This window comes from Microcebus murinus, chromosome 7 (assembly GCF_040939455.1).
Source record: "Microcebus murinus isolate Inina chromosome 7, M.murinus_Inina_mat1.0, whole genome shotgun sequence".
Lineage (NCBI taxonomy): Eukaryota > Metazoa > Chordata > Mammalia > Primates > Cheirogaleidae > Microcebus > Microcebus murinus.
In genome coordinates, this window is record NC_134110.1 from 42,763,751 (window position 1) to 42,835,839 (window position 72,089).

Below are 72,089 nucleotides of genomic sequence, written 5' to 3' on the forward strand. Positions count from 1 at the left end.
TCACCTGAGCCACAAGCCCACCCTGTCACCTGCAGGCGAGACAGCTCCACCTAGGGCACCTGTGTGGAGTATCTGGGAGGGGTGGTTCACCAAAGAAAATAGGGGTGCTGCTGCCAAAGAAAGGGGGAAATGGATGCCCGAGTATAGGAAAAAGCAACACACGTCCACTCCACCACACCATGCTGTTTAATCCTGCCAGCTTTTCATACCATCCTCCAGGTCACTGTGAAGGCGATGCCTCGAGTTGTTAGAGAGTTGCTGCTTTAACATGGCAGAGGAGAAAAGGTAAAGGACCTGAACCAGGAAACACCAGGGGTTTGAATCTCCTCTTCCTCCCTTCCCAGCTGTGCTGGGTGTTTTCTGTTTGCCTTCCCAGACCCCACCCTTTGCCCTCCTCTGCCTTGGTCTGCGTCCCAGGAGGCTGCCCCATCGGGGCGGCATATGTGGGCTCACTTGGCCTGTAGCTTCTGCTTGGGTTTCGTCAATGGAGGCACCAGCAAGAGACTGAAAGGCAGAGGATTCGTATTCCTCTTGGCTCCTTTCTCCCGAGTCACTGGGACTTGGCTGCATCCTTCTACCACTCACCCCTGTCTGGAGCCCTTCCCTACAATCATAGCCCCTCTCTCCAGGCCCTGTAACTGCTCCCTCCATTTGCCACTTTAGGCCTAGGATGGTAAGATCCCTCCCCACTGCTGTGCCCAGAAAGCCCTGCCCTCCTTTGTTCTTTTCTCTTACTCTGCCCGAACCACTGTAAGCTGTCCTTTCACTAAACTGTTCCCATTACCTCCATCTGACTGTGCCATCTGTTCTCTGCAGGGACCCTGGTTTGATATCCCAGCTAGATGACTTCCAGTGAATAAGTCAACTTTGGGAAAGCTTAGTTCTCACAACAGAGAATGAGAATAACCCTACTTACATCTCGGGGTCATTATGGGATAACATCTATGGAGCCCAGCACTACCTGTAGACACAGCTGTCTCCTTCATTAGACTGTGGGCTCCTCTGAGTCCACAGAACTCACTTTATTCATCTGTCAGTCGGCAGCACCTAGCACTGAATGTGGTTAACTCTGTGTGCCCAGCAAACGTGATTTTATGTATTGTCAATCTCTTGTGGTCCTTCTTCCTTCCCTCTGGTCCTGAAAAATAAATAAGAAAAATAAAGCAGTACTGATATTGATCCCTGATGTCTACCAATCCCAAAAGCTGCTCCTTCATGTAATAAGTTATAAACAAGTTGTAAAAGGAAATTGATTTTGTCACATACAGTCCATGTGCTATCTTTAGGAAGAACGCTGCCAAGGAGGGATGCCATTTAAACATGGTGGCCCTGTACCAATATTATGCTGGTTTTGTACTTCAAATAGTACTCTGGATTGATTGGTTTCACCTTACTTAGGGGCTCCTAATCCAGCTTCAGCCATTAAAACGTTTTAAAGCACAAGAAGATGATATGCCCCTCCCACAAGGAGGGGTGCACACTGGTTTGAACACGCCTCCAGTGTTCTAGGGTCCAATACTACGGAAGATACTCTCCTCACCCCCACAGGGCTCTCCGCCTCTACCCCAGGCAAAGACTTCCTATGGCTGAGGAGTAGGAATAGGTCCTAACTTGCCTTCCACGCAGCCTCTGCCCCAGCCAAACTGAGTTCAAAACCTTTTCCCAAACACCATGGGCACTCATACTCTTGCATGGCTTTGCCCTCTCCCTGGAATGTCATCCTCCTCATCCTTTGTCCAGTGAAAGAAATCTGGCCCCTCTGTCAAATGTCAGCTCTTCTACGAGACTCTCTGTGCTTTCCCCATAACAGAATGAATTTCTTTCTTCTGTACACTTCCCTAATTGCACACATATACTATGCATTACATTTTGTCGCAAGGGGTCTGCCTCCCCCAATAGATGATCATAATGTCATATCTACTAAGGACCTACTGCCGCAGAAATGTCTCATTTAATTCTCATAACTCTTCAAAGGACATCCCTAGGACCACAGATGCCATGACTGCAGAGACCATCCAGTAAGTGGGGGTTTACACTTGTTTGTTTGGGGTATGTTTTGTTTGATTTTGTTTTGGTGCTTTGGCTTTTCTCTTTTATTTTTGCTTTGGGTGGCTTTTTGTTTTGCTTTGCTTTCTTTTTTCGTGGTGGTGGGGTGTTTCCCCTCAGTCTTATACCTCCAATGCTTACACTGGCACTTAGCAAGCATTCAGTGAGTACTTGTTGAATGAATGAAAGTTACTATTATTTTGACATAGGAGAACACTCAAAAGCACAGACATGAATGGACTTGCCCATGGTCATGCAGCTAATCAGTGACAGCTGAATCACATTTAGGCTCTCACACTGCGTCCAGCTTATACCTGGTGGGCAAGGGCCACATCTCATTCATCTTTGCTTCACCAATGGCAGGGACTTGGCATGGCACTCAGTAAGTACAAATAAAAGTACAGGGAAGGAATAAATGATTATTTGGTTATTGCAAATCCCAAAGGATTATCATTTGATGACAGCCAATAGAAAAGGTAGAGTAACAGCTAAATTCTATCACGTCTGTAGAAATTAATGTTCTCATTTATGACATAGGCATTTTTGTACAGTAGGAGGAAAGTATATTTGCCTTAATTTCTTAGATAGAATGGACTTTTAAAATAGCCCTCTCCCCTTATTTTACATTACTCTTCGCACGACTTCCTCCTGGAAGTCTGCATGTAAACCAGATGTTTGCAGAGCCAATGGACTTAAATATCAGAGTGACTCTTGCTTTTTCAAAAAACACTACTGCATATCTTTTGGGAAAATGAAGACTGCTTCAATAAAATGAAATCACCTCCCAATTTGTATCATGCAGGGGCCCAGCAGGTGTTACAAAACTCTGTTCAAATGTTTTAACTTAAGAGGTTTTAATGAAGGTACCAGAGATGTGGCTAGGGTTAATGGAAACTACAGGAGACTAGCAGCTGCAGGAAGCTGCTGCTACCTCTGGGTCTTAAAGGGCAAGAGAGGGAGATTGGTTCACAGAATCCAGCGAGAGCTGAAGTCGGGGCAGAGGGCCAACCTGACAGGAAGTGAGGTCATGGAAGACCTAAGCCTAAGGTGCTGAAGCTAGGAAGGTGAGAGGAAGAAATACCCTGACATCTCTCTTCTTCTACCAGTAAGTAACCTTCACTGACCAAATACTACTGGAAACCAGAAGGCAAGAGAGCCCAGGCGAGGTGATTGGTAGAGCTCAGCCTCCTCCGCCCAGAAAAGAAGAGAGAATGGATGGGAGAGCAGGGAAGGGAGAGGATGCAGAGAATCACCTGCCGGGTCCACCCCTTTTGCATCCAATCCACATCTATCTTGCCCCTCAGGTGAGTGAAGAAACTCTCATCTCCAGCATTGCTGAGACCCAGAATCCCATAAAGTGTCATGTCATGTCATGATGTCAACACAGTCACACTCTCACCTAGATCCTAAAGTGTAATGTGGCCTTCACATGAGGTAGCAGAAAGGTGAGAGGAAAAGGAAAATTATAATCAATTAGATAAGACAAGCATAGGCTGGGCGTAGTAGTTCACACCTGTAATCATAACAGGTGTGAGGCGGGAGGCTGAGGCGGGAGTTCAAGCGAAGTGAGTTCAAGGCCACAGTGAGCTATGATCACACCACTGCACTCCAGCCTGGCTGACAGGGCGAGACCCTGTCTCTAAAACAAAACAATAACAACAAAGACAAGCATAACAGCTACAGTCCACACTGCAGTAGCTGCTCATGGAACAGAAGCCAACGGTCAGAGCTTCCTTCTTCCACCACCCATTCCCCCTTCTCCTGGCCCTCAGCACCTCAGGTGGGTGGAGTCTTTACCTGACAGAATGAGTCAAGCCTTCATTTCCACAGGATCTGAGCTCTTGTGATCCTGTATTCACTGAGCTGTCACAGTTTTCCATTAACCATTATTATTGTGTATGAGAGTGCTAAGAAGTGACCCACTGCGTCCCCTAGGCCAGTGGGCCCCACACTTTTTGGCACCAGGGACCATTTTCATGGAAGACAATTTTTCCATGGACTGGGGAGGGGGAGGTTCGGGATGATTCAAGCACATTACCTTTATTGTGCATTTTATTTCCATTATTATTACATTGTGATATATAATGAAATAATTACGCAACTCACCATAGGTTGGCGATCCCTGCTCTAAGCTCTAGGCATGGTTTTTCTTGCTATCGGTGGATAACAGTAACCTAATTTCCTTTGATGATTAAGGTCAATCGCTCCAGTCAATACTGTTACCATCCTGTCTGTTGGTTCAGTGGCCATGAGGAGCTTAAAATGACTAGTTTTCAGCTTCGAATTTAATGGAACACATCTGTGTTCCCAGGTAGAAACCAGGACCCCCAAATGCACCAAACCAAGCTTTCGGCAATGGGAACCCAAAATGCCGTAAGTAGGTTATTAGGCGTAACAGTCTAAAAGTAAGATGGCCTTGTGCCCGTCCTTCCCCTTGGTTCCAAGACCGCGTGTTCTGAATATAGGGGAAGCAACACTACATTTGCCACATTCTGCAAGACGGTACTCCCAAATTTTTAGGATGTTATTTCTTAGCTGGTCTTTAGAAGGTCATTCTATAGTTCTATAACATAAAGCTTCTGAGTGACGGGTAACACAGCAAAATCAGCTAATTTTGTCAACAAGAGCTGTACTTCATTTGCCATAAAGTGGGTTTCTTGGTTATTTAGAGGTGATACCGAGTGGGATACTAAGACAACGAAGGCCCCTCCAGACTATACAGTGGCAGCTGTGTTAAAAACCAGTCGGCTATGTCTCCAGTCCCGATTCTCATTTACATGGAAGAAGAATGTTCTTCTGAAATCCTAAAGTCTCTCTTTCTCTGTTCTTCTTCTCCCCTGTGACCCTCACGCAATCTTCAGGAGGCAGAATGGGATTATAGAAAGAGCACAAGCTTTGGAGTCAAAAGGCCTGGATTCAAATGTGAGCTCTGTGACTTGTGAACTGTGTAACTCGGAGCAAGTTACCTAATGGACCGTTTCCTTATGAATGAAACAGGAATGTTTTTAACACCTGCCTTGTAGAGTTTTGACGTAAATAAACCAATGCAGATAAAAGTCAATCATACAATAGACAAGAAATGTTACTCCCTTCCTCCTGCCTTCAAGCTAAGCGCCACACCTGAAGCATCAGTTATGGAAATGGTTTGTCACAAAACACATGCCTTGGGTAAATTTACAAAATCTCACCAAATGAATTTTCTCTGGGCTCAGGCTTGCTGCCCTGATGATGTTCACACCATGGTTTTATAAGCAAAATCTACAGCTCTAAGCTTTCCAATGCTTCATCTTTGACTGTCACACAGGGATGATTCAATGTTCTTCTCTGTCTCAATATTTCTAAACCTGCAAGTTTGGTGCAAGGCAAAATCCCTTCTCTGGGCTTGAGTCCAGTTTTCTCAGAAGATCTTTTTTTTTTTTTTTTCTTTTTTTTTTTGTAAATCCTAAAACTTACAAATCATCCTCTGTGGTCTAATTCAAGCCTCGGCTCCAGTACACATATGAGCACGTAAGACTGGAGGGGCATAGGGGAGTGATGGGCAAAGGAGAGGGCAAGCGTTTGTGTGTGACCCAGTCTCCGGATACCTCTCCTACATGGAAGGTTTACAGTATCAGGATTATTGTTTGCAAGCAACAGAAATCGACCCTGGCTTATGCAAAGATTTTATTGGAAGACCATCAGGGCACATCGTATCAGCAAGAGGCTAAGGAAACAGGCTTGGAAAACAGGCAGGAATTGAAAAAGCCCCAGAGGACCAGGCAGCAAGGACCACAGCAAAGCCCCCACACCAGGACTCATCTGTGGTCTGCACCTCCTCCCTCACAGTGCTGGCAGGAATGCCCTCTGACGCAGAACCAACCACCTCCTTCTGTCGCTTCCCCAGAAGACTGCGTGATCAGTCAAACTGAAGTCACATGCCTGCCTCTGGCAGGGAGTGAGAAAATCTGGTCCCTTTAGGTCCTATATTTGGAAGCGAGAAAAATCCCCACCAAGACTACACACCCAGTGAGGCATCCCCTTAAATCAGGGGGCTAGCAGAAAAGGGATCCTAACCAGATGGTATAAAAGTAATATAAATTTTCACCATGCATCCACTTATTTGTTGATTTTAGGTAATTTCATTCTTTGCTTATTTGTGCAAAAGGAAATTTGTTACAACTTACTGGTAGTGTGGAAATAGCACAGTATATATATTTGTAACATTTTTAAGGCGTTTGGAAATGGAATATGTACAGGACTATCTTTTGGAGTGCTGTGACCATTGGCAGAAAAAAAACCCATCTTATTCAAGACAGATCAGATAGGTGAGAGCAAGAAGAAAAGATCCCTTCCGAATGTTGTTCCACTTAGAGCTCCTGCCTCTTCCTCTGGGCAGGCCTGGGCAGTTAGGAGGAAGTCCTTCCAGCAACGCAGGCAATCTTCCCGTGGGCAGAGGAAGCACAGAACTTGTTCTGTTCTTGGCCCTAAAACCAGTGAAAGTGAGGTCTCGCTCAGAACAATGAGACTCCTTGAGGCTTCCCTTTCCTTATCCTTCCCCTCTGAGCAGTCACCGAGTCAGCCCTGCAGTGTTTGCCCCCTGAACATGTCTCAAGCCTGTTCTCCAGCTATTCATCGCTCTTCTGGCTCTGCTGCTCACCAAATGCTGCTGGGAACAGCGACATCCTTCCCACTGGTCTTTTGCTTCCTGTCATGTACTGCTAGCCCTCTCTCCATCCCCTGAGAGACACCTACCTACAGCTCTATCTGCTGGCTAGTATTCCCTGCCGTGCAGCTCCTCCGTGGCTCCCACTCCTTCAGATAAAGCCGAAGCTTTCTGCTGACGTTCAAGGAGTCCTCTGTGATCCCATCCCTGCCCACCTCCCCATGGCCAGCTGGCCTCATGCTCTGCCTCTCATTCTGTCTTTCACCGAGCCCCATGCTGCTCCTCTCCTCTGTGCCTTTGTTCCACCTGGGAGGCCCACCCACTTCCATCCTTACCTGCATTCCCTTGATCAGTTCCTACCCATCCTTTAAGACCTGGCTTACAACCAACTCCATGGAGCCTCCTCTGACTGTTCCAGGCTGGTTAGGTGCTTCATCCTCATAGGTGTTCTAATAATACCCTGCACTTCTCTCTCTCACTGCACATGTCACATGGTTTTCATATGTCTCTCTCTCCTTATAGCCTGTAAACTCGCTGAGAGTAAGCGTTCATCTGTGTGTTCCCAAAGCTACCTTACAAGAGTGCCAGGAACATAGCAAGGGCGTGATGTGTCCCTGTTGAGACGAAGAATGAGTGGTGCTCTACCATAAATGTTACCACCTGTAACGTGGTCAGAAACAGAACTTAAAGATAAGCACTCCTTTTGCTCAGTTGACAAAGGAGGGAAAAATTCTAAGATAAGCACCATCTCTTCAATAAACACACAGTTTAAAGACATTTAGCAAAAGTTTATGGCATACCGTTTTTAGCAAAGCAGATGTTTAAAAGACTAAATGATTTCTTAAATTATTATCAACAGTAAGCCCTGGTTGAAAATATTATGTCCCTTAGGGGACTGAATATCTCAGGCTGTAGTTTGTAATGAAAGAGAAGATGAACATTCTGTACTGATTTTTAAATGACTTTCTTCCTCCTGAAATGTACTGTTTAAATGAAATCATGGGTTTGTTTTATTTTTATTTTTATTGAATCATCTGAGAGAAGCAGTAAAATGGTTTGCTGTAGCCACAATTGTTAGCAGTAAAATGGTTTGCAGTTCATGTAGCCACAATTGTGAGGCTACAGCTTAGAAATTCAATACCACATATGCTGAGGTCTCCTATGTGCCAGGCATCAGGAATATGGCAGTGAAGAAAGTGCATCTACAGACTTTTCCTGCTTTCTTTAGGAAAATGACAGGTATGACAGGGAGAAATAGACAAACCACCCAAGAAAAAGGACAGGAAAGAATTGCGTTTTCCTCTTTCCCAATGCAAAATTGTAATTGTCATAATGATCATCCTTCAATCGATGATGTCAAAGAATCATACACAACCATCTCTATAACACATGTGTGTACGTAAATGTGAAAACAGAATGCCAAACAGGTTCAATGATTTCTCCAGGATTCAACAAAGCAGGAGGTGACTCATACAAGGAAACAGACTTAACATGACTCACTAAACACTTCTCCAATCACTAGAGTCGACCAGTTAAAACTGCAGTGAGGACAAAAATTTGTCAGAAAATAATAAGCAGCAGGCCTGCATGTAATCTAATGGAAAGGTAAGGACTTATAGTGCACCTGATGTTTCAAATATGTTTTTTCTCAGGATCCTGTTCAACTTTGAAGAATAACCTTTTTAGGGGCTCAAGTACCTGTTATTATTTTTCTTGTATTCTTTGGACCAAACTCTTTTGATGGGAAGTCCTGATAACTTTCAGTTAATGGAATGTGTAAATCAGAAGATTTGAATTTTACTTCAAAATTTACATTTCTCAGCCAGGTGCCCGGACTCACGCCTGTAATCCTAGCACTCTGGGAGGCCGAAGCAGGAGGATTGCTTGAGGTCAGGAGTTCAAGACCAGCCTGAGCAAAGAGTTAGACCCTGTCTCTACTAAAAACAGAAAAAATTAGCCAGGCAACTAAAAATAGGAAAAAAAAAATTAGTTGGGTGTGGTGGCACTCACCTGTAATCCCAACTACTTAGGAGGCTGAGGCAGGAGGATCACTTGAGCCCAAAAGTTTGAGGTTGCTGTGAGCTAAGCTGATGCCACAGCACTCTATCTGGGCAACAGAGTGAGACTCTGTCTCAAAAATAAAATAAAACAAAATTTACGTTTCTCAGGGACATTGGTTGGTACAGTAAGATTAATGGAATATTCTAACCTTGTTGGTTTGGTCAAATGGTGCCCAATTCCCAGGACTGTTACTAATTAGCTCTGTGTTACTCAGTGTGTCTCTTCTCTGGGCTTTCAGCCTTTTCATGGGTAAAGTAGGGATTGGACTAGATTACCTCTAAGGCCTGTTCTGATTTTTAAAAAGAGCTTTGAGTAAGTTATTAACGAATCTGAGCCTCAGTCTCCTCATCTATAAAATGGGTATAAAAATACCTCCTGTGCAAAGTTACATGAACATTATTGACAGTAAGTAAACCACTAGACACAATGTCTATATGAATTTCTGTCCAAGCTATTTTTGCATATGAGAAATCTCAGAACTAAAATTTGCTATTCAACCATTCAAGATACCATTTGAAGGATTATTAATAGGCTGGTTTTAACCAATTAAGCACTAATATTGTACTGAGAGCTTCGCATCCATAACAAATTTAACATACAAATTGACTATAATAAATTTAACATCCTACTTTAAAATCTTTTTTTTTTTTAAGAGACACTAGAAGTTTGGCCTATTGGTGTGAATGTTGTGGTTTCATTCATTTCCTTAAATTATATAAAAGTTAGCAGCCTTGTCTTCAAATCCTTTTTGCTACTTAATAAAAGAAAAAAAAAGAATTTTCATTAAAACTGAGCAATTGGGCTACGAAAGGAGGAGGATTATAGCAAAATGCCTTTGACCCTCTCTCAAAAACAGAACCAGGCCCACATTTGAGGAATGCCAAATGATTCTCATTAAAGTAATGAGCATATTTTCAGTGACATGTGTCTGACCAACTTTAATTTAGTTGGCAGGACTTGTAGCAGCCAGAGACCCAAAAATAACACACAGCTGGCACTTCCTGCTCACACACCTAACAGACGTATTTCACACTGTTTCAGAGATGCCCCACCCCAGACAGACACGGGGTGGAAGGTCATATGCAAATTGTTGTGACATTAAACATACATTCCTTATGACAACACTAACAAGATGGATTTAATACATTGAATTCCTCTAGTTCCTCCTTTATAAAATTCACTCTAACTTTAACAAATCTGGTTGATTCCTGCCTCTGCCTCACCCTACAAGCTGAAGTTATTTTTAACTTACAACTACTGCTGATAAGTATTTTCCACCAAAATAATAATAATAATAATAATACTCTTTCAGAAAGAGAAACTATGAAAAAACAAAATACCATTGCATTTCAGCGAGAAGCCGTCAGACCCTCAGCCAAAGCTATAAACAAATGTCATTTTGGTTTAGAAGCAACAATGTGCTTCATATTTACCAAGATTTTCACAGTCCTTTCTACAAACAGTTTCTCTAAACAGTCTCAAGGAAGGGGTCAGGTGAAATTTGTGCTGTGTAAACCTTTGTAATCTTCTACATTTTGTACAGAATGAGGTCCATTTCCATAGTTAAAGTGCAATAAGCATTAATGGTAACTAATAAAATGCTCGTTATCATTTCATTATACTGCTACTCTGATAGACACGTTTTCCCACATCTGGAAATTAGCTGAATGAGCTATGCTCCATGCCCTCAAAACATACGTTCAATGGGGAAGATGAACGTGGACTTAACCAAGTAAAAGATGAAGGTGCAAACATTGCATAAAGATAACAATAAAAAAAAAAAAAAGATAACAATAAACTACCATTGACATTAGCACTGTTATAAGTACTTCATACATATTATCTCAATAAATCCTCAAAACGCCCTTTGAGGTAAGTGCTATCATTATTACATTTTACAAATGAAGAACGTGTGGCACAGAGAGGTTAAGTGACTTGTCCAAGATCACATTGCTTTTTTTTTTGTTTTTTTTTTTTTTGTTTTTTTTTTTTGAGACAGAGTCTCACTTTGTTGTCCAGGCTAGAGTGAGTGCCGTGGCGTCAGCCTAGCTCACAGCAACCTCAAACTCCTGGGCTCGAGTGATCCTTCTGCCTCAGCCTCCCGAGTAGCTGGGACTACAGGCATGTGCCACCATGCCCGGCTAATTTTTTATATATATATCAGTTGGCCAATTAATTTCTTTCTGTTTATAGTAGAGACGGGGTCTCGCTCTTGCTCAGGCTGGTTTTGAACTCCTGACCTTGAGCAATCCGCCCGCCTCGGCCTCCCAAGAGCTAGGATTACAGGCGTGAGCCACAGCGCCCGGCCTCACATTGCTTTTTAAGTAGGGAGCCATGATTTGAACCTAGTCAATTTGGTTCAAGTCAGCGTTATAGATGGACTTGGGTGCCAGTTTGAGTTCTACCACATACTTGCTGGGTGATTTCAGGCAGACTAACTTTTCTGAGCCTAAGTTTCCTCATCTATCAAATAGGAATAACATACTTACCTGGCAGGGGAGATACCATGATCACAAATAGGAAATAACAATTTCTAGCTCACACATTTGTGAGGAGTATTAAACAAGATTGCTTGCAAAGTGCCTGGCACCATGTCTTCAGCACAGAACTATCAGTAGAATAGTACATTAAAACTTTTTTTCTAAGATGACACCTTTTGATCACCATCTCTATTTGCCTCACCCACTGGTAAGGTACCACTATGAGAGAATGCAACACAGAATGCACCAGAGGCACCTAGCCCTCCCTTCTCCACACCCTGCTGTGTCAATGAAGTGACAAGGTGTCAGTAGGTGAAGATGTGAGAATAATAGTCTTCTAGGTCAGTTCAACAGTTGTTGATTTATTGATTGCCTGCCACGTACCAAGCACTGGACTAGACACTGTGGTACTCAACCACTAAGACATAGCCCTACCATCAAGGAGCTCACAGCCCCATGGGGAAGAAGCACACATGAAAAATCAAATGCCCAGCATGCAATCTGGGCAATCTGTTGTACCAAGCTGTGCAGGAGGGGCAGAGCTAAGTGCCCACACAATGGAATGCACAAGCCATGGTACTCACATTGTATGCACTGCTGAAACCATTAGGCCTACTGGGTCCTAGCCAGTCTGTGCCTTGTGAGATTCTCTGAGTATCCATCTGTCTCTATTATCTTCAGCCTGAAGCTGTAACACTAATACTTTGCCTTTGGTGATTCTCAAATGCTCTGCTTTGAAAAGGCTCCAAATAACAGAGTTTTTGCAAAGTCAAGCCAGCATCTGAAGTGAAGGTAACTGCTCTGGACACAGCCTGCCACATTCTTTATCTTGAGGGACTCGGCATTACAAGGCCTCCTAGTAGAAACCATGTACTTAAAGAATTGTCAAGTTAGATTTTTTTTTTTTACAGTGTGAGAAATCTAAAACAGTCAATCCACTCTGAGAGGCCGAGGTGGGTGGATTGTTTGAGCTCAAGACCAGCCTGAGCAAGAGTGAGACCCCCGTCTCTACTAAAAATAGAAAGAAATTAGCTGAACAACTAAAAATATATAGAAAAAATCAGCCGGGCATGGTGGCTCATGCCTGTAGTCCCAGCTATTCGGGAGGCTGAAGCAGAAGGATCACTTGAGCCCAGGAGTTTGAAGTTGCTGTAAACTAGGCTAACACCATGGCACCCTAGCCCAGGCAACAGAATGAGACTCTGACTCAAAAATAAATAAATAAATAAATAAATAATAAGATAAATAAAGCAATCATAATTCAGAAGAAGACTGAGATAATTGAATGTTTATAGCAGCGCAATTCACAATTGCAAAGCTGTGGAAACAACCCAGGTACCCATCAATTCATGAGTGGATTAATAAAATGTAGTATATGTATACCATGGAATACTACTCAGCTTTAAGAAACACTATTGATATAGCACCTCTTGTATATTCCTGGATACAGCTGGAACCCATTCTACTAAGTGAAGTATCTCAAGAAGGGAAAAACAAGCACCACATGTACTCACCAGCAATTTGGTATTAACAGATCAACACCTAAGTGGACATATAGGAGTAACATTTATCGGGTGTGGGGAGGGTGGGAGGAGGAGGAAGGGATGGATATATACAACCACAACGAGTAAGATGTGCAACATTTAGGGGATGGGCATGCTTGAAGCTCTTACTCGAGGGGGAAGGGGGGAATAGGCAATATATATAACCTTAACACTTGTACCCATATAATACGCTAAAATAAAAAAATTTTTTTAAAAAGAAGACTGAGTTAAGATATAACAGCCATAATTTGTTTTTTGAGAGAGAGAGCTGAAGGACTAGAAACAAATACCGAGACTTCCTGAAAGTCTTAGCCAAAAGTACAAGGACCCAAAAAAAATGTGATTTCCTACTTGAGCTTGAATATTAGAAGTTAAAAAACTTTCATCAACTTTCAGCCAGTCAACCCTTTGAAGTAGTCAACCATCAACACAATAATGCTGTGTAACAGAAAGACCACAAAAATCTCAGTGGCATTCAACAAGAAACATTTATTACTTGCTAATACATCCTGGAGCAACTGGAGAATCTGCTCCATATGTCACATCCTGGGACACATAATGTCACTCAAGCCACTCTAAGAGTAGTGGCTACCCAGGGTTTGCTCTTTTCATGGAACTGGTAGACACACAAGAGGTCAAGCCCAACCAAGCAAGTACATGCATCATACACTCTGCTCACAGCACAGCACAGCACATCCACCAGCAGCCCACTGGCCAAAGCACATGACATGGCCAGGCCCAATGTCAAAAATCAGAAAAGCACACATCACCCACCTACAGACTATGGCAAAGGTATGGGCGCATAACACTACTAAAGAGGAAGGGAGAACTCTTACTAATACTACAAATCTATCACAGTTGCTAAATAATCCTGAAAGGTAAGGCAATAATGGCCCCATTTTTTTTCTTGACAGTTGAGTAAATGAAGCCCCAGGAATTTAAGTCATTCATCCAAAGTAGGGCACTGCTGTAGCAGAATTAGAATTCAAATCTTCTACCTTCTGGCCCTCTGGTTTCTACAGGGATGCAGCTTACTGACACATACATAACTAGTATGCGTCTTTAATAATTACATCCCTTAATTATGTTTGCTTGCAGATATCATTTCTCTCCAACAAAGACTAAACCCAACATTTTCTCACTCGTTAGCATGATCACAGGCTTTAACATTTGTTTGGGACCTTCTACAGTGTTTTTACAAGCTATTTTTTACTACTACTACACTAATAAATTATTTATGGTGGGAAACCTAAATCGGAAAACCCTGGCTACTTGAAAACAAGATGTATTAAAAACATCTCTTCCCTGTCCAACACGCAGCCTCGCAGGGCACACACAATTTCTTTGCCTACTCTGAGTGTTAAAGATTACAGAATCAATGGCAGAGAACCTACTGACGGCGGCAGAGAAGGCGATATGGAAGAATCAAGTTTGAAGCTAATTCTTGAGCACGGGGATTTTACTCTGCTGGCGCCGCTGCCCTGTGCAAACGAATTGCCAACGGATCAGGCCGTAAAGCATCATAACTAGAGGTGCTGAAGGGCAAAAAGGCGCCCGGATGCCAGCAGCCTCCCCTATCCATTCACTTATTCACGCAGCAAATAGTTGTGGAAGGATGGCTCCGGGCCTGGCAGGGGACTAGGGCTGAAAAGCCGCTGGAACCAGACGGACCAGCTCTCCTGGAGTTTGCAAGCTGCAGAAAGAGGTAGATTGTTAGCACCACCAACAAAGTAAAAGCAAACAGGGTGTTTTCAGATTGTACTAGGGTTGTACTAAGAAACTAGCCTTGTGGCCCCGGGCATGTCACTGGCTTAACCCCTCTCTGGGGGCCCTCGCCCCGTCCTCTGGAAATAGGGTAACTCCCACACTGGATCAGGTAAGTGAGGGCACCCCTGCGCACCGCACGCATTCGGCGCAGTTCTTTCGGTCCCCATCCCTGGGCAGCGACCTGGAGCCTCTCCCTCTTCACTCCCACCAAAATGAAAACAAAACTCCTGGCACGATATTCCCGGAGAGGACTCAATAGACGAGAGAATGCCTAAGTGAGGGAAGGGGAGGAGGGTACAGTGGTGTCTCAAAACAAAAGCCCAGCCCCATGACGTCCTAGAGCGAGGGTTGGACATGAACTGGCCTGGGAGCCCCCTACCCTGCTAGGTGGTGGCGCTGTGCGCGGCCAGGTGAGGCGGATGCTGGCGGCGCTAGGGTGCCAGGGTGGGTTGGGGGGCCGTCTCTGCTCTCCACTCCCACCCTGCGGGGACCAGATGCCACCCCGGCCCCCTCTCCTCATTCCTTTGCCGCCCCTGAGGCAGGCTAACTGCGGACTCTTAATGACAGCTCCAGGGCGGGGCGGCGTGAGAGGCTGTCCCTTCTCCCCGCCCCCCTCCAACTCGGGCACCCTAGAACCGGGTTTGGGCAGAGACGGAGGCCGGGAGGCTGCGCCCCCTATCATGCCCCTGGCCGCGCTGAGCACGGCGTCCCCGGAGGCTGCTCTGGCTCGAGGTGGACCCCGACAGCTCGGGGACAGGAGGGGCCTGGCCCTCATCCGCACGCCCGCCCCGCAGTGATCCAGAAGAAGCCCGGGGCCTTTCTCTCGGGCCGCGGCAGCTGCGCCCTGGGGGCGGGGAGGGCGCGCTGCGGTGCCGGCGGGCGGGCGCGGGGAGACCCGGCCTGGCAGGGCCGCTTCAAGTTTCCACCCGCGCGCGGTTGTGCAACCAGGACAGGAGCGGGAGCCGCGGGCGCCTCGGAAAACAAGCCGAGCCCATAAACAAAGCCACGTGGCCTCGGGGCCGGGTGGGGGGCCGGGCTAAGAGCAGGCGGCTCTTCCGGCAACAAAGAGCTGCGGCCAGCGGCGGGGGATAAATACTGCGGCTGGGACAGCCAGCCGCGCAGCACTCCAGGGAGCCAGCCGCGCCGCGCGACCCTCCCCAGCGCCAGCCGCCCCGCGAGCGCAGGGTGCCCCGCTCTGTTCCCCCAGACCCGAAGCCCTCCGCGCCAGTCCCTGCACCGTCCCCGTCGCCGGCCCCGCTCCCCATCATCCGCCCCGGGCGGCGCGTCCCCGAGGCCGCCAGGCCGTTCCCGTGCTTCAGTCGGTCCAGTCCGTCGGTCGCGTCTGCTCGCGGTGCCATGCCATTCCTCGGGCAGGACTGGCGGTCCCCTGGGCAGAGCTGGGTGAAGACGGCCGACGGCTGGAAGCGCTTCCTGGATGAGAAGAGCGGCAGCTTTGTGAGCGACCTCAGCAGGTGAGGGGCCCGCCACCAACTTCCAGCCCTGCAAAACCGACCCGGGCTGGCCTGGGGGGCGCGGGGCAGGCGAATGAAGGGCAAGCAAGGCCGGGACTGGGTAAAGAGGGGGCCACACCAGGGGGGATGGGAGTGATTGCTTGGAGTTCTGCAGAGGTCGCTAGAGCACGGAGACTGGGGATTTGGTTTCTCTTATCGTTCAAGGTCAGCGTCTCCAAATGGACACGACTCGTTACAGAACACCTGGTCCCTCTGAGAATCTCATGACAATCGCAGATCTTGTCCCCAAACGCTCCAACTTAAGCACAGAACTTTAGGGGTCCCCACCGTAAGGACACCGGCGTGGCGCAGTCGCGTGTGCGGCGGCGCGGGGGAGTGAGCCGAGCGCCCTTCACCGCGGCGGTGGCGGGGCTCCGAGCGCCCAAGCGCGGGGGCACAAGGCGGTGACAGAGCTGGACGCGGGTCCTGCCCGTAGCGCCTCCAGGCTCTTCCCACGCCCAGGCGACCACGGAGTGGCCAGGGCCGATGAGTAACCGGGCAGGGGCGGCCGACCCGCCGAGCGGTGGAGAGTGGGGGCGGCAGAGATGCCGAGCCTGGCAGGGAGGCGGGGGATGAAACCACTAGCTCTCCGCTCCTGGGAGGACCGAGCACTTGCACCTGTCTCCTCCGTGGCCCTTTCCGCCAGTCTTCTTTGTACAGTGAGCGTGTTCCCGTTTTGAGTCAGCTGTGGGAAGCCTGCCTGGCTCAGGTGAGCCTGTGGGTTTGAGGTGTCACCCGAGCTCTGGCAGTCTGGTGGAAAATCTGAGGTCTCCTGGGCTCTCTGCTCGACTTGGCTAATGACACAAGCGCCAGCTAATGGTTAGGTGGTCTGGAATCTGTCAGTCCCTGCCCTGACAGTTTACTGCCAGGGACTCGGTGAGGAAGGCGATGAAAGCGGGTCCAGAGGGGATTGGTGTAGCTGGGGCGACCCCGGGGTGCCTTTTCCTGCCGCCTTTGGTTGAAACCACTGCCCCCCAGCCCCACTGTGCACCCTTAAATTGACTTCAGCGGAGAGTTCTGTGCCTGGGCCGGGTTCCCACTTACTGAGATTTACCAGTGGTTGTTTGCATGAAGCCTTGGCAATAAATTTGAAGAAAACTATCAAGAAAATATGGTTATTTTGGCAGCTTGACCTCTAGAACCTCCATTTGTTTCTAGTTTGTAATGCATCAAATTCCCTTTGTCTCCAATGAAAAGAAAGAAATTATTTAATCCTGGGGTCTGTCAGAAGGGACAGGAGCATGTTAACCTTTATGTTAGACATACTTGGAGGCAGTCCCAGGGGAATTTTGGGAGCACTATAAAGAATTCTTATTTACAGATAATCAGATAATTTATTTACAGAAAGATAAAAAGACCAACTGCTCTTGCCAGACTATATCTCTTAGTGACTCTAGTTGCCAATTATGCCTAAATTATTCTCCTTTAACAAAATGAGAAGCTTCCTTCCTCCTTGTTCCTAAGGAACGATGATCTAAAATTTTGGTACTTTATTTCTGTATAAAAGTTCAGATTCTTTCTAGGTAGGTACAGCAATGGTCTGATGAGCAGTGTCACAGTGGCTCTCCCAAATAAAATTGTAGGGTGCTCCTCAGTGGGGAGCAGAGGACTGGGTTCAACAGGAGAGGATTTGAAATGAAGAGCTGTATTAATACCCACCCTATAGCGGCTCCAGGAGATAAACTGGTATAACTCTCCTTTAGAAATAAATAGTGGTATCTCTCTCACCACAGTATGGAAGGCCTGCGAATGGTTTTAACTTACCACAGAGGTTTAGACTAGGATGGGATCAGGTAGCTTCCTCCCCCCATATCCCCCTGATGAGCCTCTTTTCTTTCCTTCCATTTTACACCTGAGCTGGAGCTGTCACACTCATCATCACTACCACAAATAGTGATCAGCAAGCACCTGTGGTCCTTTGAGTCAGAGTTTAGGAATCTTTTGGTAGCCACCTGGCAAAGCAGCTGGCTTCTTGTTTGCAGGGCATTTTTTTCCCCAGTAATTGTAAACAGTCCCTTCCCTACTTAGCATAAGAAGTCTGCCAACTTCTTAAAGGTAGTTGGCCTTCTGAGGTCTAGGTTTGTAATCTCAAATATCCCCACTGTTTTCGGTCTTGGTGACATTTCTCTGTGATGTCAGGTTTGGGCTGAGTGCCTGCCCACACAGGTAAAGTTAAATGCCTCTCCTGTTACAGGAAAACAAAAGGCAGGCTCTTAAAGAAGGGGTGCGGGGGCGGGGGTTGGTAACTTAAACAGAGGACTACAGAAGCATGGTAGACTTACTTTCTCATACCCTGTACCATTCTGTGAGCTGCCCAAACAAAAGAGAGGGATGGAGGGGGCATTTGGTGGTTTTCAGCCTGGAGTTATTGTTTAGTGTTGACTGACGCTTGTCTGCACACACACCAACCCTGGACTCTGCTGGCCATTCCATCTGTGGTCCAGGACCCTGTCCTCTTCCAAAAGCAGAATGTTAAAAAAAAAATAGTGTCCAGGACTGAGATCGTAGGAGGACTTAAGATAAGCTTAAAGCGGGACCCCCCTCTCAAAACGTTGTCATTATATATAATAGAAGGGGAATGGCAAGTGTTAAATATGGTGGCGCAGATCAAGAATCCAAGGAAAGAGTTCAGCTTGAACTGGGATGATCTAAGAATACTTCAAGGAAGTGGTGGTTGAGGCACTGGGCATAACAACCCCCTCCCCGCCCCACCTCCGGGATGAGTAACCTGAACTATCTGAAACTTGGCCAGTCTTCTCTAAGCCTACACGTATGTAGTCAAAAACTCCCTCGAATGTTGCTTTACTATATAGCTAAAGCTGGACCAGGAAGCAGGAAGTTTACCTTGGTGCCCTAGACAAAAATAATAGTTAAGATTTTATGAGTGCTTACTGTGTGCAAGATACTATTCTATGAGTTTTATACACTAGGTTGTTTGTTTCACCAGAGCATTCAGGGTACTAGCCTTGTGAGTTTGGTGATCTGGATGTGTATTAGAGGAAATTAGCATAGAAATCCCACTGGCTTTAATCAAGTCTATATAACTACAACTAAGCCTTTTGGCAGGTCACTGCTTTCTTAAATGGTTTTTATCGCAAATGAAATGAGAAATAGGGCTTTTTTTTTTTCATTCCCTCCTTTATCTGCTGCCAAAATAGTCTCATTTATGGTCTTATTTTGAAATCTTTCCACCTTTTCTAAAGTTGTCTTAAAGTATCTTGGTATGTGGTAGCGTGAGGCTGGCGGGAAGAGGTCTTTTCTTATTCTAGGCCTGTGCCTATAAAAATCAAGATTAGTAAGAAGTGACTATAAAATAGCAACTTGCTGGCTATTATTCAATTTAGTGAATAAAGCAGCCTCGATGAGATGGTTTTGCTTATTTAAAAAAAAATGCTGCAATTCCTAAATGGTGGTGGTTTTTCTAATTTAAAATTTCAGTTGTAATTTTCCATTGGCTTTGCATTTCCTTGAAATGGATGCAATTGAACTCTCAAAATAGCCTCTAACTGAATATATTACTGCTCAAAAGAACACATATAAGTAGGCAACACAAATAAACCCCGTAGACTGTTCCAGGCCCTACCTCCAGAATCCAAAACCTAATACCAAACGAAAAGTATAGGGTTTCTCTTTGGTTAAAACTTTTCTAATTCTACAGTGAGAGAGCATCATCAATTATGTAAAATGGTTCTTAAACTAGCTTTTGAAATGAGTCACTTGGGCTGAAAGCAGGTTATTGTAGCTTCTGTGAGGAAAGCAAGTGCTCAGATTCCTTTGAAGAATGTTTTCAATTAGAAAAGAATAAGATGAAATACAAATATTTAAAATTTCTAAGTGATGGTCACTATCTATGGCCCAGGCTCTGAAATTTTTCTGTTGAACTTGAAATGTGTAATTAAGAATAAGACAGCTTCATTTTATGGTTCTCTATATGTGGAATTTATACTGTAGGTTTTTGTCATTTTAGTGGTATGTGTTTAAAAATAAGCCTTCATGTGGTTTTTGCACACAAAATGTTCTAGCTTTGCTTTCTAAAGCTGTTCTCAGCTTTGGTACATTATGGACCACTGAAGTGACCTCCCATCTTTTTTTTCTTTTTCTCAACTTTGATTGAAATTTATTAAGTTAGCCTTAGGGACTCAGAGTTCTGTTCTTTGTTCCACCACTCTCTTTGTGCTGACCTTGGAGCAGATGGGCTGATAGGCGATTTTGTGCATCAATAGTCATGCAAGTAGACAAATATACACCTATGTGTTACACAGAGCCTGGCCCCAAACATTCACCATTGGCTTAAGAAAGTGGCTCTGAGAGAGGACGTTTCTGTAGTATTCTCACTGCAACCTGAAAATATCCTGCTTCCCAGAATGGAAAGGAGAAGCCTAAATTTATAAAACTTAATAAATGGTATTAAGCATAGCTTTACAAAAGAAGATTAACCAATGATTGATTATTCATCAAGTTTATCCCAATAGGTCCAGAAAAGCAACACTGAGTATATTGTTGGTGATGTCATGTGTGAGCATTTTAACAAGATATTTATTATACTATTAATAATTAAAGTACTACTTAAGAGCCTAGTGTAACAAAAAGATACTGGAAATCGTTTCAAACCCTCTTTTCTATCATTCACACAATGCCAAGGGAATATAGAAGTACAGGTGTACATTATTTTACCCAATTTGTCCAAAAAAGATACAAATTAAATCACATTTTAAATTCAGCAGAGGAACTCAGAAAGTTAAAGGAGCATAATATATTGGTGACATAGCAAAAACCCTCTAATTTATGTTATACTGGTTGGCATTATAAATCCTGCCTTACATACCCCATGGGGGTTGAGGGAGTTGAGGAACCTATCTTCTCATTATACCTCTATATTCCTCCTGTATTCATTCTGCAGAAACTATTCGGATTTACTCTGAAGTTGTTACACGGTGTAGTAGAATAGCTCATCAGCCCCTCAAATAGCTTAGCCTTGGGAAATATATACCCAAGTTAAACCTGCCCATCCTTCAAAGACCTGTGAATTAAATAGGTACATTCAATGTCTGTTCAGCCCTTACATAATAAATTTGTGAATTAAGAATTCACCTTGTTTCAGTGAGGACCCAAAGTCACACCATAATGCCTAGTGTTAGTCAAGGAACTACATGAAACCTAAGCAACTAGCACTATATACTAAACATCTAGAAACGGAGCTTCTAAGTCAGATTTTTTTAAACGTGATCATGTTTTAAAGACATGATAGTAGCATGTGAGTTAAAAGCAGCTTGGGTATATTTTAAATGGGTGAATTGTATGGTATGTGAAGTATATCTCAATAAAACTGGGGTTAAAAAAAAAGCTGCAGCAGCAGCTTGGGGTAGATGCTTTTGCAAAATGAAGGCATTGTGTTACAGTGATACAAGTAACCACTCCTCCCCCCATTCATCATTTTTGCTTAAAGTATTATTGTGGTACCCTACATTGCTCTTAAAGAGGACAGTGCTGAGTATCAAATTACAATGGCAGGCACTGTTAGAGAATTCAAAAGAAGCAGAAGCCCCCATCCCTGCCTTCCACACAGATGTGACAATATTTCGTCCTCAAAGAAAGAAGTCTGTGCCTGTATAGACTTTTTTTTTTTTGAGTGATTATTTTATTGTTTTATTTTGTTTGAGCAGCATGGATGTTTGTTTGTTTTATAACCCAATAAGTTATTTATAGAAGCAGCTCACATTAAAGTATAGCTGTTACATCTCATCCTCTCTTCTGTTATTCATAGTTACTGCAACAAGGAGGTGTACAATAAGGAGAATCTTTTCAACAGCCTGAACTATGATGTTGCAGCCAAGAAGAGAAAGAAGGACATACTGAACAGCAAAACCAAAACTCAGTGTAAGCTGTTTGTTTTGAACCTTAAAAAAAAGCTATTTGAAGATGGTTATGATTGGTTCTTGGCAGGGGAGGGGGGAGGGGAGGGATCACACCTCCCATGTTAGACATCTGCCTTAATACTTCACTGTGTCACTGACAGAGGTCAATAGGATCTTTGTACTCAGAAACCTAGCTGTGCATTTTACAAGTGAGATTAATGTGTTCTTTATAGTCTTGTTTATAAATTATTTGCTAGTTGAGGTCTTTGTTTCCTGTTTGTCACTTGTATTTGACATAGGTAATATAGTTATTATACAGTGACATGGGCAGCTGAATCAATTCCAGGGTGTGCTTACATTTTGTACTGTTTGAGGCTTTAGAAATAGATTTTCTCCCCCCTCTTTCCTTGTATAAATACTGTTACATTTTTAGATGCTATATGTAAGTATTAGCAGAGAATATAAATTTCTATTAATAAACATGAATTCTAGATTATTTTCATTTAATCTATACTCTATGGTTTCCTCATGTTATCTGTTTTATTTCTACTTTTTATGACTTTGTATAAGTTTTAGGTTTAGCATTTAAAACACACTTGTACTTGGGTATTAGATTTTTTTAATTTTGGAGCTTTAATATATGAAATCTTACTGTTGCAGATTTAGAGTGCTTCAGGCAAAGCAAATTATAGCTCCAGTATTTATACACTGCAGAAAGAAAGCATTTGTATCCTCTTAAATTGTCAGTAGAGTCTTTGTATTTTTTGTCAAAAGTTTTTCAACTTTGATATAAATGAAGTGAAATGTTTAAAATCTTGGACACATTATAAACCTTAAAATGGTGTATTTTTTGGTCTCTGTAGATTTCCACCAAGAAAAATGGATCTATGTCCACAAAGGAAGTACTAAAGAGGTGAGCATCCATCCATTTATTAAATGGTTACATTTCACCTTATGCCTCCCTGGTAGGGTAGGGGGAAATTGGGCAAAAGCATCACTTCAATATGAAGGAAATTGAGGAAAAACAAAGTGTCACTTCAAATCACAACTGTCTTTTTGGGTGTGGGCAGTGGTGGTGGCTGGCAACCTACTCCCTAGCTACCATTGTAGTTTGGGGCTACAGAGAGAGAAAGAGGCAAGTTACTAGGTGGACTCCCAGTCATTCAGTGAGATTATGTATATAAAAGTGCTTTGTGAAGACTAATATGCCCATCTCAACTGTATTATTATCCTAGATTTTGCCTCAGGACAGAACCTCCCTTTTGTTCTAAGATCTCTTTAATCATTAACCCTAGGGGAAGTTTTCAGTGCCTGCTCAACATGACGCAGGAAGATACAGGACATTGTGATAACTACATTTGTATGGCCCTTCTATGTACATTTCTCCCTGCATAGGCATTTGCTCAGATAACCAGGATACAGGCAGAATGATAGAATGATAGCATTTCTATCACTGTCAGGGACCTCGGAGAACATCTAGTTCCCTCTGTGATGTGAGTCCTGGTAACATACCCAAGACTCCCCAGATACTCGCGGCAGAGCAGCAGGTAGGAGCCAGGAGCTCTCCACTCCCAACTCCAAGTACATTCACAGATAAAAGATCAAAATTTGTTTTGTTTCCTCACAAAGCCTTAAAAACACTTTTAATCATCACAATTAGTAAAGCACTATCGGTGCATTGTTGATGCAGGTAGGTCTAATTCTCCTCTCAGGAGTATGGTACAGTCACAAACCACCTTGACATTTGACATCATATACCCAGCTAGCTTCCAGTCTTTCCTTGATAAGGAACTAATGATTTTCCCAGAGCAGTGTGTGCAGAGAGCAAGGGTCCAAATGGTACAAGTCATGCAAAAGAGTATTTAACATGTGAGTCTCTAACTCGGGCAGCTGCTGGCTGCACTACCCATCTTGGTGGCTCACAGGGATTCATGAATGCAGGAAAGAAGCCAGTGGCCCCAGGTTACCTGAAATGGACATCAAGCTTGTTCAGCAGAGTCCGGTTGGATTGGTCCAGCTGGATTGTTCTAACTGGATTCTAACTTGGGTGACCTCTGCGTGGCAGGAGTAACTTCTGTGCCTCTCTTTTCACGCTCAGCGCCATGGATATTGCACTTTGGGGGAAGCTTTCAACAGATTGGACTTTTCAACTGCCATTCTGGATTCCAGAAGATTTAACTACGTAGTGCGGGTAAGTCTCAAGTGCCCAAAGTCTGGCCCCAAATCTCTTAAGTCAGATCATCTCTTTGGGTTGTCTTGAAGTAATTCCCCAAAAAATAACTTTTGAGGAACCTGAGAATTTAGAGTCGAGCAGAAAACAGATTCTGCAACCTCCCTCTTCCCTACTTCAAGTTCTTAGGTGCGTACTGTTATGATATGCCCAAGGTTGGGCGGGACAGACAAAGGTTGCCATGACGCCTCAGGGAATTAGTGAGTCAGTCCCCTCAAGTGAAATTTCACTCCAAGCCGCTTCAGGGCCCACCCCGTGGAGAGATGGGAACATGTTACAGGCAGCACAGGCCCTGGCTGAAACACCAGCAAGAGAGAACTCAGCAGGAAGCCAGCCCTAAAGCACTTTAGCTTGTTTTAAAAACCTTCTGCACCTCTGATCATTCTCACTGTCCTCTTGTCCTGCTTCAGCTGCCTCTGGGTGACTCCAGGGCATTCTTGGTTTAAGCCACAAAACTGGAGGAATTCAAAGCACCTCTGTTTCTTTCCTGGGATTCCTTCCCACCCCCATGTGATAGCAAAATTCAGTACCACATCTACCTAAAGTTAAGAACTGCTTGTTTGGATCTGCTGCTTTCCTTTTAAACCTTATTTGGGAAAAAAAAATTTAATGAGCTTTAGCAAAATATTAATGATGAAGGTAGTAAAGCAAATAAGTTTAACAGTGACTTTCAAGTTAATGATTCTTTTTAATTGGCTTATTATTCCTCCCCCATCCACCAAACTCCCATGTGCATTTTGTCAGTGGTTCAGCCTGGGAGGTAGCAGCTGTTTGGGTTTTAGGCGCTGAACTCAGAGGGAATTTTCCCCCTGTGGGTGTTGGTTGGTTTGGTTTTTATTTTCTTTTTCCTGGGTGGTTGTGTTTCTCAGTGCCATGTCACTGAGTCAGATGATTGCAAAGGCTCAGCCAGGGTGATGACATTTAAGCCCCCTTGAGGCTTGGATCATTCACCTGTCATCTGGGCAGATGCAGGCTTGGCCGTCCAAACTGACCTGATGAAAACCCAGGCTTGCGAGAGACAGGTTAGAAGTTATGAGCTGAGCCTGTGAGGACGTGAGCAGATCTGGGCACCCTTGCGCTAAGCCCTTATGCCAGTCCAAAAGGGTTGAAAATAAGAGATCTTCTTAGGTGAAATGTCATGTCATTCAGGGTGACTCTGCCTGTCCAGGGAGGTCACCTGGTCCTGCCAGTGCCTGCAAACTAACCCAGGCTGGTTGGAAATGGGCCCAGGAAGATCTGGAAACTTCTGTTGCTAAGAATACAAATAGTTTCCATCTTCTAGGTGTTAGAGGAAGACACCTAGATCTGATGTCTTGTTACAAACTGATCCTCAAAATGGTCAGTTTTTAGGTGGTTTTTCTTCCTACCTACTTTTACTTTCACAAGAAATAAAGCAAAGGAACAAGGATCATAAGTGAAAATCTATTTCATGCAATTATGTACATTTTCACCTTTTATCCTTGTAATAATCATATGAAGTGTGGACACTTTTGTCTCTATCTAAACAGATGGCAGTACAGCAAGGTAAAATGAATTGTACAAGGTCACAAAGTAACAGAATGAGGATTTGAAACCTGGGCAGTCTTAGAGTCTACACTCTTAACTGCTGCAGCAAGTTCTCTGTGAAGGGAGGATTTGATGTAAAACCTGAGGAAAGGTCCCAGGTCCTATTTCAATCTGTTTCAGCCTTTCAAAGACTTGGTTTCCCTCTTTGTAAAGGGACTTACCTCTACTTCACAGGGTAGCTATGGAAACTCAGTGGTAAATTATAAATGGAAGTGCTCTGCACACTAGAATCCACTATGCAAAGTCAGACACTGATACTTACTATTACTCCCTTACCAAAATTATTGTTGGTTCCTCCTACTGATTCCTCCTAAAATGCTTTTTCAATTTAGTTGATAAAAATGCTGTTCTACCTAAACACAGTAATTAACTGGTGAATCTGGCACTTGATTAAGACTCAGCAGAGAACTTGTGTCTAGTAGTACCTAATTGTGAAATATGTCGTGAGCACTTTCCCTTCAATAATCTTAAAATGAGAGAAAGTGATGAAGCCTTTCAAAGTCATTTGGTTCAGGAATAGTGGAAAAATCTATTTTGGAAAAGACAATCTTTTTTTCCCCCCCTTCACTGTTAGAGTCCTCTGTAATTTGAGAAATAATATGTTATTTTTATAAAGAACTTAAAACATTTTAATGATAGACAAGTGTGTTTTGAGGTTTTCCTTCTTAGGAACTCAATATACTTATATATTCTTCTTATCCTTAAACCAACTCTGTAAAGTAGCTTGCCAGGATATTATCCCCATCTTATTACTCTGACCTAATGGTGTTTTAATACTACAATGATTGCTGGTTTCACTAAGGAGCTAAACCAATTTTAAGGGTCATTTGAGGAAAAAAAAAAAGTTTAAAGCCTTTAGAGCCAAAGTACATTTTCAGAAAATTTGTTCTGTTCCTGCTGGCTGTCACCTTCCAAAAAAGAGACATGCAGAGGTAATAAAAGACATGGCCAACACCATCTCAGCATGTTATCATGTTTATCACTTAGCATGAAAATGTCATGGAATTTTTGGAATCTGAAAATTTTTGACTATAAATTGGAAAGGTTTTTATATAACAACATTCGTATGTCATTTAAACTGGCTTCAAGCTACACACATTGTTCCTGCTCCCTCCCCTGCACACCCCCGAGGATTTAACTACAATCCTAGCTGTGCGTTTTAAAGATGATTTAACGTCTTTAGGAGCAGTAACTTACCTGTTTGTGGAAGGCGATTTTAAAAATAGTTTACCCTACACCTCAAGACCAACACATTTTGGAAGTTCCCTTGGGGAGCTAGAGAAGATTCCTGGGGCTGGGCCAGTCATGGGGTTGGAAGCTGGTAACCATGAGAAGGTGCGTGCTGACTAACCCGGGCACAGAGAGATCAGAGGATAAAGTCGGTGTCTAGCATCAAGTCAACCAGGAGAAAGTTTCAGAAACCACCACCCACTCGCTGCTCCAAAGGGAGCCTGTGAACCTACTACGGCCCGGTGGTTCTCAGCCCTAGCCGCACATCAGAATCACCTGGGTGGGAAGCTTGTTAAGCTACATAAGCCCACCTCTGGAGTTTCCGATTTAATTGTTTGAAGATGGTGCCCAGGCATTGCTACTTTTTAAGTATCTGCCTGGTGAGCCCAATGAGTTTTCAAGTTTGCAAACCAGAAACTACTCTGGAGCCCAAATATTATATTTAGCATAATGAATTTTTTAAACAAGGCACGCTGAGGAATGAAATTGTAGATATGACTTCTGGGGCATGTACTGTGGTCAATCAGGAATTTAGTGATGGAAAGAAGATTGCCCTCCCACATTCCAGCTCAGAGTTCAAAGTTTATTCTATGTGGTACCTTCTGCACATCAATCACTTTACCTCTCTCAACTATAAAACCAGGACAATCATACCTGTATTAAAGCATTTTTATGAGAATAAAAAAAATGTAATGGAAAAACAAAGGCAATGGTTATGAAAATATATAAATTTCAAAATGTAGTATAACTTATTTGGGGGGAAGTAAGTAGGATTAAGCATATGCAACCATCTTTCCTGGGTGATTAAGAACTGGAGTCTCAATTTGTAGGTCAGGTACAGTTGGGGCAAAGACTTACCTATTTGCAGTGGGACTTCTAAATCCTATATTCTCCCCAGTGAGGCTCAATGGTAGAAAACACCAATATTTACCCAAACAACTACCCCTGTTCCCTAGTGAGTCACTTGAGAAAACTGAATTATTGGGATAAGATGGAATTAAGATAAAAACTAAGGGATGCCAATAAAAAATATGGCTTACAAGGGGCATGAAGCCAACAGTTATTACATATCTGTTATTGCTAAGTACAATGTAATATTGAGCTGGAACTTGAGTTCAGACTTGGGCTACTCCAAAACCTATATTATTTTCATAGGCCCCACTACTAGCCAGTGAGGGCAATAGATGAAATAGATAGGACCAGTCTACAGCAGGGCTCAGCAAAGCACTAGCCCTTGGGTCAGTACAGCCTACTGCCTATTTTTGTATGGACCATGAGCTAAAAATGAGTGATACATATTTCCAATGTTTTAAACAAATTGAAAGAACTATATTTCATGACCATGAAAATGATATACAACTCAAATTTCAATGTCCATAAATAAAGTTTTATTGGAACATAGCTTCATTCATGCATTGGATATTGTCTATGGCTGTTTTTGTGCTAAACAGTAGAATTGGGTTCAGAGTTGAACAGCAGAGACATTATGGCCTATAAGCCTAAAGTATTTACTATCTGGCTCTGTACAGAAAAATGTTGTTGATGCCTGCCATACAGTCCAATTGGTGATTTGAGAAATACACATTAAAATAAGTTACCTGCTCTGACACTATGAGGCAGAATCTGAAAAGTACCAAGACGTTGTAGAGCCAGATGGGCTATTAAGTTTCAGAAGGTGGGAGCACTGTGGACAGAATATTCGAGGAAGGCTTCAGGGAGAAGGTAGGGTTTGAACTAGCCTTGAGTAAGGGTAGAACTCAGGAGGACTAGATCAAGGCAGGCAGCTGTAAGTCTGTTCAGAGATCAGTGAGCAGAACACTCAGTACAGACGAAAATAACATAGTGTGCTTTAGAATATAGGATGTGCTAAGGGTGTTGCCACGAGCTAGTTATTATGATCTTGGACAAGTCTCACTTGCCCATTTTAAAGAGGAAATGATTATAGCACTCCACTGAGGGCTGTGACGAGCACTGAGATAAGCAGTTTACAGTGCTTTAATCATGTGTGGTCAGAAGTCCATAAACATTGGTGATCGTTCATTTAAATATGGCTAGAAAAGATTGGACAAACTTGAGAAGAGGCTTTGAGCATGAAACTACTTAATGCAACATTATCTAGCAAGCAGGAGGCAGCCACTGGGAAGAACCAAGGAACAAAGCACCTTGGCAAAGCAGTATTTTAGAAAGTCGTGATTTCTTACAGCTTCTGGCACACCCAAATGCTATCAGCTATCAAATTATAATCTATCACTTTGCAGTTGACTAATGCCATGCCTGTGCCTCTATGTCTTTGAGCACAGTCAGGCTGTAGAGGGGGCAGATGTTGTTAACCCATTCTAGAGATGAGGAAGCAGAGGCCAGACAACTGAATGATTTGCACAAAGTCACCTAGCCAGGAAGGGACATGGAGAAAAGGCAGGACCTCAGCCTGGTTCTCTGACTCCTGGCCCAGTGCTCTCTCCCTTCCACTGCATTGCTTGGAGGGCAAAATGCAGAATGGAGCCCGCCCTCTTTCATCGTCACTGAAATGTCTGCAGGCATACACGTGCACACTCTCTCACAAGAGGGCGTTAATGGCAGGATGACCTTTGTCTGGTCCCTCCCAGCTCTCTCTGTGGGATAAGAGTGAGACCAACTATATGGTAACTCTAGCTGCCATTATCAGCCCAGGAAGGTCATGGAGAACTTGAGCACCAGTTTCCTGACTAGAATAAACTGATCTGTACGTGCTGCTGGATCAGAAAGGACAAATAAAAGCTTGCAGCCCCAGTCTCTTTGTCCCTCTGCAGCAAAGAGGAACGTCACAACCTAAACTGATGCACATTCTTATTTTTTACTCCATTACCACTCTAAGTCCATTTGAATATTTCCAGCAAATTCCTGCGTTCCTACCTCCCCTGAAAGCGTTTTGCAAAAGCATGTTTTAGTTTAAGTTGACTGGCGGTTTGGCAAATGAAAGGGTGAAATATGGCACAATGACTCAAGTTTAAACCCAGTGCCTTAAATTAAGGGCATGCTGTTGCCAACGCCCTGGTGGGTGGTGACGTGCGTGAGCAGCCTGGTGGCTTCACACAGGCTCCTCTGCCACAGTGACCTTGGATTAATTTGGGACCGTACACTCAGTGGCCTTCCTCTGACGGAGGGTGGCCTCGGCCACCTGGATCTTAAAACTGGCGGTATCTGGCATGTTGGGCAGGAGGCCAGCCACCACAACAGCTACAGAGTCAAAGAGCAGAGCAGCGGGAGCCTGTTGGAAAATGTCCCACAGAAATGATTGAGTTGTCAGAGTAGAGTGGGGGCGTTGACCTTGAGGGCACAGCGTGGGTCCTTCAGTGCGTGCTGATTAGGCTACGAGTGAGTTACAGGAGAAAGTCTGTGTCTCTCAGAATCCCTGGCCTTGTCAGTCATCATATGCACTCAGGCTGTGTCCGGGTGCCCACAGAAGTGAGAGATGCTCATAGACAGGGGGACAGGGCCACAGAGATGGGGGTAGGGCATATGCAAAAAAGGGGCTACCTGAAGAAGTGGGAGATGCCCACACAACCACAGAAGTAATGAAGTGATAGCAGGAGTGAGGTGAGGGTACCCATAGAAATGGGGGAAGGCTAAGAGACTAGAGCATGGACTCCTAACAGTAAAAAATAATTTAAGCACGCGCTCTTGATTTACGTACATTCATAATTTATTTGTAAATCATATGCCTATAAAATGTACTAATAATGGCATCTACCCCAGAGTATTGCTGTGGGAATTACACTGAATTTAAACATGTAAAATGCTGTATAACAGTGCCTGGTTCATGATGAACACTCAGTGAGTGTAGTAGTTGTTGCTGTTACTATAATATTATTATCATCTTTAGGGACCTCATTATGGGCATTAGAAAACCTACAAAAATAGACCAGTCACGGTGGCTCATGCCTATATTCCCAGCACTTTGGAAGGTCAAGGCATAAGCATCACTTGAGGCCAGGAGTTCAAAACCAGCCTGGGCAACATAGTGAGACCCCTATCTCCACAAAAAAATGAAAATTAGCCATGAGTGGTGGCATATGGTAGTAGTCGCAGCTACTCAGGAGGCTGAGGCAGGAGGATCACTTGACCCTAGGAGTTGGAGGTTACAGTGAGCTATGGTCATGCCACTGCGTTCCAGCCTGGGTGACAGAGCAAGACCCCATCTCTAAAAAAATTTAAAAAATAGAAATTAAAGATGTAATAAATTATCAAGATTGATGTTTTATTATTTTCCACCTGATTTTTTTTTCTCATCCCACTTTGGAGACCACTGGTCTCCAAAGCATGCCCATTTTGTATGATTTTTTTCTTGATGATATAGAATCTAAACATATACCGCCACAGGCCCAGAAATATATTTTCTATTAAAATTCTACATAGGCTTCTAGGCTAAGTAAGGTGTTTATCATATAGGGGATATGCTAAATTGGACCAGGGAGCTAAGTTTTATTTATTTATTTATTTATTTATTTATTTATTTATTTATTTATTTATTTATGACAGAGTCTCGCTTTGTTGCCTGGACTAGAGTGAGTGTTGTGATGTCAGCCTAGCTCACAGCAACCTCAAACTCCTGGGCTCAAGCAATCCTGCTGCCTCAGCCTCCCGAGTAGCTGGGACTACAGGCATGCGCCACCATGCCTGGCTATTTTTTTCTATATATATTAGTTGGCCAATTAATTTCTTTCTATTTATAGTAGAGATGGGGTCTCGCTCTTGCTCAGGCTGGTTTCAAACTCCTGACCTCAAGCAATCCGCCCGCCTTGGCCTCCCAGAGTGCCAGGATTACAGGCGTGAGCCACCGCGCCCGGCCAGAGCTGAGTTTTAAATGCCAGACCAACAGCTTTTTCCCATCCAAGGAGGGATGCTCCTGAGAATATTTGACACTAGACTCTGAGTGTCTGTGACCTAGAATCCCAAGGCCTCTCCATTCCACTAAAGGAGGAGGTCTCCAAAGGCAAGGAGCAGAGAGTGGACAGCATTTTCCTGCTAGGTCCCCGCATGCCGCAAATTGATTCAAATGGATGCTTTCAAATCCTTGAACAGGTATTTGTGTATTCAGACCATATACCCAGTGTTGCCACAGCCACTTGGGAGTCATGTAAGACCTGGCCCCTGCCTGTCAGGTGCTTCCGGTTACTCTGGAGAACAAGGCACAACTACTTAAGCGACAAGTTGAATCGGACACTGTCTGTCTAGGAGCATTGCAGATGGCTTGTTGAAAGAGAAAGGGCTTGAAATTCTCCCTCCTTGAAGGATGGCTAGATTTGGCCAGATGAAGAGGCAAGTGGGAAGGCTTTGCAGGGACAAATGGCATAAGCAGAACCTGGAGATGGGAAGGAACCAAAGTGGAAGGGAGTTGATGGATGGTAGGCCGGGGGCCAGGGCAATATGACATTTAGCCTTGTGGGACCATGGGCAGAGGTGGGGCATGCTGGGGACCATGGGCAGAGGTAGGGTGTGCTGGGGTAGGTGGGAGCTCAAGTTAAGTGAGACCCTTGAGCTGAACCTCACTATTACAATCAATGCAACAGGGGCTGGGGCACCACTGTAAATTCGAAAGTAACTGGGACCGATGGAAGAGGGAGATGCAAGCTTCTCTCAGCTGTGAATACAGCTAATTCTTGTGAACTTGGCCCTCCTTGTTATTTTGCCTCCCTCAGTTAGAGGGAGGTTTTACTTGCAAATAATATTTACCCATTCTTGACAAGCCTTAAGATTATTAATGCTGCTGAAATTTTTCCTCTTCCAACCTGTCCGTGTTCAAGCTCAAAGTCAAGACAAATCTTTGCAGGTTTTTAATCTGTGTTATCCGTTGAGTAAATAAGGGTCTTGGAAATACGCAGCTCTCGGTGCAGGGAGAGACACTGCCTAGTGTAACCAAGGGTTTATCGCAAAAGGCATAACTTTCCCATTCCTATGGGCACCCAACGTGGGTATCGTGCATTTGAGACTTGGCAGGGCCTCTTGAACCTGGGACTCTTCCCCGCCTCTGATAACTAGAAGATTTTCCAATCAGACATATACTTCATGCTGTGGCACCCACTGTTGTAGGAGATGGAGAAATCTGGGGATAAATTATGTTCTTGACAATCCTCTATGAGAATTATAGAGTATGCTTGGGCAACAGTCTTATGGTTAACCTTGGTATAGCTTTGTCCTTTTAGGCTAACAGTTAGGGGAAGCTACTCTTTTGTTGCTGCTTCTGAAGACCTAGTTCTTTAGTATCCCTCTGGAACTAGGGTCTCAGGCTGCTTGCCCTTCTGGAAAGTGTTTGAAATACGTTTTCATTATAAGTAATTTACTCGTAGGCTCAAGTGCAGCTCCTGGGACATCAGACCCCATATGAGTACCGACCTGACAGTCTAGACCTTCTGCCATTGATCTCGATGTGCCATTTGACCATCATGAGTGACCTCGTTTATAGCAGGAGGGAATTGGGGTAAATCTTTTCCCAGGTCCTTTGCAGCCATAACACTCTTTGACTCAAAAAGACAAATGTATTTTAAAAAACAGTATTTGTTGAGTACCTACCATGTTCCAGGCTGGCGGTAGCATGGTGAGCAGGATAATCCCTGCTATCTACAGGTTTATTTCCTCATTAGCCAATCAGCAAGTAAGGAAACAAGATCATTCCAGATAGGCATAAATGGAACAATGAAACTGTAGTAAGGTAAAGATGGGGACAGGGAGGTTCTCATACAGGACAGTCAGGGAAGGGCTCTCTGAGCTCTGGTCAGGCGATATTTGAACTGAGACTTGAAGGAAGGGATGGAGTGAAGCGTGTGAAGATGTGGCCAAAGCAAAGGCCAGGAGCTCGTCCTGGGCAGCCAGAGCAGAATGAGTTTGGGAAACAAACACTGTGCAAAACAAGGCTGGAAAAGGAGCAGAGACCAGATCAGGGAAAACCTTGCCAGTCATGGTCAGGAGCTTGAATTTGTTCCTAGGTGCAAAGGGAAGCCATTTGAGGATTTTAAGCAAAGAAGTGACATCAACTGATGTATTTTTTAAAATATGAATGCTATGCTAGGACGAACCCAAGGAAAGAGAAGATAAGAAACCTGCTCTTTATGCGAGTACAATGAGCTAGGAGTAAAATCTCTCTTCTGCCTATTCCTCTTCCAAACACACTTCAAACTGTGGTTGATATCTGCTCTGAGATTTGCTACAGAGTACTGCTTGCAACTAGATTTTTCTCCTACTCATTGCCTCCCAAAGTAGCATGAGCCAAAGCTGACGGGCAGGATGTGGTTGTGGCCTGGGGTGACCACCATCCCTTCCTCCAGTAGCTCAGAACCATTCCTCTTCCTGCACGAGTCACTGCAGATCATGCCGGATACCCTGAGTGCCCACACGGTAATGACAGCATGAGATTCCGGAGGAGCCGAGAAGCCTCCTCCTTCCCCCTCACGCTCCTGCCTCTCCGCAAACACAGCCACAAACTACTGGCACCTGGGCTAAAATTTGCCCAGCAGAAAACAGCCCCTTCCAAACAAGACATTTTCCTCTGCTTTCTTTTTCTCTTGTGGCTAGGGGCAAAGAATCCCATTGGCTAAGTCATCTTGGTAAACAGATTGCTAGATACAAACCATCTTCCCTAGGCACACAGCTCTCTTAACACAGAAATAAAATTAATAAACTCTGCCCTCTTCACTGCTGGTCTACCTCACTATCTACCTCTTTCTGGGCCTGTGGAGTAATGCTGATGTGGGAGGTAGACCAAATCATTTACCCAAAGCCGCATCCTAAATGGGCCATCAACACTTTGTAGGTATTATTTATCCCTTAATGTTAAAAGCTAATTACCAGTGCCAATATAATATTGAATAAAATGTATAGGCTCTGTTTCCCCAGAACAAAACAATACATGTTATCACTACTATTTTTAGAGTAAAATTTGGCACTAGATGCAAAATCGATTTGGCCTTGACAAACTGAAGGCCTTAAGGTATCAAAATATATGTTCTCTGTTAGACATATCAGGGCTCAAGTCCTGGTCCACCATTTGCTACTGCTGGTATGTCTTTAGGCAAGTTACTTAACTACCCTGAGCCTCAGTAGCAGCATTTGTCCAATGGGGAACCCCCCTCACTGGGTTGTCATTGAAGACTAAACAAGATCATGCATGAAAGTGCTTAGCGCAGTCACTAGCACAGAGTAAACGCCCATTATTGTTAGCAAAATAAGACCTCATGGTAGATAAAACTATGCAAGTCGTAAAATGTGTCAGCATTAACTTTTATCAACAGACAGAGAGCTATTACATGTATCACATAATAATAATGACAGGAATATTAAAATTGGAAAGCATATAAGCAGACAACACATACAGCTGAAATACAGGAATTCTAAAGGACTTTAAACTAGCTATACTTACCCTATTGACTCACTGTTTCCTGCCTGCCAATAATTTTACCTAGTAATGCTCTCTGTATTATGATAAAAGCTATTGATAATTTATTGAGTATGTAATTTATACCAGGCACTGTTATTAAGTGCTTTATGAACACATTTACTCTTCACAACTCTGAAGTAGGTACTATTACTATGCATGTTTTACGTATGGGAAATCTGAGGCAGGCAGTTTGACTCTGAAGCCCTCACTCTTCAACTCTGACGTATACCAGACGATGGCAAGCTATGGCCAAATCTGGCCCTTCACCTGCTTTTGTAAATAAAGTTTTATTAGAACACTCCCATGCCCATTCATGTACTTATTGTTTTTGCCTGCCTTTGCCCTACAACCACAGAGTTGAGTAGTTGCTACAGAGACCACATGGCCCACAAGCCTTAAAACATTTACTATCTGGCCCTTTACAGAAAAAAGTTTGCCAACCTCTGATATCAACTTTAAACTTCACTAAAAGACTTAGGTTTGGAAGGGAAGAAATAATATCTTATAATAATAATAATAATGCCTTATATTTTGTATTGACAGTGGACTTTTACAGATTTATCTCACTTAATTCTAATAGCAAACCTATGGAGTAAATAGTCTTTATTTCCATTTTAAAAATGAAGAAACTGGGGCTCAGAGAAATTAAATGACCAACCATAGACTAGACATAAACTACTTAAGTGTAGGAATCATGTGTTTCTATCATCATATCCCTGTCACCTACCACAACGCTAGGACAGAGTGGACACTCAGAAAACACTTGCTAAATGAATGACAGTTGTAAAAGTCACCTAGTTAGAGAATCCAGGCCTTCTCCTATTCCAGGGTTCTCTCTCCTGACTCCACAGCTGCCCAGAAGTGAAAAAAGCAACTTTCCCTTGAGATGGGATGAAAACGCACAATAGTTGCCGTATCATTATGCTGTCAGTTGACAAATTTTCGCTCCTCTGTTCCTCCTCCTAATAGAGAGGACCAAAGGGCTTTTGTTTCCTCTCAAATGCACAGTCATAGCCCTGAGAGTTTTCTTGTCCTTGTGATTGGTGCCTTTTTAGACAAGATTGAAACTGACACCCTCATGAGATGGTAGTCACATGTAACGTGGGTTTTGGATGGAGTTCAAGCAGCGCTCTGCCCGCCCTCCTCCCTCCCCCCCCACCCCAGCCAGTGATGAGTCACAGTGCACAGTCCACTGCCCTTCAAGAGCCAACGCAAGGCTTTTGTTTTCTTTCATCTTGCTTCGTGCTGGTCATGTGAGGCTCAGGGTATTAATGGCCCTCAACTACGCCTTCTCAGGCTTGCTGTTGGTCAGGGAGATAAATGAAAGGTTTGGCCAGTCCCTTTGTACCATTTTCGTTCCTCTCGCCTGTCACATGCTGGTTGGTGTCAGAGCTAAACTAGACAGACAGACAGCATCCGGTGTGGTTGCTGCCCACGGACGGGGCCTCTACTGGTGTTTTGATTTCTTGCCTATTGTTGTGGATGCTCAGCGAGCACCTGACTCCCAACCTCAGATCACCCGCGCTGATGGCGCTGACCACTGACCGTAACAAACCACCTCCTCCTCCCGGCCGAGCGGCTGCATCTCTCCCTGCATGTGTAAAAGATACATAAGCCAGGCAGGAAAACAGTTTTTGATATGGGGTTTCATTTTGTTGTTGTTGTTGTTTTCAATTTAAAGTAAAATTATATTCAGGAAATTAAAAGTCTGTGTGTGGTTTGACAGGCTCCTAAAAAACTCCACGGGGACAAAAATTTTAAACAAATGCCTTGGAAGCAGAGGTGCTCTGAATGGCCGGGGGCGTTGATCCAAAAGTTTCCATTCTCCTCTGCAACCCAATTTTTATAATTTCACTTTGCTTCTTCCCTCAGCCTTGATTCCATAGCCCAACACGGTGTCATGCTCAGTGTTTATTGACCTGATGTCAAGTTGGGCTGAAACCTGGCCAGGAGATGAAATTCTCTTAGAAAGTTTCCTGGGATCAGATTCCAGGCTCAACGTAAAAGGGGTCTTGGTTCTCTCTGTCTAGTCAGTTATCCTTGGGGGCCTGATGGGTTCTGATGAAATTAAGTATTTTTACTTTATATCAACTTCTTTTGTTTGGTGACTCTTTGAAAGCATGAAGTGTGTCCTTTTATTTTTCTGTGTTGAGAAGTACTGCAGAGTCCTCTAACTGGTTGTCGAGTGGATCATAAGCTTAGTCTTTAGAACCTTTGCTCATCAGTTAAGTGGATTCAGCAGGTGATCTCTAAGACCTCTTGCAGTCTAAAGTTTCATTTTTCAACAATAGAATCTTTCATTTTTTTAAAAAATCTTGCCCCATATGTAAATAATTTTGCTAAAAAGGGAAGAAAGATTGGACTAAGGGGGCACTGACTTCAGTTATTATCTTTGTTTCTTTTTGTCTGGCAACAATGGGTGTGGTAGGAATGGGACATACTCTTTCAACAAATTAATCAACCTTTATTTAGCACCTACTTTGCACCAGGCACTGTGCTAAGGGCTTTGTGTGCATTCTCTCCTTTAAAGCTCACAACCACCTTGGGGCCTCTAAGTGTTATCACTACAAATGAAGAAACTGGGGCACCAAGAAATATCGTAACCTGCCCTTAATCACAGAGCTAATAAGTGGCCAAATCAAGACTTGAATCTGAGGCTAAGAGCTACAAGGATCCTACTTGTTAGCCACAGTGACGACATTGCCTCTAAGAAATGAGTATATATACTGTACATCCCTGAATTTCTCTCTCTTCCTGCGACTGGCCTCTTTCTCCAAAAAGCTAAGGGTAATGAGAGATTTTCCTTAACAGACATGTTTATTGGACGCTGCAGAAGCAGGAGATATCTGGATGAGAATCTCCACTCCCTTGGAACATGCACGTGGTTGCTAAGCATGAGCTTTTAGGTGCCTTGAGAGCAGTCGGTGCCAGTGGGGAGAAGAAGTTCAAGTAGGGGCAGAAGAATTCCCACTAGGGGGTGATTTTGCAGAATTCAAAACTTTCACAGGTCACCAGGAGGTTTTGTTCCCTTCAGAGTATGTCAGTTCCACTTGCTGAAGTAGGACAAATAGAATGGATTAGTCCTGGCTGAAGCCAAAACTTTATATTTAAAAGAAAAAAGCAATTAAATATTCAGCCCTGATTCCTGGGTTTTGAATTACCCCATTTATCTTTCACTCTGAGCATCTGCTTTTTATTGCGTTGTGGCCCTGCCTGCCATTTATCTCTCCCCGTCAGTCTGTGGCCACGTGTCATGGGACTCAAAAGTAAAGATTAGAAGAGAAAAATATCTCTGTATTCTAAGCCTGGCGACTTCTATTTTTATCCACAGCTGTTGGAACTGATAGCAAAGTCACAGCTCACGTCCCTGAGTGGCATCGCCCAAAAGAACTTCATGAACATTTTGGAAAAAGTGGTACTGAAAGGTGAGCTCTCTCTCACTCTCTCACCCCTTTTTATAGACATGGGGATGGGCAGATGGATTTTCCAATAGAGTGGGCATGTTGTTAGATTTAAAGAAATGTGCACGGTTGGAAATGAATAACTCCAGCTACATTTCAGGGGTGCCAGATTCCAATTCAGAAACGGGTGCAACTCATCCTCATGGCAAAGGGGGAGACCGACGCCCTCCTGTCCTTTCTTTAGTGTCACCCATATGTCCTGCTGTAAGGCTTCTCAGTGTAGGCACATGTCCCAACCTTGGCTACTGAGACTCCAGATCCCAAATTCCTAGAAAATTGAGCTATGCATAAAGGCAGAACAGATTCGTACACTGTTTTAAGCTAGAAGGAATCTTAGGTCTCTGGTTCAGCAGACTCATCGTATACATGGGGAAACGGAGGCCCTGAGAAGAAGTGATTTATCTGTAATAATGCAGAGAGCCAGCCAGACAGGATTAGAACCCAAGCTCCAAAGCCCCAGAACCATGTTCCTTGCACTGACCATTTAAAAGGGAGGTCACTGCTGGGCAAAAGGAACGGCTTTCTGATCAGGTGAGCCGTGGGCGCTGGTGGAACAATGAAAAGAGAAAGGGGCTTTATAGAAAACCAGGGAGAAGAGAACAAAGAGGGGCCTAGATAAAGGAAACTCTACCCCTTAACCTCCAGTGCAGGAGCTTGGCCAAGTGTAGAATAAACACCGGTGAAAAAGAAAACCGTATCCCCAGAGGCAGTGCCTGGGTAACATGAGCAGAATGGAAAAGAAGAAAAGCCCACTTATAAAATACAGGATGTTCCAGTATCGTAACTGCAATTATTTTTTTCTTCCCCTCTCAAGTCCTTGAAGACCAGCAAAACATTAGACTAATAAGGGAACTACTGCAAACCCTCTACACGTCCTTATGTACACTGGTCCAGAGAGTCGGCAAGTCTGTGCTGGTCGGGAACATTAACATGTGGGTGTATCGGATGGAGACGATCCTGCACTGGCAGCAGCAGCTGAACAACATCCAGATCACCAGGGTAAGCAGGTGCACCCCAGCCTCACCCTCACATGACTGTCCCTGGGCTGAGATGCTGGACAGCCTCGCCAGGACTTTAAATCCGCTCTGGTGATGGAAGAACCCGGTCTGTTCTGATCTGATGCTTGGTCCTGGCGCTGCAGGTGGGCTGGGGGAACCCCCTGATACAGGGAGGGCGAGAAGAAGAACTTGGCAAAACGGGACCTAAGTGCGTGAAAGATGACAGATGGCAGTTGAACCATCATGAGAAAACTGAAAACTTGGCTTCTGGGGAGATACTGGCTGTCGTGCTGATATCTTTAGTGGGGTTCGGAGATCTCTGCCCATTTCCTTATAAAGAATGAGTTGTCTGCAGCTTTGGGATGCTGCCTTGGATACAATAGAGCTGTGAAGGCTGTGGCTTGGAGCATTGGTACCAGCCTTCTAAAATTCTAGTTCCAATTATTGGTAGTTATGACAAAGGAAGGCTTTGATTAAAGACTGTAAACGTACATGTGGGAGAAGATGAGCAATTCTCACTGAAAGCAAAAAGAAAAGGCTCTATGTTACCAGCAAAGCATGGCTGTCTCTATCAGTAGTTTCTTTTGGCTTGCAAAACACGACTTGGCCCTCAGCTCTTGTCCTCTTACTAGGGAGCAGGAGGACTAAGGCACACAAAAAATGTGAGAAAGATGCTGGTGTAATCTCTTAGGGCTCACTAATGGACAGATGCACTTAGGCAGCTCACATAGCACTTTGCTCGTTTATCTAATCGCCCGCCGTGGCTGTGTTAAGCAGTTTCCGGGACCCACGGTGATAATGTTTGCAGCTGCCCCATGGTGGGAGAAGGGAGAGTGAAGAAATCTCTTTGACCTCTTTTAAATAACTATTTTACTATATGAAGTTTTCAAAATACATATCCTTGACTTTACTGTTAATGAAATCTCTGTGCCTTAGATTTTTAAGCTCTGAAACAGAGGGAATAATTAGAAGCCTCAGAGTTATATGACTTCCTTACAGTCACTTAGGCTAGTCACCCATGCTCACACCCACATACACACACACACAGACACAGATATACACACACAGAGAAGAGCACAAATGCAAGTCATCGTTCAGAAACAATCAGAATTCTTGGATTATTTAAAGAGGATGTGTTTGTTATGAACATTTACCTGATTTGATATATTCTAATAATGTCCTCATTCCCATCCCTCAAGTGTAGGCATAGTTTGACCTTGTGAATTGAGACCAAAGTTCCCAGCTTATCTGTCACAGAAAACCCACTTACACCTTCCATCTGATTGCTGGCATTCTCCGTGACCCTAACCCTAACCCTAACCCTGGACTTAATACTTTTTTTTTCTAAGCCCAGTAGAGAAATTTCCCAGCCAGTGATATGAATGAGTAAGTCCCATTTGTCCTAAGGGTATCTTCACTCCGCAACTTTGAAACGGTCATTAAGATGGTCACATTTGCCCAGAGCTTGCCTCCATTCCCTCTGTCCACCTCCTGCAAGACCCCTTGGCCGTCTCTGCCCCCATACCTTGCACGTCCGTGGGCTTACTTCCTCAGAGCCCTTCATAGCTGATGCACAGACACTCTTGGGAAGTAGCATTGTGATTGCTATTACTCTTCTGGGGCGGGGGAGGAGTGGGGACCAGAGAAGCACAGTGACTTTTTCAGAGTTACCCAGCAATTAGGGCCAGAGCCGAGGCCCAAACCCTGAACTCCTTATTCCTAAAATGGTGAAGCTTGCTTAACATCGGTGGTATCCAAACTTTTTTCAATCTAGCTTTCTTCCAACTATTTATCCAATGATCCAGCTTTATTTAAACCTCTTTAATCCAATGAAATCCCATGCAGAAGAGATCAAACACTGAAGCTCACTCACTCCCTCTTTGCACGAGGAGCTCCAGCCAAGCCGTGCTGTTCTCTGCACGCTCCAAGCTTGGTCCTGCCTCCAGGCTTTTAAGCTTGATGCCTTCCGTGACCTTCCAGTCCATCGGCACCACTAGCACATCGCCTTCCTTCGTGCAGTTATTACAATCTGAAATTGTCTCATACCTATGCACTTTTCTGTCTCCGTCCACCAGCTTATGAATTCCATAAAGAAAGGGTGTTACCCATCTTACTCCTTCTACCAGGCACAGAGCAGGTAACTTTTAGTTGAATGAATGAATGGTTGAAGAGGAGCCTCCTCCCACAGCTCGCCTGAATTGCTTGTTCAGCGTTCAAAGGAACACACTTGGAAAGTGCTGCCCCATGTTAGGGATGACGATGACAATTTGCCAGCTTCAGGATTTAGGGCAAGTTATTCAATCTCTCCATGCCTCACTTTCCTCGTTTGGAAAATAGAGACAATAAGGCCTCCCTCATAGCCCTGGTGTGAGATTTCTTATGTTAATATATAAAAAGCAGTTGGCATAGTGCCCGATGCAGAATAAGTATTGTAAATGTGGTAACTGTTATTATTATTAAGGATTTGCTCTGTGTAGACACTGTTCTAAGTCCTTTAGGTGTATTAATTAACTCATTTAGAAAATAATTGTAAGTAGGAGTCATTATAGTGACTAATGTACCGGGCACTGTGCTAACTACTTCTATGCGTTATTACTTCTAGCAAGTCTATAAAATATATTTATCCACATCTTATAAATGAGAAAAATTAGACCGAATAGTTAAAAATAATGTGGCCAGGGCGGTGGTGTGAGAAATAAAGCCAGGCCTCTCTGCAGAGGCTGTGCCTTGCCCCTTCCTCTCTCCTGTCCTCTGCCCCAACTCTTGTGGCTCTGAGCTACATCGTTTTTGAGAGCTGTGCCAGAACCCATGGAGCCCTGTAGGGCTTTGCACACAGATGCCCAACTCTCGAAAGGAAAGAAAGATCAAGAGAGAAAATGAAAGGAAAAAAGAGAAAGGACTTAATTACTTCAGTCTGGACTGTATTTTAAAACTCACATTTTTTTGATCAGTTTGGCCCAAAGAGAAGTACATTGTTACATAAAAATATTAAGGTAACTTTCATAGTAAATGCTTTTATTTGCCAAAGTTCTATCAGTATCTTCCCGGTACATAATCTTGTTTTCCTTTCAAATTTTCACATCTAATTCTATGGAGCCAGTTTTTACTGGAAAAAAATAATTAATATAATAAAGGATGAAGGAAGAAAATTAAGAGAAGTGGTTTGTAGGGGGGAAAAATCAAATATAATGACAGTGTGCTGTGGGCAAGGCAAGGTTTGGAAGCATGGGAGGGAGAAGGGCAGGGTAGGTACAAATGGATTTTAGCCAAATGTTAGATTAGAGGAGCAAGAGGGACTTATTTTTCTTTTATATGTTTATATTCAAATAGAAGGCGGCTCACAAGTAGTTAACCATTTCTCAGGAGTAAGGACTCAGCATGGGGTCTGGGCAAGGATTTTTGGAAAAGTGCAGGTTTGAAAATTTGACAGAGTGAACTCTGCCAAGTGGACTTGCCTTTAATAGGAGTTAATGTAATAATTGGCCTGGGAGTTTTAACCAAAAAAGTAGAGGCTTTGAAGTGCTGGAAACAAAAAGAAAATCTCATGGCAGTTTTATTAGCTCATATGATCAGCAGCAGATGATAAACGACAAATAGGTCTAGGGACCTTCTGCCATTGGCAAAGACCTGAATTTTGCAAACAATTGAAAGTTCTGCCTAGCCCCTGAGGCAGAACTGAGCCATACAAATTGTCAAGTCATAGATAATTCTGATGAATAGGAGGCTGAAGCCCTTCCAAGTCTGAGATTGTTAGAATTGGAAGGGATCTTCAGAGTTTTCTAAACCATTCATTTTGAACGTGGAGAAACTGAGGCCCAGATTTCCCAAGGGAGTCTGGGCGGCTGCTCATGTATCCAGTTTTCATCCCATGCCACAGGAGGGAATTGCTGAGACCAAGTGTCCCCTGGAATCCTCTTTGTATTTGGGCATCGATGTGCTTCATATAGAGTTTGAGGAGGGAAATTGATACCCATTCTCAGGATATCATTTCTCAGGGTATTAACCCTTCCTGAGCTAAGACAGGGAATTCTTCGTCCTGTATTTTTTTCTCTGTGACCTCTCAGAGGTAGCAGAACATTGACCTAAAAATGTCAGTAGTCTAAAATTGAGAGTTTACCCAGAACTAGTGTGGAAAGATGAGGAACACAGTCCCACGTGTTCCCACAGGAACCAGCTTGAGAGTAGAGGACGAGGGGACAGCTGCCTCCTTGGAGGGTGTCAGCTGCTGAATTGCTGCCCTCTGACCCCCAGCTTGTCATCCTTCTCTCTGCAGCCCGCCTTCAAAGGCCTCACCTTCACTGACCTGCCTCTGTGCTTGCAACTGAACATCATGCAGCGGCTGAGCGACGGGCGGGACCTGGTCAGCCTGGGCCAGGCAGCCCCCGACCTGCACGTGCTCAGCGAGGACCGGCTGCTGTGGAAGAAGCTCTGCCAGTACCACTTCTCCGAGCGGCAGGTCGGTGGGGCCCCGGCAGGCCTCCCCCCCTTCCCCCATCCCCCCCCTTGCCCCCACCCTGAGCTCCCTTGCCGTCCTTCTCAAGCATGAGGTGTGGGTGCCTCCTACTCCAGGGCCTTCTGGTGTGACTAAAAAATGACAGTCTAAGGAGTTTTTAAATAATGAGTATGCGAGGGGTTGTTTGTTTGTTTTCAGGTAGTTTTGCTGAGGAAAAAAGCTTACGTTCTTAACCTATTCGCATTTTACAACTTGCTCAAAAAAATTCATAAATTGGCACCCATCCTTTCTTTCTGTAACCAAATAACTTACCTTTTTTGGGTACTTCGCAGTGAAAGTGCTTTCACAGACATTATTTCATTTTATTTTAATGACTCAGGAAAGGATAGTTATTAATCTGCCCACTTTAAACAGATGAAGAGACAACAGCCACAAATGGCTAAGTGACATATCGAAATTAGTGAAGTGGCTCTCTGGGTGAGGAAACTGGCCTTGAACTTGAATTTGGGCCTTCAGATACCAACTCCAAGCCGGTTTCCCCTCGTCATGCTGCCTCAAGTTTGTTGGTCTTTTTCCAGTTTCTTTATATAGATGTGTGAGTTTAACAAGTTCTGTTCTTGAAGCCACTAATATTTAGATATAAAATAGAGCCACAGTGCCAAGCAGCTATTCCATCTACCTGGAAATAATCACTCAAGTCCATACAGTGAAGAAAAAATTGAAGTTGTTTACTAAGATCACCTAAACTTTAAAGGAACATCCAAATGTGATTTAGTAAAGGTCACTAAGAACAAATTACCAGTCACCTGTTTTCTTTTAAAGACTGGTTAAAAGCTACTGTTTAACTGGGAAGAGATAAGAGAGTACTTCTTTACATCTTGATCATTTTTTCCTCTGGCTATTGTAGGGTAGACATTTAAAAAAAAAAAAAGAGGAAAAGAGGGTGGGAGAACTTTTCTAAACCAGGAAAGCACAAACCATCTTCTTGACAAACTCTGCTGAAACTTCCTTCATTCATTTGATTTTTTAGATCCGCAAGCGATTAATTTTGTCAGACAAAGGGCAGCTGGATTGGAAGAAGATGTATTTTAAACTTATTCGATGTTACCCAAGGAAAGAGCAATATGGAGACACCCTTCAGCTTTGCAAACACTGTCACATTCTCTCCTGGAAGGTATGTGTCTCAGAGGCGGCCACCACAGACCCCTCGCCCAGCTCCTAAAAGCCAATAGTGCCAGCCAGCCTCCAGAGGCCAAATCTTTTCCTGTTCTTTCCCTATATCAGCCCCCACCTTAAAGTTAGGGTGAAACTGCTTTAGTGCCTCGGGGGAGTAGAAAGGGCGGAGGACTTTCAAAGACCTTCATTTCTTTTTATCCCCTTATGTTTATTTTTTCTTTTTTGTAACCCCTCCACCCCTAAGTCCTCCTAGCTCTGTGTGCACGGGTGCACATGCATGTGGATGCAAGCACACAGCTCTTTAGTTTTTCCAAACCTGTAGCATTCTTGACAGAGAATCATTGTGTTGAATTTGAGCAATGCCTTATGGTGCCAGAAGCCAACGAGATGCCTCTGAGAACCCAAACCTAACCACAGCATTCCCTTCCAGGGCACTGACCACCCGTGCACCGCCAATAACCCAGAGAGCTGCTCCGTTGCACTTTCACCCCAGGACTTTATCAACTTGTTCAAGTTCTGAATCTCAGCACAGGACAACACTGCAGAAGGGTCCCCCTGCTGATTGGATAGCTGGGAATACGGTGTTTGGACGCTCCATTTGTAAATAGTGTACATTTTAAACATTGGCTCAAAACTTCTGAGATAAGTCATGGAGAGGACATTGGAGGGGAAGGATGCAGTTGCTGAGTGGGAATTTAAGACTGTGAACTCTTCATTAGAATCGGTATGGAAAAGCAGAAATACTGTAAATAAACTTTTTTTTTTCCTAACCATTTGCCAGCAAGACTATAAGGGGCAAGAATTCTAGTTCAGCAGTGAAAATGGAATTCTCTTAATGTTCGTGGAAACTCCTTTATAGTTCCCTAGGAAGAAAAAGGCAAAACTCAAATACGAAATAGAATACTCTGTGTTTACAATGTGAAAATTTGTTTAGGAAGAAAAAAAAAAAGAGAGAGAGAAAGAAAAAGAAGAAAAGCTACATATAAGAAATCCTTGGGCTTTGGGTTTTGATTTGGAGTTTGTTTTGGAAAGCAGCGAAAGCACAGCGCCACCCATCCTAAACTCGCACAGGTGTAGGCCCTTATCCCGCAGAGACACCACACAAAGGTCTACCTCTATAAGCATAGAGTACTCTGACAATGCGCGTGATCCAATAGGCTGTGTCTGTTTTTCTCTTAAATGTTTTCATCACTATAAAAAGTGATTTTAAATCGAAAGGGGTATTGGAAGCAACCCTCATCTTGTTTCACACTCCCTTTTCAGGCAAACAGGGCCCTCTTTGGAGTTGCCTCTTTCCTAGAACAACCCCAAAGTACATGTGTCTTTTTTTCCTTTCATGTTGTGGCTTCTTTAGGGGAAACAGAAGGCCAATTTAAAAGGGTACCAGAGGAAGGCCTGCCACAGAAGAGAGAGAATTAGCCTCGTGGTAGGTGTGAAGGTTTCCTTATTCCTCTTGAACTTCCTGGCTCTTCTGGGCTTCCTTGGGTATCTCCCTGGATAAGCATATGTCTGGGGACTGATTGAAACCCAAGTGTTGAGGCTTGAAAGACTGGTTTTCCCTATCAGCCCATTCAGTGTTTTACCTGTTGCTGTTCCCCTTGCCAGTGTGATGAGCTAGAGAGCTTCTTTGCTTTAGGTCTGACATCAAAGTTTAATCAACCTGAGTTAGGTCTCTTTGCAAGATTGATTAAAAATAAAGGCTGGTGTTCCAGCCAAATAGGAAGCAGAGGTACAATAAGTTCATCTTAAACTTGCTGGGAGCTGGACAGTCAAAACATAAAGACCCCAGGGGATCTTGCGAAGCAAATATTAGCAGTCACTGTGGAAGAAAGGAAATCTCAGGACTTGATGAGTTAATTGTAAAATATTCCTGGGAAGGGCTGGGGGATGTTTTTGTTTTTTACTTTTTATAGAGTGTTGCTTTTCTACAACAATGTACATATATTTGCAGTTGTATTTGCTTCTTTGTTTTTTTCTCCCAAATAAAATTGTCACCCTGCATGCCCTTGGCAAAAAAGTGAAGCAGAAATAGGAACTTGGTGCACATTCATATTGAGGAGCAGTGTATCCTTAAAGGTTGATCCTTAGAGTGATCCAGAAAAGAGGAAAGGTGGCTAAGCATGTACAGAAACAAGGCAGGGGACAAGCTAGTGATGCAACACCTCGTCATACCATTCCTTCAATAACACACAATCTGCATGTCAGCATTCTGTAGAGAAGTAAACTATTCAGTGCTCCTCACTTTGCAATGTTTGTGCCTATAGCAGGACTTCTCAGTATTCTTTTCATTATCATCCCAAGAAGAAAAAAATTAAATTGCATTTAAATTTTCTCTAATAAGAAAAAATAAATATGAAAGAATAAGATTTTTGTTGGATAAGGTTGAGCCTTGGAGGGCCACAAACCTTTGTAATACCTAAGGTTTATTTTTTGCAGTCCTTTTCTCCCCCTGAATCAATTTCACATTGGGAATGCAGGGCCTAGAATGTTGAATAAAAAGATACTTCTTCCATAATTGTCAGGTTCTATCAAATTTCTCAGCTTCTTTAAAGATGTGGGGTGGAGCTGGGTCTGTCATTACTGGGAGAGCTCTGGAACCTTTGATTCCAGATGACAGTTTTAGATTGAGGGGTTCATGGCCTTCTGCATCTTCCTATCAACTTGTGAACTCTGCTCCATCAAGAAGGTAGAAACTCCTCAGCTCCTTTGGGTTTGAGTCCTAGAAACGTGGCCAGCTTTGTGCTGTTAGCACAGAACTGGGGAACCAGGCAGCAGCATGCATCTGTGCAAGATGTCCCCGGCCCCAAGTGACAGGGTTACTGTCTTCTGAAACCTTTGCCAAGATGGTGCCTGTGGGCTCACCCCACACCCTTTGGTGGTATTGGAGATGGTGTATGACAGAGTCAAGGAAATTTAAGGAAAAAAGAGAAAATCAACATTTATGGTTCTCTTTCATTGGAAGATGAGAATAGGAAGGAAATGGCAGGTGGAGAGGGAGAGGGAAAGGACTAGAAATGGCATATCTTTGATGCTGTGGTTTGTGCGGGGGCAATGGGAAGTGCACGGCATGCACGGAGAATCTGTGTTGGACACCCGTGGTACCTGTTACGCATGCCCGGAGCCTCACATATAAGTAAAGTGAGTTAAAAAGTAAACTTTTGCTCCCTGGTCTCTAATAGTCTTTAGAGTATCTATGGGCAAACCATCCCAGGACAACCTGACCTAAAAAACAAAGAATCCCTGTCTCAGGGCATGACAATGGAAACTTCTATAAGACATAGAATGCTCTGCTCCCTTTGCTGTGCCTACCTACCCCCACTCTAAGCCCCATAAAGCAGAATTCAAAATTGATGTCAACTATGAAGTAATTCAGACTTCCAAAGAAGGAAAGTGTTCTGTTCAGGGCAGTGTGAGCAAATCCACAGGGATGTTAAAATTTGGTCCAACTCAAGGTTTATGGGCAGTAAGCCTAGAGTCTCTTGAGAGTAAGGCTGAGCATTTGGGGAAAGGAGAATATGTAAGGTTTAGGAGTGCTCACTTTAGAACAAGATCCAGGAAAAAAAAAATCCAATGACATTTTAAACTAGATTGTGTTATTATTCAACACTATTACTTTGGGCAGACAAATCAGTTGAATGGAAGGGCAGCTGGCAGAAATGAACAAGTTACAAGGTAAAAACATCCCCAATGTCAGTTGTGAGATGATATGTGTTTGATGATGATGAATTTTATACTGAAGTGGCCCGGAGGACATTTTTTGGATGCACTGGGTTTACACTACAAAACTCTCTGTACAAGAGCAGGTTCCACTTGCACCTGTGAAATAAGGTAGTGGGTGTGTACTATGTTATTGCCACAGTTCTCATCTTTGTGGATTCACAAACCCTTTCCCATAAAGAGCTTGCTATTAACAAAGGCTCCTTGTTTCTGTTGTTTTTATATGGGAGAATAGAAAGAGCTTGGAATTTCATTTGTCTAAGCAAGTGGTATGATTTACAAGGAGCTAAATCATTCAAGACAGGTTCAACAGTGTATCATTCTTAGCATTCAATACAATGTTTATCATAAAATACGCACCTGAGTTTATGTTTTTCTGCCAGGCTGTAGGGGCAATAATGTCTTGCTATGCAAACACTCTATTTTACGTGTGAATTTTTTTAACTATAATTTTATGTGTGAATTTTTTTAACTAAAAGTCTACCATCATTTTCTATGTTGACATCTGGGTTTTTTAATCTGTTTCCAAGTATCTTAGTCTGCGAACCATCTCATCTGACTGGATACTAGCCTAAAATCCTATTAGTGCTTAAACGGACCTCAGAAGCACCCCAAGCCTCTAGGCAAATGCAGAGATGTTGCTCTTCAATATATCTTGGGCCCTTGATGGCTTCAACAAACAAGATAATTCCTTTAAACTCAACATTTTCCATAGATGCTTTCTTCTGTGTTTCATAGAGGAGAGTAAACCAACCCTCTTTAGTTTTCCAAAGGAAGGAAACTCCTACCCCAGACTTCAGACCTGGAAGGGACGTTAGAAACAGTAGAATCTGACACCTCTTCTGCCTTTCAAGACGAGGAAGTGAGTCCAGAATGTTTGGGAACATGCCTCAGCCCACCTAGTACCCAGTGGCAGACCTGGGTGTCATCCTGGGGCCTCCTAAGGCCTGACCTTGTATGCTCCTGCCCCCCTCCCCGGCCCCAAGCACTTTTTAGTATGGCTGGAGACACGTGACCCCAATGTCATTCTTCTCAAGACCTTCGCTGTGGAAGTCATGGGAGACTGCACAGTGTTGGGCATCTGGCCTTTAACTTTTCCAAACATTTTAAGTCCCTGATTCTTGTTGGAGCGGTTAAGGAGCAACTTGATGTTTTTATAGGCCTCTGATTCTGTTGTGTGTATGCCATTCTAGTGAGTACCAACCTGCTTGCTATAAAGTAAGCAGCAGCATGTTTTGACAAATTCATTTTTTCCTTGGGCACTTACATTTTAATTACAAAAATATGGCCCTTATAGGAATAGATAAGGGCTGAGCAGTGGCTTGCTTTGTAGAAACCAAGGTTCTGACCGTAACCAAGCAGGTATTTCCTCTGCCTTAGACTCAGAGGTACATTTAATCCAACGGCTCCATCTCCTCCTCTTCCAGTACTAGCTGTGAGACCCAATGAGTTTCTATCCCAGTGGAATTTCACTCTCTGCTAAACCTCATCTTCACTGAGCAAAGGGGGATTATTCCATGAGGCAGCAAGGACCAAGGGCCCACAATATTCATTACTTTGCTGGGCATTTTTCAAAGTGTCCTTGAACTTAGCAAACAAAACTTCCTGAAAAATCTCTCAAAACTTAGCCATTTGGCCAAAAATGGATGACTGCTCCAAAAGTCTGAACTTCTTGAAACTCCATCTGCAATGCCATTACTTCTGGAATTTGAACATGGCTTCTTCTGTCTTTAAGTATAGGTGTGTTTGTTTAACAATGCACAAGTCTGTTAAACAGAAGGCTCCAAGCTGTGCTCTACACTTGGGAAGCCTTAGCGCCATCTTTATTCTACCAAGTGCCAAGCACCCTGGCTAAAGGGGGTGTATATTACAGCCCAAGTCCTAAGCTTAGAAGCTTTAATGTACTTTTTTTAATGAAAAATATTAGACGGGGTTGAACATTGTAATTAAAAGCATAAGGTTAGACCAATTATATGCAAAGATGTTTATTTAATATTGTGTGAGCTGAGTCCTTCTGTATAAATTATTTGCACACTTCTCTTGCATGATGAACTGATTTTTTATAGTTGTTTGTACCAGACGGTGGCATATTTTTGTAAAAAACTTTTGACACTGAATTGCAATAAATGTTTTTCCAACAACAAGCACTGGTGCATTTTTGGTGTATGTCAATTCAAGTTTTTTTTTTTTATCATATTAAATATGTTTATCTTTTGCCTATTTAAACTTATATTTCTTTCCCAGAAACTTGTTACCATTATTATAATATTTCTAGGAATACATAGAAAAATAAGCTTATTGCTGAATGGCAACCTGCGTCCACAATACACCATTAAGCCTAATTGGGATATTTCCATATACTGTTTGTATAGTGGAATGATTAGGGAATAAGTCATTTTGAAGTCCATATCAATTTATTCATTAACAGACATTCATGGAACAGTTACTATATGCTAGACCTGTGCAAGGCACTGGGAATTGGGTAGAAAACAAGGCAGAAATGGTCCCTGCCTTAATGGAATTTAGATTCTAGTAAGAAAGAAATTTTTTAAAAGCAAGTATTAAAAAAAAGGTAATTTATAATTAGCATTACAAAAGGAATAAAAAAGGGGCTGAGATATAGGACAACAAAGGGGACCTTTTAGACTAAGCAGGGGGCCTCTCTGACAAAGTGGTATTGAAGCTGAGACCTAAAAGGTACGAAGAGCCAGCCTCAGCAGAACGAGGGCAAGACCATTCCAGAAAGAGAAACAGCTTGTACAAGGTTCAAATCATGGTCTTGCAACTTGCCTGCAGTGTGACTTTTGTCACCTTGCTTAACCACTCTGTATCTCAATTTCCTTGACTCTAAGAATATCCATCCATCTGTTCTGGTTGTGAGGGTTAAGTCAACTAATACATGTAAAGTGCTTGCAGCCAGACACACAATCTAAGTTCAGTAAGTGTCAACAACTATTATTCCCTGAGCAACAAGAGTCTAAGGGTTGGGTTAGGAACAGCACTACGTTTCCAGGTGGGTAGGATTTACTCAAGTGACTTACTTGTGGGTGACTGACTTGATACTTTCACTCTAGAACACACACTGACCCAGCCACTAACTCTCTATCAGAAAATGACATACATGGTACATGAAAATAATTAGAGATTTTTTTTTTAGACCTTCACCAGGATCACAAAATCTCAGCACTCCCTAGATATCCCATACATTTTCTGTTCAAATAGTCTGTCTATCTAGAATGTTCTTCCCCAAACCGTCTGTCTCATGAGCACCTCCTTAGGGCCACTTCCTCACTAAAGCTTCCCCCAACTGAGTTAATCTCATTTCCCACAACATTTCTTTGCTTGTGGACTTTGTTACATTGTAGTCTTATTTGTGGCAATTGCATAGTACTTAGCACTGTGCCAGGGCTGAATGAATTAATAAACCCATACATATAAGCTGGGCAAGGTGGATCATGCCGTAATCACAGCATTCTGGGAGGCCAAGGTGGGAGGATCACCAGGAGGTCAAGAGCAGCCTTGGCAGCACACCAAGACCTCATCACTAAAAAAAGAATTTTTTAATTAGCTGGGCAGTTGGTGGCATGCACCTGTGGTCCCAGCTACTCAGGAGGCTGAGGCAAGAGGATCACTCAAGCTCAGGAATTTGAGGCTACAGGCCTATGATCCCACCACTGCACCCCAGACTGAGTGACTGACCAAGACACTGTCTCTAAAAAAGATTTTTTAAAAATCCATATGTATGTTCATAAAATACTTTTGAAAGTCTCACCTAGGACCACATACTTATCCTTAACTAGAATAAAAATCAATGTGAGTTTATGTGCATAGATAGAATTATATACAGCTTCTTGGTTTAAAATCAATGTCAGTTGAAAAGTAACAATTATAGAGACCTAGTTTTTATTAATGTTTCCTTGGAATTCAACTAATGAACCTTGATATTCAATTTACAAGTCTAGTAAATTTTAATGCAAAATAAGAGGACCTTTTATTACTATTAATAAACTCAAATTTAACAGACCAAAGTCCCTCTAAAAAGTAAATTTCTTTTACAAACTTAATAAAAATTCCTTTAAACATTTTAAAGCTGCAATTGTAAATCTGATACATTTTACTTTTTAGACACTTCGATTATAAATCTAACCCATTTGGTTTTTTTCTTAAAACACTTTGAATACCTGCTTGGATAAATTTACAACCTAATAAGCAAAACATTCCCAAGTAAATTAATCACTTACAAATTTAATAAATTAAAATAAATATATTTTATTTCAAACTCTCAACAAAACTAACATTGTTAAGACTAGTGAAATTATCACACTTTTGAATTTAAAATCATATACTAGTTACTTATTTCTTAACTTGATTAACATTACACAGAATAGTTACTTATTTTTAATGGAAATATAAAGCTGCCACAGTAGGCAAAATAATGGCTCCTAAGGATGTCCACGTCCTAGTACCAGAAACTTGTGAATATGTTATCTTATATAGCAAAGGGAAAATTGCAGATGTGACTAAGTCAAGCACCCCTAGATGGAGAGATTATCTTGGACTATCTGGGTGGGTCCAGTGTAATCATAAGGGTCGTTAAAAGTGGAAGAGGAACACAGAAGAGTTCAGTGGTGCAACGTGAGAAGGACTCGATCTGCCACTGCTGGCTTTGAATATGGAGGAAGAGGCCACCAGCCAAGGAGTGAGAGCAGTGCCTATAACCTGGAAAAAGCAAAAAGAGATTCCGCCCTAGAGGCTCCAGAAAGGAACACAGTCCTGCCAACATCTTGACATTAACCCACTGAAACCTGTGTCAAAGCTGACCCTCTGAACTCGAAAATAATGAATTCGCATTATTTTAAGCCACTAAAGGCTTATTCGTTACAGCAGTAATAGGAAACTAACACAGCTAATCTGGCCGATTCTGTAATATGTCCAGCAGCCCAGCCCAGCTTTGTAAGCTTTTCCTGTCAATTCTGTCCCCTCAGACAAACTCCCCACTGTCCCTTCTGCTCTCTGGTCCCCCACTCCAAGCTGGGAAAGGGTCTGCCTGTAAATAAAAGGCATAACTGTCTTCACAGCCTACTTCAGCAGCAAGACTTATTTTGACCCCTAGATATGTGGAACTGCAAAAGCTAGACAGGCGATGTCAGCCTCTGTCCATGGTAGGTGTAAAGTGTCCTTCTTCCTGTTTTACATAGGCTTAAATTGAGGCTGACACCAATCACGTTTCTGCCCAAGAAACACCGCAGGGAATTGGTGGTGTGAATTATCTGCAATGAGCAATGTTTATGCAACAGCAGTACCCTGGGCACTGAAGCAGCCATTCAGAAGTGTGAGTTCAGCCCTTGTCCTCAACACCCACCTGCTGGAGGAGTGGGAGGGGTTAGAAACTGTACGTCAATTGCAACACAAGATCCAAAGTTTCAAGTGCCCAGAGTCAGGTACGAAGTACTAGAGGAGTGCGTGTAGGTTCATATTTCTGCAAAGGAGAGCCATGTGGGATAAAACAAAAGCCCACAACACACTCTTCCTGAATAGTACAAGCAAAGCTCCTTCCGTGGGGGCCAGAAGGCAGGGACTGGAGCTGGGAGCCGGAGAACAATGCTCACCACCCACACCCATTCAGGGCATTGATAGATTTCTCGGGAGAGTAGAAAAAGCACTCTGAAGTTTGAACAGATTTTCTGGAGGGAACTAAATCCATGTCCCCTGATGTCCCAGTACCAGAGTCTCTCTATTGTCCTAGAAAACTAACAGAAGCCCAGATGAACCCCAGTTCCCTTCAAGCAGTTCTGTGGATGGTTCGTTTTATGTGTCAACTGGCTAGACCATGGGACCTAGTTGTTTGGTCAAACATCAGTAGAGGTGTTGCTGTGACAGTGTAGATGTGATTAACACTTAAATTGGTAGACCTTGAGTAAAGCAGATTACCTGCCACTGTATGGGTGGGCCTCATCCAATCATTTGAAGGCTCTAAGAGAAAAACAGTGATGTCTCTTAAAGAAGAAGGAATTCTGCCTCCAGACTGCCTTTGGACACAAGACTGCAACATTGACTCTTTCCTAGGTCTCCAGGCTGCCTGCCTACCCTGCAGATTTTGGACTTGCCAGCCCCTACAATTGCACAAGCCAGTTCCTTAAAATAAATCTAGAGAGTTGATGCACAGATAGATAGGTAGATAGATGGATGATAGAGATAGATAAAGACATAGGTATAGAGAGAGAAAAAAATATTTAAGGAATAAAATATTTCACTTTAAGGAATTTTATTTTAGGTAGTAAAATATTTAAAAGGCTATAGTAAAATATATGTGTATATGTAGATAGATATAGAGATAGATACCAGATAGATAAATAGATACATAACTACATGGATACAGGGATAGGGATATAGATATAGATGTAGATGCAGTTGAAGAGAGATTATATATATATATGTAATATATATTTACATACACACATTTACAGGAATAGAAAGAGGTACACATTCTATCATTTCTGTTTCTCTGTAGAAGCCTGACTAATACTAGCTCCTAGAAGGAGAACAAGGGCAAGGAGAGTCTGGAGGAAGGCTTCAGAGTGCAGGGGGAGAGGGAGAAGAGCCAGAGGGAGAGCGGAATCTAGTGGCTGCAGGGGACAGTCAGCCAACCACCACGTCCTGGGAAATCATATCTGGCAGATGCCAAGGAATGCAACCAAATAGTCATTCTTGACCCACATAAAAGCGTTAGTGTGGTTCTCCCTTCTTTGTACTTTTTAAACTCGTATTCAATTGTTGTAATTATATTTTACTATTCAGTCCTTCCCTCATTGCAAAATTATTCTGAGAAACCCCTACTTCCTCCAGAGAGGCAGCACAGCATAGCGATCAAGAGCACAGAATCCGAAGCCAGCCCTCCACTTCCTAGCTGTATGGGACAGTTGTGTTAAACCTTGACGTGCCTCAGTCCCTTCATCTGTAAAATGGGCATGATGACATGTCTGCATCATAGAACTGCTGTGAGGAGTAATTGAGTTGGTGCTTTTTGCATGACTAGATATATTTTATGTAATTAGAACAATGCTTGACACATAATGAGCTTTATATAAACATTTGTTGTTATTATTCATTAAGTCCATTTTCTACTTTGTTTTTGCCTTACATGCTCCAGGCAGAAAGACCTTGTAGCTTTCACTATCTATAAAAAAGGCATAATAATTAAATCAATGACCCCCACAATTCTAGGCTTTGCTTATTATTTAAACCAGTGGTCTCCAACCATCATCAGTAAGCATTTTTAAGCATAAACCCAATATATGTATATTTGTTCATTTATTTATCGACGAAGTATGGACAGGCATTACTATCATTGACAAATATTTCAAAGCATCATAAACACTTGGGAAGAGAGTGTTCATATGGATATAAATGCATATCTCAAATAGTTGTGATCATTTTGAACTTGCTGGCCAATTTTTGGTCAGGTCTCATTAGCTCCTCATTGCTTTACTTCCTAATGCAGCCAACAAGGAAGCCCTCCCAGGAAGAGCATGTAAGAGCTGACATTTTCTTCTTCTTTTGTGCCTGCTGTAGTAGTACCTCCACTCTGCTGTTTCTTTACAAGCACCTTTTTAAAGTTGTTGTCCATTTTGTGAGAATTTGTTTAAATAAAACTAGATAATATAATCCATAAATCCACGAAGCCAAGTCTACAGAAGTTGCTATATGTCACAATACACTGAAAACAAATGACCGAAGGTGTCACTGGGGCCAAGGTCCCTTGGGCATCTGAGATGACATCTGATGTCTGATGGGTGGGCCAAGAGGGCCATTTCAATCCAGATGGTAAATATTGTAAAGCCTTTGTACTGGTTGTTCTGTCTTTGTCCCCCAAATCCATTCTCTTCTCTGCCCAGCCCTATGCCCCAGGGGACTGCCCACAAAGGACTGTGTCCACCAGACCCCTTTGCCAGGTGGCGTTTGGTTGGGTTTGTGCAATGGGAGGTGCTGGTCGAAGCAAGAGAGCAGAGGGAAGGAGAGTTCTGACTCTTTCTTCCCTGCTCTCTCTGGGCTCCGGCACCTTGTATCTGGCAGAGGCCGTGTCCCTGCTCCACACAAGCCCTCCTCGTGGCTCCAACTGTCACCAGGCTCCTCTCCAAGCCTAGAAGTAGTCATTCCCCTTGCTGCTCATCTCTAGGGGACCTCAGCATCCCTTCATATGTAGGATTCTTCTTGGATAAAAAAAAAATCCTTCAAAGTGTACAAACTCCTAGGTAATAAGCAATAAGAAAACCCAGATGCAACATCAATAAGAAGTTGAATCCTACTCTTCGGCAAGTGTTTTTAAATGCATTATTCTTTTTCATTATCATAGCCACCTTTTTTTTTTTTTTTACTAGTATCTACTTTCCAAATGTGGGAACTGAAGAAGACTCAGAGAAATGAAATGATCTGTCCAAGATCACAGTGTGGTACGCTAGACGGCTCACGATGGCTGAGCTGATTGTAACTATCTCTTTCCAACTCCACATTCAGCAGCATGTTGGTAACTTAAAATCAGCCATAGCGAGAGAATTTACACCACAGAAATAGGCAAGAGCTACAAACCAAAGCTTTTTTGTTTTGTTTTAAGAGCTAATTTTTAAAGATTTACCATCATATCCTGGTCACACAGTTACTCAACTACAGAGCTAGGATTTAAGCTCAAATCTGTCTAGTCTTAGACCCAGTGTTCGTTTTATGACACGACAGTTGTCTTTCCCATGCAGCATGTAGTACAATACCTTGGAAAGAGTCTTTGTAAAATACATATTTCCTGCACCAAGTACCCAGGATTCTCTAGGATAAACCTCTGTTAGACTTGCCATCCAAATGGCCTTTGTCTATCAGATGAAGTCTTGCTGACAAATAACTTTGAAAGAATTCTCAATTTGTCCTAATAGCCCTGTCACTAGTAGGTGGAAATAGGTGAGACACAGAGCACTATTTTGTTTACGTTTCCCTCACATGTGTGAACATAATACTCTCTTATGCTCCCCCAGGTAGGATTTGCCCCTGTTCCTAGGTTGGGCATTTCATGAATATGAAAGTGGCTTTTGGCCGGGCGCGGTGGCTCACGCCTGTAATCCTAGCTCTTGGGAGGCCGAGGCGGGCGGATTGCTCAACGTCAGGAGTTCAAAACCAGCCTGAGCAAGAGCGAGACCCCGTCTCTACTATAAACAGAAAGAAATTAATTGGCCAACTGATATATATATATAAAAAATTAGCCGGACATAGTGGCACATGCCTGTAGTCCCAGCTACTCGGGAGGCTGAGGCAGAAGGATCACTCGAGCCCAGGAGTTTGAGGTTGCTGTGAGCTAGGCTGACGCCACGGCACTCACTCTAGCCTGGACAACAAAGTGAGACTCTGTCTCAAAAAAAAAAAAAAAAAAAAAAAAAAAAAAAAAGAAAGTGGCTTTGACATGAATGTTAGTTTTTGAAACAAAACAAAGGTAAGGAGAGAGAAACCTTTTTTTAAAACCATGAACTACGTAGACTCAAAGACATTATACCTGACAGATATCTGAAGAAGTTATCTGGTCTGGTTTCTACCACCTTCCTACAGATGAGACAACTGAGACCTAGAAATGTTAATGACCTGCCCCAAAAAACTATAATAGAGCATCACACTCTATAATTCACTAATTACTGTAACAGGATAGTGAGTGGGATTTGTCTTATTGTCCCAGAACTTTGGATAAAACCCAATGCAGAGGACAAATGACTGAGTTTCCCAACATTCTAAGTTCAATAGTTAGGGCCAGCCATCTCCCTGAAGGGAGGAGTGAGGAGAGAGGAGGTCAGCTGGGAGGAGAGGGTTATATTCTTGGAAAGAGCTTATGCTGTCCTCTGAGTCATAGCAGGGACTCCAGGAGAATCCTTCATAAAGCCCAGGAGTCCCAGCAACATGCATGACATGCATTCCATTCCTCTATGCATGGCAGCTTGGGCAGCAGGCTTGCAAATGTTGCCTGGGGCTGGGAGCGAAAGACTTGGAAAGCACAGTGGTCTGGGAGCTGGAAGGGTGGTGAAGCCACGTACACTGCCCCCAGCAGCATGCACGGGTGTGAGAGCTTCCCACGGGTTGAGTGGAGAACAAGAACATAGCTGGGGTTGAGCCATCTTTGCTGTATCTCATTAAGGGGATGTCCCCCCTGGGCAGCGACCTCACCAGCCTGTAAACGGGGTGGGGACTAACAGGTGGGGGTGGGGTTGCACTGGAGCCAGCTCTCCAGTCAGGGAAGCATGTGGGGAAAGGCTCCCAAAGGACTAGTCCACATGCCCCACGGGAGAGCCAGCTTGGGACACCTGCCCCAGAGAGAACCAGCAGCAAAGTAGAAAAGCAGCAACAACCCACAGGGATAGGATGGAAACCTCTTCTTGGACAGGTAAATAACAAGGCATCTCTGCCTACTCCCTACCCCGTGTCCACCATCCCCCACCTAAGCTCCAGGACAGTCACAAGGGTCCCAAGGGCCACTGCAGCCACAGTCTCCCCTGCACTGAGATCTACATTATGAAATACACCAGGCCGAGACTCAGATACTGGAATGAGACCAGTAATGCCCAACAGGAGCTGAAAGCTGCAAAGTGTGGCCCGAAGGCCATCAGGGGAGCCGTCCCCACAGAGCCTCAGGAAGAGCCATTAATATAGTTGAGAACCAAAACTGAAAAAAATCAACTTTTTAAATATTTATACCCCAAAATGAGACTTCCCAGTAAGCTATTTTCAATTTATTCTACATTATTTATCTACTGTGTGCTGGGGGCTAGATCTACCAAATTTAAAAATGTCTATCAAGCTGGAATCATCATATTTGAGGAACACACATACTCCTGGAGGAGGGCCAGGCATACAAACTGATCATTGTAATATTCTACAAGCAGGTGTACAGGAGGCTCAGCAAAGACAGTCATATTTAACTTATATGGAATCAAATTTTCTGTGTTTCAATTTCCTCGTCGAAAAAAAAATGGTGATAAAAATAGCATCTATTCATTGGATTTGGGGGAAGATTAAATAAGCTATTTTGTGTAAAAAAGCGCCTGGCACAGAGTAAATTGAACACTCAGTGTTCAATACTGTAGTTGGTTTTTGTTTTGCTTTGTTTATTGAATCATCCAGCATTGCTGTAAGTATGTAAGCTGCTTGATTTTCTCAACAATGCTACTAAACAGATACTATTTATCATTCCTGTTCACAGAGGATGGAACTGAGGCACAGGGCGGATAAGCAGCTCACCCAAGGACACACAGAGGAACAGGAATTCAAATCTAGGCTTTCTGAATCCAGAGCCCACACTCACTATGCAATGTAGGGGTTAAGAGTGGCCAGTTTTGCCAGGCACTTCCGGGAATGCAAAGGCAAAAGTACTTTTTCCAAAACTGTAACCAATAAAATGCGGTCCTAAAATAACCTGCAACACAGAAGTCTGACTCTGAACCTTTTAAGAAAATTTACATGAATTTTTCAATCCAATTTTAAATTAGAAAAGGCAGAACTTCATCATGGGGCCCTGGGCACGCAGACATGAGCTTGCTGGCTGGTGTGACTGGGTCCTCCCTGGCATATTGATCCTTCAGCCTGGCATTCAGCCCCTCTGCAGAGAGCTAAGTCCTGCCTCTCAGCCAGTACCTGGTTGGATTTGGATGCCACACCCTCCAAAGGGGAATTTCTGGTCCTGAAATTGGGGCCTGAGAAACCTACACTTGCCCACAGTGTTTAAATAACCATCCAAGCTCCAAAGAAGGGATGATAGCACCCTGTAATTACAGGCTTGCAGGCCTGTCACTGGGGAGAAAAAAGACGAATAATAGCTCCATCTGCCTGTGGGATCCAAGCTCTCTCTGGAAGCCACTGCCATTCAAAACGTCTATTTTTATTAACAAAACAGAATATGGCTGCCCCCAGCCTGAGCATGACCGTGGCCTCATAAATGACACCATCACATCTGGGAGGCACTTTGTCAAACTGAGAGGCTCCTATGAAGTTCCCAACCACACAAATTACCCGAAACATGTTCTTTAATCAACAACAGCAAAAGTTCACCTTGAGAAGCATAAAAAAAGACATATTCATTAATCCATTCTGTGCAGAGGATTCCAATTATCAAAATCTTGCTTCTTTTACACACTAATAATTGTGAGCTCATGTCCTGTGTTCCCATGGAAGGGTTAGCAGTCCCAGCTTTTAATTCTATGACATTTCATCCATGCTAAGATGAACATTCTTTTTCATTTTTAATGTCTTTGAATTCAGGCTGCATCTTATGAGTCACAGCATCTTAGATTCAATGAAACACAGACTGGTGATTGAGACGCACATAGCCCATCAATTCTATTCTTAAACCTCTCCCTGATCAGCCCCCTCCTCTCCTTCCCCACTGCCTTCCCTGGATAAGAGCCCTCAGCATCACTTGCCTGGAAGTTTGCACGAGGTGCTTAACCTGTCTCCCACCTTTAGGCTGGGCCCTTCCAATGCACCCACTTCCCTGCCCTACAGATCCTTCTAGAACACATATGTAATCATATCACTCCCCTGTTGATAATCATTCAATAGATCATTGTTGAATCTGGGTAATGGGTAAATAAAGATGCTTTTTACAGTCTACGGCCACACCACCCTGAACGCGCCCGATCTCGTCTGATCTCGGAAGATGCTTTTTACTATTTTCTCTATATTTGGTAGGCTTGAAAATTTACATCATACAATTTGTAATACATCAGTGAAGATGCCCCCAGACCACCACCAATGCCTACCTCGTTTTGTGGAACAGGAGGGGTTTGCATGAACACAGAGAGGGCAGTGAAAGGGAGTCTTTTGCTATAAAATAACTCTGCATTATTTGAAAGTTTGGTAAGAGTTACTTTTGTCTTTTTCTTTTTTTTTTTTTTTTTTTTTGAGACAGAATCTTGCTCTGTTGCCCAGACTGGAGCGTGGTGGCATCATCGTTGCTCGCAGCAACCTCAAACTCCTGCACTCAAGCGATCCTCCTGTCTCAGCCTCCTGTGCAGCTGGGACTACAGGCATGCACCACCACACCTGGCTAATACTTTTGTCATTTTTATAAGTTTTAAAATCATTTTGACTCGTCCCATTAACTCTGTCTGGTTTAACACCCAAGCTCACTGCCATGGCAGCAGGCTGGTGATAATAGGGACCCTGCCTCTCCCAAAGCCTCATAAAGAGCCACATGCATCCTCTGCTTCAGACGCACCAAACCACGTGCAGTTCCCCGAACTGGTTGCCTGTTTCATGCCTCTGTCGCCTGTGCTGTTCTGTCCCTGACTTGTCTGCCTGGTAAACTCCTACTCTCCCTATAAGGTCCAGCTCAATTGTCCCCTCCTGGGCCACAAAGAGAACAGAGAAGAGTGGAGGGTGGATCAGAAGTGGAGGAAGGGGTGATTGGGTAGGTTTCTCTGAGCATTGCTCCCCAATCACCCCTTCCTCCACTCCTGATCCACCCTCCACCCTTCTTTCTCCGTTCTCTTTGTGGCCCAGGAGGCTGACCCTCTGAACCACATCTGTGGCTCCCCTGCTTGTGGCTTGTGCTTAGGCCTGGCCTGTGGAAGGAGGACAGGAGGATCAGAGGGTGAGGCAGGATGAGGGCAGCTTATTTACTCTGGCCGACACCTCCTTGCCGGGCCATAAGGAGCTGCCTCTCCCCTTCCCAAGGGCCTCAGCGGTGTCAGTTGACTCTGTCATGCGGCTTCCCTGGGTTCAGGAGTCACCTACCTCCCCTTACTGCTCCTTTAGGGTTAAGGGCTATAAATCCTCCTGCATCCATTTTCTGTCACTGCTATAGCAAATTATCACAGATTTGTTACCTTAAAACAACACAAATTTATTATCTGACAGTCTGTAAGTCAGAAGTCCAAAATGGGTTAGCAGGGTTCTCTTCCTTCTGGAGGCTCTAGGTAAGCACCCATTTTTTGCCTTTTCCAGTTTCTGGAGGCTGCCTAGATTCCGTGGCTTGTGGCCCCACATCACTCTGACCCCTGCTTCTATTGTCACATCTCCTTTTCTGCCTCTGACCTTCCAGCCTCCCTCTTAAAAGGACTAGAGGTGGCATTGAGCCCACCTGGATAATCCAGGATAACCTCCTCATATCAAGATCCTTAACTTAATCACATCTGCATTCCTTTTTGTCATGTAAATTAACATATGCACAGGAACGGATGACTAGCACATGGAGATCTTTGGGGTGCCATTGCACTGCCCACCCCAGCTCCCCATTGTACATGGCCTTGGCTAATGCATCATCCTTTATTGTTTCTCCTAACCCTGCCCACATCTTTGTAAATACTCCATGCACTGAACCATTTTTTCAAATTATTCCATTGGAGTATAATTTCTGTTTCCTGCCAGGACTCTGATGGGGAGACCATCCAAGAATAGACTTTGTTCTATATTCCAGCCTCAACTGTCCCTTGTCCCACAGGAACCCTCTGATCCTGTCAACCTCCTCTGAACAGCCACAGGTCTTTCTCATGGGCCTCACAACCAGATCACCAGGGAGGAGGAAGAGGAGGACAGAGACATGAGAAGGGAAGGCCTAGGATCACAGGAACTACAGGACAACTAAAGTCTCTCACACAGCTGGGGTTCAGGTAATGAGTAATGAGGTCTCTGTGGGGAGGGGACACCCCTAGTGATACCTAGGTGGCAAGATTGGCTATGCAGTGTCAACACAGGGTAACTGTGCTAGAGGACAATGTGAGACCAGCTTCCATGATATTCACACCTGGGACCTGGCTATGGTGGAAATGTCTCTTTCCCACTTTGGCGGGTTCTTTGGTCTCCACCATCTCTAATGATCGGTCATGCAGGCTCTGCTTTGATCCCAGTGACATTGATTTCCAATGACAAGAAGCTCGCCCCTCACAACAGCTCTGGAAAGAAGCTCTTCTCTGGACTGAACACAAACCTCCCTCTGTGGTATCTGCTCATTGGTCCAGTTCTGACCCCAGGAGCCACATGACCTAAGTCTAACTCACTTCCACACTTCAGCCATCAAATATGGAAGACAGCTGCCATGCCCTCTGCCCTAAGTCTTTTCTTGTCCACACTCAGTTAGGGTGGAACTCTGAGGGTTCCCTGATTATTTCTAAACCCTTGACCATCCTGTTCCCTGCCCCTGAAAGCATTCCAGAAATCAAAACACAGGACCCAGAAGTGGCCCAAAGAGTGCAGATACAGGGCAAGTCATCCCTTCCCTCTTCTGGATGTGACATGTATATTAATGCATAGCATTTTAATGTAAAGATTAAGAGGAAATTAATTGTTGGGAATGATAATGACCTACTATTGACCCAATCACTTTCTTTGTCAACTAAAAGGCCAGGAACTTCTGGCTCTCCATCATGTTGAACCTTTTTTATTAACCTAGCTGTAGGACTTCATTTTCATCACTATTACATGTTATCCTAGTTTCTCTTTCTCTTTCAATTCTCTCAAGAGTTTTGGAAGTCTTATCTCTGTCATCTCCCTTTCATCTTTAGATTTGGAAAAGCTTACTTTCTGTGTCTTTACTCAAGTTGGCAACAGAACACATGGAAGAGGATAAGACCAAGGGACAAACTCCACCTGCAAGTTTCTCAGCCTGTGAATCGGCACCTTGGTGTTCGATGGCCCCACAAGCTTTGAAAACACCTGGCTGTGTGTTTAGCTGCCACTTTTCTCCATCGTGCCCCATCTCATCATGAGGGCCTGTGCCAGTGCCACACTGAAATCAAGACACAATTCACTCTGGGCATTCTCCTTTCTAAGTAGTCTTCTACAGTAACGCAATAAAAAAAAAGAAATGAGGTCTCTTTGGTATAAATTTATTCTTGAACTTACAGTGGCCTTTCATGATCATAGCTTCTCTTTCTAAATTATTTCCATTAATTTTCCCTCTTGGAAATACGTGACCATAGGAACCACCCTTCCTCCTCAAGATGCCTTCTTCCACTGGCTTCTGTGGTCCCTCACGCCTTGTGTTGCATATGGGAGGGTAAACGGTCCATGGGCACAATTGTAGGAAGGAGACTTTTCATTGTATACCCATTTGTGATTTTAGATCTTAACATCTTATAAATGGATGACATGTTAAAAATAATTTCTTGACTGGGCATGGTAGCTCATGCCTGTAATCCCAGCACTTTAGGAGGCTGAGGTGGGAAGACTGCTTGAGCCTAAGAATTCAAAACCAGCCTGGACAACATAGTGAGACCCTGTCTCTAGAAAATAAAAATTAAATAATAAAATTAAAATTAAAAAATAATTAAAAAAACAAAACAAAACTATTTTTCATGATTTGAGAAAATCCACAAAATATTCACTCCCAAATTCTGCATACCATCTTTCTATCCTTAGGTAAGGGACATAGAAATTCTTGACATACAGTGCCACTTCCTTAGTTTCTGACATAATAAGCCACATCCTGGTGATGAATCCCATAACGTAATTTGAAGTTGGGGGATATTGCAATACGGTTCCAAATGATTATGCCTTTGTGTAAGAGAATGATACTTCCTCACCGCAGCGGCATCAGGTTTAAATGTGTAACTTACTCTGCCACTGTAACGTCAGCAGAAGTGATGCGTGCCACATCAAGCAGATGCTGCAAGTCCTGTTACGTGGTTCCACTGTAGCTCTTCTGCATCTGCCGCAGACTGGCACATCCCAGATAGGGGCTGCTTCTTTAGCCTGGATCCCAACTGAAGAAGCCACAGTGCACCTACAATGAACTCATAACACAAGTGGGAAATGAGGGCTCTGCTGCATAAACCACGGAAAATCAGGGGTTATTTGTCACTGCAGCACAACCTAACAAAAACTGACTAAGATGGTAATAATTTTACATATTTGTTTACTTTAATACCCATAAGACTGTATTTCCTCAAATTAAAACCTAAGAGTCACCCTTAATTTTTCCCCTTTCCCTCACCCTACACATCCAATCTTTGCAGATCAAGTCTTGCCAACTCCCAAATCTGTCCACTTCTTTCTCTCCATCCCTACTGCTTGGTCTAAGGCACCACCATTTCTTGTACAAGGAGTCCCTACAGCCTTTCTATCCTATCTAGTCCTTTCTCCACACAGGAGCAAATCAGATCATGGTTCTCACCTATTTAGTACCCTTTGGAGAGTTTCTATTAAACTTAGAATAAAACCCAGTTTCTTATCAAGAGCCACTTTAGACCTTGTGTGATCTTGTCCTGCTCATCTTTCTTTCTACCCCATCCCATCCTGAGGCTCCAGTCACACTCAGTTCTCTTTCAAGCTCCTTTAATTTATCAAGCTCTTCACCACCTCAGAGGCTTTTGTATGTATTTTTCCCTCTTCCTAGGCTCTTTCTCATCATGTGGACTTAAATGTCACCTACTCGAGGGAACCTTCCTTTACTACCCCATGCAAAGCAGGATCTGGACCTTCTCCCCTGTCCCAACTCCATTATTCTGTATCTTAGCTCTTCGATTATTGTCTTGGTGGCACTTACCACAATTTGTAACAATTCCATTTGTTTATTTTTTTAATTTACTCCCTACTAGACTATAAGTTCCATGAGCAAAATGATTATGTCAGAATCTAATGTCTGACAAGGCAGGCACTTAATGTAGTATTTGTTATGTGATTTGTTATGTTACGCTATGTGATCATTTCTTAGACTCTAAGAAGCAATGGTTATTAAAGCCAACATTGTAGCCTTTATCTCAGGGTGGACCAATTCCCTTTACTTGTTTACAAATTCTCTAACCTGACCACTGTCACCATCATTTCATTGTATCTTCAGCCCCACTGTGAGGACACATGCAATAAATACAGTCAGCACAAATCCTCACCACCACTATTCAATTTGTTTCAATTCAATGGATACTTAAGAGCACCCTGTGTCTCACATCAGGAGGATGGGTAGCATATCCACCTAATACTGAAGAACTGCATTCATTATTTTATTTATACATGTAAATAATGGCTGGAATTCATTGTGATGCTTATTACAGACTGTCATAAGTTTGTTACATACATCATCTCATTTAATCTTCACAACAGCCCTGCAACGATATGGCACACCAACTAAGAACGTAGGTGACAGAATCATATTGATTTGGGTTCAAATGCCAGTCCTGCTACTCTCGAAAATTCCTTAACTTCTCTGTGCTTCCATTTCTTCATCTGTAAAATGGGAGTAATAATGGTAACCATACCTTAGAGTTGGTTTTCTTGAAGATTAAATAAGATATGCATGTAATGTGCTTAGCTTGCAGCCTGGCACATAGAAAGTGTTTCATAAATGTCAGCTACCTCTTCTTAACTTGCTCTTCTGGGGACCACGTTATGTCCTAAAGCAGGGGTCCTCAAACTTTTCAAACAGGGGGCCAGTTCACTGTCCCTCAGACCATTGGATGACCAGACTATAGTTTTAAAAAACTATGAACAAATTCCTATGCACATTGCACATATCAAACAAACGGGCAAAAACACCCACATGTGGCCTGCGGGCCATAGTTTGAGGACGCCTGTCCTAAAGCATCAAACTATGTGTCCAGCACAGAGAGACTGAGTTCCTGCCCTTTAGGAGCACACAGTCAGAGACAGCTAGGAGCACAGAAATGGAATTCAGAAGAGGACAGCAAACGTTCTCCTCCAAATGGCTGCGTTCATTTTATGCTCCAAACACAATAAACGCATGTTCTCATTTCCTTTTCCACCAAAATAGCTATCTCTCCTCCCTGAAGAGGCCCTGGATTATTATAGTTCCTTAAATGCCCTGAAATTCTCAGGAGAGAAGGAATGTTTTTTTTTTTAAAGCAAAGTACAGCTTGGAGCTAGAAAACAAAAGGTTAAATTCTCTTAAGCTAGGACAATGTAACTCATTTCCTGTTTTTCTCAACTGTCTAGACACAGATCTCATAAGCATTAGCCATGAATCCCACCATCAGGTTAAAAATAGAAGGTTTAAATATGAAATACTGTGGCAGAGGAAAAATTGTAGGTTTCTACCTTTATCCACAAAATGACTACTTTGAAATAGGACTTTTTTTGCCTTTGTTGTGAATTTTTCCATAAGTCCCATGAAGCGGTATTTTAATGGCAGGAATAGAGAACAACTTTTTCCTAAAGAATATAGTTGTCCTTCCATATAGCTAACATAATCCCACCCCCGCCCCTGCCTCTCCCAGGTTTTAAAAGCTACTTGAAGACACAGCATATGGCAGCTTCTCTTAACAAAAAATGCAGTCACAATTACTTGAAATACTTCAGGTTATTGCAGAGACCAAGATTTAGCCTCATAAACTTGTGCAACAGAAAATGCATATAGACTTGACATGTTTACTTTTCTTCTTCTATCTTCTGCCTCCATAAAGTTGTCGGAAAAATATTTTGTTTTGAACACATAATTTTTCCAGAAAATACATTTTTAAAAACTCCATTAATAATCCAATCATTTTTTAAAAGGAGAGGGGAGGAGGGGATGGGCAAAAACCTACCTAATGGGTACAATGACCACTATCTAGGTAATGGACACATTTATAACCTGACTCAAGCATAACAAAAGCAATCCATGTAACCAAAAACATTTGTACCCCCGTAATATTTTGAAAAAAAAAAATCCATAAGCAGTGGTACACAAGTGTGGGAGAATCTATGATGCTGAGTTTCCCAAATTTAATGGAACCACAGAACCCTTTTATCAGGACGATCCTATTAACACCTCCAGGAATAGTATTCCATGAAATACCAGTTTGGGAATAGGAATTGGATACCTCTGATTTTTGTTTCTAGTTCCAGAATTATATGAGGTTAGGTCTCTTCTCTGACAGCCTCAGCTATCTGAATCACAACATAAAACTTGAAAGTAAACAGTACTAATGACTCTACAATATTGTAATGGACCTTTTCTCTTTATTATAGGTAGACAAGTAGAAGTATACCTTACAGCTGTGGTCCCCAACCCCCAGGCCGCAGACCAGTACTGGTAGGTGGCCTATTAGGAACTGGGCTGCACAGCAGGAGGTGAGCAGAGGTGAGCCAGCGACATTTCTTCTGTATTTACAGCCACTCCCCATCACTTGCATCACTGCATAAGCTCCGCCTCCTGTCAGATCAGAAGGGGCACTTTAGATTCTCATAGGTGTTTGAACCCTACTGTAGACTGTACATACGGGGAATCTAGGTTGTGCCCTCCTCATGAGAATCTAATGCCTGATAATCTGAGGTGGAGAGGAGGCCTGAGGTGGTGATGCCCCACCCCCCACTGGTTTGTGGGAAAACTGTCTTCTGTGAAACCGGTCCCTGGTGCCAAAAATGTTGGGGACTGCTGCCTTATAAATACTCATGCATTTACCTTAGAATGAACATATTCATCATTGTCTTTAATATTTATATAGATATATATTGAAATAACATATATCTGTATTATATTTATAATTTTTATAATATAAAGTTGTATAATTATATAGTGTTATATGATTTTATAATTATAATATACATATAGGTGCTAGCATATACACATATATTTCCTAACTCTGTCCACTGAGAGAACCTGGAAGCAATGACCACCCAGTAGCAATAAGCATACACAGTGCCAAAACCTTAATTTCTAAATCTATTCTCCAATAAAAGGAATCAGGCTGGGCACGGTGGCTCACACCTGTAATCCTAGCACTTTGGGAGCCAAGGCAGGAAGATCACTTGAGACCAGGAGTTTGAGACCAGCCTGAGCAAGAGTGAGACCTTGTCTCTACAAAAAATAGAAAAATTAGCTAGGCATGGTGGTTTATACCTGTAGTCCCAGCTACTCTAGAGGCTGAGGCAGGAGGAAGATCACTTGAGCCCAGGAGTCTGAGGTTGCAGTGAGTCATGGTGATGCCATTGCACTCTACTAGGTAACAGAGAGAGACCCTGTCTCAAAAAAAAAAAAAAAAAATAGGAATTAGAACTCTTTGAAGAAAAGATTGATTTCACGTTTGGGGCAAAGAAAATACAAGATGAGCCTAGAATAAAAAGTAAATGCCGGCTGGGCGCGGTGGCTCACGCTTGTAATCCTAGCACTCTGGGAGGCCGAGGCAGGCGGATTGCTCAAGGTCAGGAGTTCAAAACCAGCCTGAGCGAGACCCCGTCTCTACTATAAAAAATAGAAAGAAATTAATTGGCCAACTAATATATATATATATATATATATATATATATATATATAAATTAGCCAGGCATGGTGGCACGTGCCTGTAGTCCCAGCTACTCGGGAGGCTGAGGCAGTAGGATTGCTTGAGCCCAGGAGTTTGAGGTTGCTGTGAGCTAGGTTGACGCCACGGCACTCACTCTAGGCTGGGCAACAGAGTGAGACTCTGTCTCAAAAAAAAAAAAAAAAAAAAAAAGTAAATGCCAAAAAGCCAGAAAGTACTCAAAAATGTTGAGCATGTCAAAAAGATATAGGAACCAATCTGTTTAAGGTCCTAATGGCCAGAACTGGAACAATTGAGCAACAAAATAAATAATGACAGCATTAGATTATAATCCATAAAACAAAATAAATATTCATAAGCACATATTGATATATTCATAAGTAAATAAATGGTGGAAAAGGAATAACTTTTTCTTACAGAAGAATTCTAATTAATAGAGGAGAAGGCATAAAGGAAATAGAAAATCATTAGTAGCCAAACACCACAGTAATAATTTTTGCAAACAAAAATTATTCAGGCCGGGCGCGGTGGCTCACGCCTGTAATCCTAGCTCTCTGGGAGGCCGAGGCGGGCGGATTGCTCAAGGTCAGGAGTTCAAAACCAGCCTGAGCAAGAGTGAGACCCCGTCTCTACTATAAATAGAAAGAAATTAATTGGCCAACTGATATGTATATAAAAAATTAGCCGGGCATGGTGGCGCATGCCTGTAGTCCCAGCTACTCGGGAGGCTGAGGCAGAAGGATCGCCCGAGCCCAGGAGTGTGAGGTTGCTGTGAGCTAGGCTGACGCCACGGCACTCACTCTAGCCTGGGCAACAAAGCGAGACTCTGTCTCAAAAAAAAAAAAAAAAAAAAAAAAAAATTATTCATAGATGCTAAAACTAATGGTGAAAGTATGAGAAACAAGATGCTTATATAGTCTCAAAGTATCTCTCGAAGATATTTGTTGGTCACAAAGGGAAAAATTAGTAATTCACACTGGAGAAACCTGATATACACCACTTTAACCAAGAGATCAAAATTCATATCACCAGTAATAAGATATGCTGGTATTGTGTGCCTCCGGGGGGGGGTGCATGGAGAAGGACATAATATTACTTCTGAGATATCCTTGCCAAAACAGCAATTATCTCAATCTAATCAAAGAAACACAGACAAAGCCAAATTGGAGGGCATTCAACAGAGTAATCGACCAGCTCTCTTCAGAAATGTCAGACAATGAAAGACAAAGAAAAACTAAGTTACAGAAGAACTAAATTAGTCACCTTCTCATAACTAAATTCAATGTGAGATCCAAGATTGGGTCCTGAATCAGAAAAAGGCCATGAATGGAAAAACTAGCAAATTTAAGTAAGGTCTATTGTTTTACTTAATGGTATTGTATCAATGTTAATTTCCTGGTTTTGCTCATGGTAGTGTGGCCCTGTAAGATGTTAAACATAAGGGGAAGCTGGGTGGGAAATATACATGGGAATTCTCTAGACTGTTTTTAACTTTCTGTAAGGCGTGAATTATTTTAAAATTTCTTAAAGCTTTTTTTAAAATAACAAATATATTCATAAGGCAAGTATTTATAACTCAGTGCCTGTGCAAATCAATATTATTAATAGTCATAATAATAATATACTTTCTTTAAACTTTCCCTTTCTGACTGCTTACAATGTACAAAGAGCTATGCTGGGAGCTTGTATGTGTTCTTTCCGTTAACCGTCACAGTCTGAGGTCACAAAGCTAAGTAACAGAACAGGGTGAT

General features: G+C 43.1%; 1 protein-coding gene and 1 long non-coding RNA gene across 2 annotated transcripts; one reads left to right on the plus strand and one right to left on the minus strand.

The window, feature by feature from the left end:
• Positions 1–13,242: 13,242 nt before the first annotated feature.
• Positions 13,243–15,592, minus strand: LOC142871930 (uncharacterized). Its single transcript, XR_012920157.1, has 2 exons — positions 14,674–15,592; positions 13,243–14,466 (listed from the first exon to the last, which is right to left on the minus strand). It is a non-coding gene; the product is annotated as an uncharacterized LOC142871930 (long non-coding RNA).
• Positions 15,593–15,663: 71 nt separating this feature from the next.
• FBXO32 (F-box protein 32) lies at positions 15,664–51,291 on the plus strand. The gene is made up of 9 exons (XM_012743322.3): positions 15,664–16,012; positions 21,816–21,928; positions 22,770–22,819; positions 24,005–24,097; positions 38,674–38,767; positions 39,618–39,802; positions 44,075–44,257; positions 45,285–45,428; positions 45,861–51,291. Exons 1-9 carry the CDS (start codon positions 15,897–15,899, stop codon positions 45,948–45,950), a joined length of 1,068 nt encoding a protein of 355 aa, XP_012598776.2. The 5' UTR covers positions 15,664–15,896; the 3' UTR covers positions 45,951–51,291.
• The last annotated feature ends 20,798 nt before the right edge of the window (positions 51,292–72,089 follow it).

What these genes read in the sequence shown, in the direction of transcription:
- FBXO32 (XM_012743322.3), top strand. Translation starts at nt 15,897, where the DNA reads ATGCCATTCCTCGGGCAGGACTGGCGGTCCCCTGGGCAGAGCTGGGTG. An exon ending in TTTGTGAGCGACCTCAGCAG is followed by an intron (nt 16,013 to 21,815) that starts GTGAGGGGCCCG and finishes TGTTATTCATAG; the next exon opens with TTACTGCAACAAGGAGGTGT. An exon ending in ACAACATCCAGATCACCAGG is followed by an intron (nt 39,803 to 44,074) that starts GTAAGCAGGTGC and finishes TTCTCTCTGCAG; the next exon opens with CCCGCCTTCAAAGGCCTCAC.